Consider the following 72,089-nt stretch of genomic DNA (forward strand, 5'->3'; position numbering starts at 1 on the left):
AGGAGTGTATGCGCGAAAGCGTGGAGAGCCAACATTACAGAACACCAAAATATAAGTAGTGCAAGGCCCATATTGCGATACGGAAACAAAAACGACAGAGCGGTCCTAGCGGCCTGGCAGTGAACGTTGAATATGGAAAAATACGGCGCGAAAATCTGTATTCTTGCTTTGTGAAATACGAGTGTTATAAGAAAATATTTTTCATTTATGCTTTATCGGCGTATCTTGTAGTCCTTTAGTAAAGTCTGTGCTCCGAAACCTATTTGTGGGTTTGCAAAATAATATATTTGAGAAATTTCAACTAAAAACTAAGGTTAACTTCTCGTAACTGTGGTTCTCAGTCATCTAAAATTTTGTAAATGATATCGTCGTCGCCTTTTGACCGTAAAATTATTTAATTGTTATACCCTTTATTGCAATATTTCAATCGCGTGGATATTCTGTGCCTTAGCACAACCTAGAAAGCATCTGACATGACATCTGGTTTCATCACATTGTGTACCTGATAACGACGTTTTGTTTGTTTGCACTTCTTAAATTGCACTCTAAATATGTTGCTTGCATTCTGTTCAATTTTGATTGCAGCCACTCTAGCGGGTTTTGTTTCATATAAAGCAGAAGCTGGTTTCGTCACATGTACTCATGTATATTTGACGAATCCACGTGTGAACTGCCCGATTTAAATGCATTGTAAGCATATTGCTCATATTCCGCCTTTTTTTTGCTGGCATCCATTTTTTGTTCGTTGTCGCATTTAGTGGAGAATTCAGACATTTTCGCTGGGATGGGAGGATAATTCTAGTACATTGACATCTGCTGATATGTATTGTCTGTAGTAGCTGTTAATAGCGTTTGAACGCATTTGCTTAACTACATTTGCATTTTTTGAATTTACGAGGAAGGATGCCCTTGTTACTGAGACTACAAAGCATATTTATTTACATTTGCATCCATATTCAGCAAACCACTTCGAAGTGCCTGTCACTCACTGGCAAGAAGCGACACCATTCAAAGAAGAATTACATGCTCCTTCCATTACGAGATGTAATAAAGCTGAATACCATTTCTGTCTAAAGCTGCTAACATGGAGTTCTCAATTAAATGTCATAAAGACCGAAAAACAGATGCAAACATATATAAAGTAGAATATGAGCAATATACACCAAGGTGACAAAAGTTATGGAATAGCTGTTAATATCGTGTCCGACCCACTGTTTACCGGCGGAGAGCACACCTCGATGTGGCATGGACTCAACAAGTCGTTGGAAGTTCCCTGCAGAAATATTGAGTCATACTGCCTCTGTAACCGTTCATAATTGCTAAAAGTGTTGCCGGCGCAAAATTTTGCTCACGAACTGACCTCTCGATTATGTGATATAAGGGTTCGATGGGATTTATGTCGGGCGATCCGGGTGGCCAAATCATTCGCTCGAATTGTCCAGAATGTGCTTCAAACCAATCGCAAACAACTGTGCCCGGTGACATGCCGCATTGTCATCCATAAAAATTCCATCGTTGTTTAGGGACATGAAGCAAATGAATAACTGCAAATAGTCCAAGTTGGTTCAGATGGACCAGATGATCCAAGTCATTCCATGTAAACTGAGCCCACACCATTATGGCACAGTGCCTTGTTCATAAATTGGGTCCATGACTTCGTGGGGTCTACGCCACACTCGAACTTTACCATCAGCTCACCAACTGAAATCGGGACCAGGCCACGATTTTGCAGTCGTCTACGGTCCACTGATATGGTCACAAGCTCAGGAGAGATGCTGCAAGCGATGTCGTGCTGTTAGCAAAGGCATTTGCGTCGATCTTCTGCTGCCGTAGCCCACCAACGACAAATTTCGTAGCACTGCCCTAACGGATCGTTCGTTGTACGTCCCACATGGATTTCTGTGATCATTTCACGCAAAGTTGCTTGTCTGGTAGCACTGACAACTCTTTGCAAACGCAGCTGCTCTCGGTCGTTAAGTGTAGGCTGTCGGCCACTGCGTTGTCGGTGGTGAGAGGTAACGCCTGAAATGTGGTATTCTCAGCAGACTCTTGACACTGTGGATCTTGGAGTGCTGAGTTCCCTAACGATTTCGGAAACGGAATGCTCCCTGCGTCTAGCTTCAACTAACGTTACCGCGTTCATAGTTTATTAATTGCCGTCGTGCGGCCGTAATCACGTCGCGAATCTCTTCACATGAATCACCCTACTACAAATGACTGCTCTGCCAGTGCACTATCCCATTATACCTCGTGTTTGCGCTACTGCTGCCACTTGTACATGTGCATATCGCTATCCGACGACTTTTGTGACCTCAGTGTACTTAAAATGCATTTAAATCGAGCATTTCACACATGGATTCGTAGACACGAATAAATGTCCTCAGAATACTAGGCGACAGAACCAGCTTCTGTTTTATACACTACTGGCCATTAAATTTGCTACACCACGAAGTTGACGTGCTACAGACGCGAAATTTAACCGCCAGGAAGAAGATGCTGTGATATGCAAATGATTAGCTTTTCAGAGCATTCACACAGGGTTGGCGCCGGTGGCGACACCTACAACGTGCTGACATGTGGAACGTTTCCAACCGATTTCTCATACACAAACAGCAGTTGACCGGCGTTGCCTGGTGAACCGTTGCTGTGATGCCTCGTGTAAGGAGGAGAAATGCGTACCATCACGTTTCCGACTTTGATAAAGGTCGGATTGTAGCCTATCGCGATTGCGGTTTATCGTATCGCGACATTGCTGCTCGCGTTGGTCGAGATCCAATGACTGTTAGCAGAATATGGAATCGGTGTCTTCAGGAGGGTAATACGGAACGCCGTGCTGGATACCAACGGCCTCGTATCACTAGCAGTCGAGATGACAGGCATCTTATCCGCATGGCTGTAACTGATCGTGCAGCCACGTCTCGATCCCTGAGTTAACAGATGGGGACGTTTGCAAGACAACAACCATCTGCGCGAACAGTTCGACGACGTTTTCAGCAGCATGGACTATCAGCTCGGAGACCATGGCTGCGGTTACCCTTGACGCTGCATCACAGACAGGAGCACCTGCGATGGTGTACTCAATGACGAACCTGGGTGCACGAATTTGCAAAACGTCATTTTTTCAGATGAAACCAGGTTCTGTTTACTGCATCATGATGGTCGCATCCGTGTTTGGCGACATCGGGGTGAATGCACGTTGGAAGCGTATATTCGTCATCGCCATATTGGCGTATCACTCGGCGTGATGGTATGGTGTGCCATTGGTTACACGTCTCGGTCACCTCTTGTTCGCATTGACGGCACTTTGAACAGTGGACGTTACATTTCAGATGTGTTACGACCCGTGGCTCTACCCTTCATTCGATACCTGCGAAACCCTACATTTCAGCAGGATAATGCACGACCGCATGTTGCAGGTCCCTTACGGGCCTTTCTGGATACAGAAAATGTTCGACTGCTGCCCTGGCCAGCACATGCTCCAGATCTCCCACCAACTGAAAACGTCTGTTTAATGGTGGTCGAGCAACTGGCTCGTCACAATACGCCAGTCACTACTCTTGATGAACTGTGGTATCGTGTTGAAACTGCATGGGCAGCTGTACCTGCACACGCCATCCAAGCTCTATTTGACTCAATGCCCAGGCGTATCAAGGCCGTTATTACGACCAGAGGTGGTTGTTTTGGGTACTGATTTCTCAGGATCTATGCACCCAAATTGCTTGAAAATGTAATCACATGTCAGTTCTAGTATAATATATTTGTCCAATGAATACCCGTTTATCATCTGCATTTCTTCTTGGTGTAGTAATTTTAATGGCCAGTAGTGTATGAAACAATAGAGGTATGGAATCATTTACTACACCTTATATATTGGATGGGAGCAAAAATCGACCCGAACATGAGCAAATATTCAAATGAAATTCAGAGTGCAATATACGAAGTCTTAATGAGGAACACAGTGCTATGATAGCAGCTTCTGTTTTGATCGAAACCAAAACAAATATGGTAGACTTGATGTCACCAAATAAGAAACTGATATGGTAAACTGATGGACGTTCAGCGCTCCAAGTGGACTGGCAGCGAACCAAGGTCCTGCTACCGGAAGTCCCTATATGACTTTCATCCCACGATCAATATAGCCCACCTTACGGCGTATTTTCTCCGGAAAGTGGTTTATGGTTTTCGGCAAGCTTACAGACATTTTAACGGAGTAATTCTGCCCCTGGTTCCCCACGTTAACACGCAGTTTCCTTGCGAGGACACCCCTTACCTGCAATGATGGGAGCGTCCGTTTTACCCGAGAGGCTGAAAGACGCGAAGAAGTTGGCTGGTCGATTTTATGGAGTGGATCAAACAGCGAGTTCGTCGGTCCCATCGGATTAGGGGAGGATAGGTAAGGAAGTCAACCGTGCCACTTCAAAGGAACCATTCCAGCATCTGCATGAAGCGATTGAGGGAACTCACGGAAAACCTAAATCAGGATAGCCGGACCCGGATTTGAACCGTTGTCCTCGCGAAAGCGAGTCCAATGTGTTAAACGCTGCGCCACCTCGCTCGGTCACGAAGTAGTGTAAAGCTTTTTTAGATCTTACAAGCGCTCTTTTTAGAGTTGGAGAGAAGGGTGCGAGGCAAGGTGAGGGAATTAATTTTATTAAGCTTCCTAGGTATTTATTGAAAACGGTCTCTTCAAAACAGTAGTTGGTTCTCACTGAAGAGAAGTTATGAGTAGAGGCGCCTTCTGGTTTTTCGGGGAGAGGTCATTATGACCGGGCACGTGGCGGAAGCCTGTGTGAGTGCTCGATAAAAACAACGACGTTCAAAAAATGGTTCAAATGGCTCTGAGCACTATGGGACTCAACTTCTGAGGTCATTAGTCCCCTAGAACTTAGAACTAGTTAAACCTAACTAACCTAAGGACATCACAAACATCCATGCCCGAGGCAGGATTCGAACCTGCGACCGTAGCGGTCTTGCAGTTCCAGACTGCAGCGCCTTTAACCGCACGGCCACTTCGGCCGGCATCAACGACGTATCTGAGGTCACAAGGGCTACAGAGAAGCTACCAGACCCTACTGTGCTCCATCAGGTCGTGTTCATCCAACAGCTGTAATGCCATCCCCTTGGCGTTAGCGATAGTGACCCAGCCTCGCAACTTACTTAACGTCGCGACTAAGGTACCGACGCGCTAGCGCTTTATGTTTGCGACTTCCCGACAATAGTACTAAAATCTCTGAAGTTTGCTCGGTCGCGATAAATAATATTCTGTTCTAAAGTGCTTTAAAATCTGGTGAAATATTGCGAGTAGTGAAATAGCGCGTAAGACACGTGTGACAGCACGACGATTAGATTCTCTCTGGTTTGGTGTAATTCTGGCAGTGCTTTTTGTTTGTTTTGTCTTACGAAGGCACCGCGCTGCAAAGAATTTGGTTCACAGTCAAGAGATAAATTTGTTGTGACTGGCTCATCGATACCTTTCCCTAACGAAAGCTGTGCTATGGCGAGAGCACATCGCTTGATCGTGATTTTGCAAACGACATGTAGGGCTGCAGCCGTGTCACCAGGATGACGACGCAGTGCGATTAAGTGGAGGTCTATTACCACCCTTTCTGGGCACCAGCAAAATAAGTGGCGTTAGATGCTTTTCTCACTCGGCCTACCTCACAGGACGAAGCACACTGGTGTATATTATCCAGCTGATTAAATAGTCGCTGTTTTTATTGAATACATTCAATTTTTAAACTTCTTCAAAAAAGAAGTCATTATACAAGATGTTCCATTTATCACGAGCGAGATTGTGTAGTGGTTAGCACATTGGACTCGCATTCGGGAGGACGTTGGTTCAAACGCGCGTCCAGGCATCCAGATTTATGTTCTCCGTGATTTCCCTGGTTCGCTCCAGGAAATGCCGGAATGGTTCCTTTGAAAGGGCACGACCGATTTCCTTCCCCATCCATACGGAATCCGAGCTTGTGCTCTGCCTCTAATCATCTCGATGTGGTCTGGACATTAAACCATCGTCTTCCTTCTTCTTTTTGGTGTTCTGTTTATCGTGAACACCCCAAATAACTTTCTGTTCAGAATCCAAATAAAAATTGTACCAAGCAAATTTAGTTTAAGGTGCTCTGGAAAGGTTCAAATTCACGAAATGTTCACTTTTTACTTTTTTGGATTTTAAAAATCTACAGATTTTCCCGTTTCAATTGATATACAATTTATTCAGTTCAGAAGACTACAACTATTTTTAAAATGTGAGACCTGAGTTTCTCCTGGCGTATACAACTTTCAAATAACTTCCGGGAATTCAGCCAGGTAACACTTTCAGCGACCGCCGATATTTCGGCGGGAGAACACCCCGCCATTTTCAAGGCAAACTGACAAGGCAAACTGCCTTGAAAATGGCGGGGTGTTCTCCCGCCGAAATATCGGCGGTCGCTGAAAGTGTTACCTGGCTGAATTCCCGGAAGTTATTTGAAATATTTTTAAAATATTTTTGAAAAATGTTCTGCATAGGCGTGACCCACTGCGGCGCTGTTGAACTGCTGTCAAATGTATATTTTAAGATTGAGAGAAAATGAGAGTTACAAAGTAAGTGTTCTGACAAACCTTTGATAGTTCTATATATATCGCTCGCTCGGTTGTCGTGTGTTTCATGTTTATTTAAAAATATTCGTACTGAATTCTGTTGATCAAAGTCTCTATTTTATTGAAGGTTAATCATGGGTAGGCGTAAAGTGACTAGAAATCCTCTGAAGGCATTTAAGAAAAGGAGAAATGTTTGAAAGCCAAAGGTAGGTGTTATTCCCGTAAACAATAAAGACGACAACCAAGTATGTGAACCTAACCTTGCCGATACACCTGCCCATTGCAATGAAAGTGAGGAAGAAAGTACTTCGCAGAGGAGGCTTGGTTCAGTTTATTGAAATGTATGAATGTTTTATGGCCGAATCGGATATGAATGAAATATTTGATATTTTAGTTCTCAATGGAATTTTTGCAAACTGTGAAAGATATATTCGGTGTAGTGAAGTCGGTCTGGAACTTTCTATAAAAAGTCACGCAGGACTTGCCGGTGAAATGGAACTGAAGTGTGATAAGTGTTCATACATGACCATCTTTTGGAACAGTGTTGCAGTAACTCCAAATGAGGAAAATAATAGCAAAATCTATGAACACAACATTAGATTCGTTTATGCCTTGCATAGATTTGACAAAGGTTCTACTGCAGGTGCAGTATTTGTGACATGATGAATCTTATAAATCCCCCAACCAAGTTTGAGAACCGTAATAGATTTATAGGGTCTAAAGTAGAAGACGTCTGTATAGAATCTATGAAGAAAGGTGTGGAAGAGGCAGTAATAGAAAACAGTGGTTACAGAGACTTGGCTGCAGCATTCGATGGTGCCTGGCATAAACGGGGACACACATCTCTTCATGGTGAGTATGTGCCACAAGTATATATACAGGGAAACTATTAGATGTAGCAGTATATCTAAATATTGTAGGTATCCACAAAAAAATAAATGTACACATGAAAATAACTGCACAGCTAACTATAGTGGCAGCAGTAGAGGAACGGAAGTGGCTGTTGTTGCTAGTATATTTCAGCGTTCTGTTGCGTGTGATAGTGTGTGATATGTGAATTACCTTGGTGACGGCGATTCTAAAAGTTTCAGACATATTCAAGAACTGAAGCCCTATAGTGATGACGTTGTAGAGCAGAAATTTGAGTGTATCGGACACGTACAGAAACGAATGGGATCAAGACTTTGGCGACTGACAGCATCGTACAAAAAACAAAAACTCATTGATGGTAAAGGGTTGGATGGGAAGGGAAAGTTAACTGACAGTCTAATTGACAAAATACTGAACTATTATCGAATGGCTATTAGGCAAAACACACAGTGTCGATGAAATGAAGGCTGTTTGGGCTCTTTTTCTCATACTTTTTCAACCCATGAAAGTCCCCATCATTACTTGTGTCCCAAAGGAGAAAACAGTTGGTGTAAGTACAACAAGCGATTGCTAACTGGTGAACACTCATAGACATAGCCTGCCTGATGAGGTAATGGAGGTGATAAAACCTATTTTCAGAGACATAGCAACACCTGAACTGTTGAAAAAATGTGTTCATGGAAAAACTCAAAACCCCAATAAAACTGTAAATAGTGTTATATGGTCAAGAATCAACAAGACTGTGTTTGTTGGAATAGAAACACTTCACTTTGGTGTGTATGATGCTGTTGCTACTTTCAATGATGCCAACGTTGTAAGGTACAAAGTATTTCGAATTATGAGAATGAAGATAGGTTTCAACACTGTATGAACGATGCTTGTGATGTTTGACAAGGAACGTCTTCGGGCTACTGACAGGGCTGTAAAGAGTGTAGAAACCAAGCCAGGGTAAACAGGAGGAGGACAAAGAGAAAGCTGGAGGAGGAGTTTGCAGAAGATGAAGATAATCCATCCTGTGGACCTGGAATGCACTAAAAAGGTAATCCAAGCTTTGTCGCTCGATTCACAAAAGTTTTATTTTTTCATACAAATTACATGTTTCCTCAGGATCTACCAAACCAATTTGCTCCAAATTTTCAGGAAATGTTACAAGTCCTTTCTGCGTAACTTAACACAGCCCGTTTCCAAAAACCTATATATCGTTGAATTTATAAACAAAAATGGCACAAAAATGTAGTGAATTTTTATTACATCTACATCTACTACATCTACATACATACTCCGCAATCCACCATACGGTGCGTGGTGGAGGGTACCTCGTACCACAACTAGCATCTTCTCTCCCTGTTCCACTCCCAAACAGAACGAGGGAAAAATGACTGCCTATATGCCTCTGTACGAGCCCTAATCTCTCTTATCTTATCTTTGTGGTCTTTCCGCGAAATGTAAGTTGGCGGCAGTAAAATTGTACTGCAGTCAGCCTCAAATGCTGGTTCTCTAAATTTCCTCAGTAGCGATTCACGAAAAGAACGCCTCCTTTCCTCTTGAGACTCCCACCCGAGTTCCTGAAGCATTTCCGTAACACTCGCGTGATGATCAAACCTACCAGTAACAAATCTAGCAGCCCGCCTCTGAGTTGCTTCTATGTCCCCCCTCAATCGGACCTGATAGGGATCCGAAACGCTCGAGCAGTACTCAAGAATAGGTCGTATTAGTGTTTTATAAGCGGTCTCCTTTACAGATGAACCACACCTTCCCAAAATTCTACCAATGAACCGAAGACGACTATCCGCCATCCCCATAACTGCCATTACATGCTTGTCCCACTTCATATCGCTCTGCAATGTTACGCCCAAATATTTAATCGACGTGACTGTGTCAAGCGCTACACTACTAATGGAGTATTCAAACATTAGGGATTATTTTTCTTATTCATCTGGATTAATTTACATTTATGTATATTTAGAGTTAGCTGCCATTCTTTACACCAATCACAAAGCCTTTCCAAGTCATCTTGTATCCTCCTACAGTCACTCAACGACGACACCTTCCCGTACACCACAGCATCATCAGCAAACAGCCGCACATTGCTATCCACCCTATCCAAAAGATCATTTATGTAGATAGAAAACAACAGCGGACCTACCACACTTCCTGGGGCACTCCAGATGATACCCTCACCTCCGATGAACACTCACCATGGAGGACAACGTACTGGGTTCTGTTACTTAAGAAGTCTTCGAGCCACTCACATATTTGGGAACCAATCCCATACGCTAGTACCTTAGTTAGGAGTCTGCAGTGGGGCACCGAGTCAAACGCTTTCCGGAAGTCAGGGAATATGGCATCCGTCTGATACCTTTCATCCATGGTTCGCAAGATATCATGTGAAAAAAGCACGAGTTGCGTTTTGCAGGAGCGATGCTTTCTAAAGCCATGCTGATGCATGGACAGCAACTTCTCTGTCTCAAGGAAATTCATTATATTCGAACTGAGAATATGTTCGAGAATCCTGCAACAAACCGATGTTAAGAATATTGGTCTGTAATTTTGAGGATCCGTCCTTCTACCCTTCTTATATACAGGCGACACCTGCGCCTTTTTCCAGTCGCTCGGGACTTTACGCTGGGCAAGAGATTCGCGATAAATGCAAGCTAAGTAAGGAGCCAGTGCAGTAGAGTACTCTCTGTACAACCGGATTGGAATCCCATCAGGACCTGGCGATTTATTTATTTTCAACCCATTCAGCTGCTCCTCAATCCCAGGGATGTCTATCACTATGTCCTCCATACGGGAATCTGTACGAGACTCAAACGGCGGTATGGTTGTACGATCCTCCTGCGTCAAAGATTTGTCAAATTCTAAATTTAAAATTTCAGCTTTCGTTTTGCTGCCTTCCGTTACCAGGCCAGACTGATCAGTGAGTGACTGCATTGAAGCCTTCGACCCGCTTACCGATTTTACGTAAGACCAGAATTTCCTTGGGTTTTCAGCAAGATCGTTTGCTAAGGTGTGACGGTGGTAGTGGTTGAATGCTTCGCGCAGCGCTCTTTTTGCAGCAGCACGAATCTCTACTAACTTTTGCCTGTCCTCATTCTCCCGATCTTTCTTGTACCGCGAGTGCAACTGTCTTTGCTTCCTGAGCATTCTTCGAATTGCGCTGTTAAACCACGGTGGGTCTTTTTCGTCCGTAATCCACTTTTTCGGCACATACTTGTTGAATGCGTGATTTACAATGTGTTTAAAATTTGCCCATAATTCTTCCACGTCCATCGTACCGGAAAGAAATGAAGTCGATTCATTTACTAAGTGGGATGATAACAACTGCTTATCTGCTCTTTCTAGTAAGAATACTCTCCTAGCCTTCTTGACCGACTTTTTAACTTTCGTAACCATAGTCGTAATGACAACATCATGATCACTAATCCCTGTCTCATCACTGACACCGTCGATGAGGTCTGGTCTGTTCGTGGCTACCAGATCTAAAATATTTCCATTATGCGTTGGCTGTCGATTTAGCTGCTCAAGACAGTTTTCGGATAATGTGTTCAAAAGAAATTCACACGACGGCTTGTCTGTACCACCTGTAATGAATCCATAGACATCCCAGTCTATACTAGGTAGGCTGAAGTCACCTACGACTAATATAGCGTGATCTGGGTACTTCTGCTATACGGAGTGTAGACTCCCTTTGAATGATTCTAGAACTGTCACGGTGGAACCTGGTGACCGGTAATGACACCCAACAATTAACTTTATTTCTCCTAGCCATGTTAAACGTGTCCAGATAACTTCACAATCACACTCTACTTCGACCTCAGTAGACACAATATTTTTGTCAGCTGCAATGAAGACACCACCACCTACGGTGTCTAATCTGTCTTTCCGATACACGTTCCAACCCTCACTAAATATTTCAGAACTTCCTATCTCAGGGTTCAGCCAGGTCTCAGTCCCGAGAATAACTTGCTCGCCACACGCTTCCTGGAGGGCAGTAAATTCAGGAACTTTATTCCGAACACTCTGAAAATTTACTGCTAATATCTTGATAGCTGAAGTGTCTTTACACTGAGCGCGTCCTGATTTCCCTGCCGGCACGTCGAGTGGTGAGTGTTCATCAGGACACCTCGCACTATTGCCTAGCCTAAAAAAAACCTATGTGCACGCCACAAGTACTCTGCTACCCGAGTAGCCGTTTCCTTTGTGTAGTGAACCCCTGACCTATCTAGGGGCGTCCTACAATTCCCCACCCAATAGCGCAAGTCTAGAAATCTGCAGCCAAGACCGTCACAGAGTCGACGAAGCCTCTGGTTGAGACCCTCCACTCGGTTCCAAACCAAAGGACCCCGATCCACTCTGGGAAAATTACAATTACAATTACAATAGAAAAAACTAATCTCTAACTACTGAATTCAAATTTTTAAAAATACCTGTGCTAAGTTGTAGCCAATTCTCCAATAAATAACCTGTGGAAATTTCAACTTCCTAGCTCAAATACTTTCTGAGAAAACATGTAATTTATAAGCGCTATATTAACACTGGAAAGATAGGGCTTTCCGAAGCTCCTTAACAATTTAAAGCCAGACTGACTATTAACCGACCGTCGTGACTGCTTCAAAAGTATGGGAAGGCTTTTCGAGGATCGTTAACAATCACAAATTTTTGTTGATTTACTTAAATCATTTAATAAAGCAACATGTTTCTAGCAAACAAATCTGAGCTTCAGGCTACAGCGGCAATACAAAAGCATTAAACAAAAGTACACGTAGATATTAGTGTTGTTATTTACAGTCTTGCGATGTGCTGAGACCATGTTGCCGCGAAAGAGAAGGATAACATAATATGGGGAATATTTCATTGCCACAGCACATACGAAGACTGTAGAGAACAACTTGAGTATCCGTGTGTACTTCTGTTAAATGTTTTTGTGTGACACTGTACCCTGAAGAAGATGTTTCTTCCTCGGAACATGTGGACAAAATTTGTTGTTGGTAGCGGTCTCCGAGAAACTTTGTCGAATGCGGGAAAACATTAACTAGAATTATTGCCTTTTTTAAAATTTTGTTCGTTATGAAGATATGAATAGCAGTGTATTATTAATTAAAAAGGTAACAGAAAACTGACTTTGACTCTCCCGTAGTAGCAAACAGTGCGGGTAGCTGGCGTAAGGTAAGTCGTCCACTTGCAGGAGTTGACAGTAAACAAAAGGAAACACAAGGAAAATGAACACCGGTCACTCAGTCAAGCGTCTTCAGCTGAAGATTTGTGTGAGTGCAACGGAAACCAAGAAAGAGAAGGTGCAAATATTTCTCATCCATGAAGAATGTAAGTCAGCAGAACAGTAACTGAAAAATCACAATAGATAAGCATGCAATATCTTGATTTATGAATATTAACCCCCCCATGAACCATGGACCTTGCCGTTGGTGGGGAGGCTTGCGTGCCTCAGCGATACAGATAGCCGTACCGTAGGTGCAACCACAACGGAGGGGTATCTGTTGAGGGGGCAGACAAACGTGTGGTTCCTGAAGAGGGGCAGCAGCCTTTTCAGTAGTTGCAAGGGCAACAGTCTGGATGATTGACTGATCTGGCATTGTGACAATAACCAAAACGGCCTTGCTGTGCTGGTACTGCGAACGGCTGAAAGCAAGGGGAAACTACAGCCGTAATTTTTCCCGAGGGCATGCAGCTTTACTGTATGATTACATGATGATGGCGTCCTCTTGGGTAAAATATTCCGGAGGTAAAATAGTCCCCCATTCGGATCTCCGGGCGGGGACTACTCAAGAGGATGTCGTTATCAGGAGAAAGAAAACTACCGTTCTACGGATCGGAGCGTGGAATGTCAGATCCCTTAATCGGGCAGGTAGGTTAGAAAATTTAAAAAGGGAAATGGATAGGTTGAAGTTAGATATAGTGGGAATTAGTGAAGTTCGGTGGCAGGAGGAACAAGACTTCTGGTCAGGTGACTACAGGGTTATAAACACAAAATCAAATAGGGGTAATGCAGGAGTAGGTTTAATAATGAATAGGAAAATAGGAATGCGGGTAAGCTACTACAAACAGCATAGTGAACGCATTATTGTGGCCAAGATAGATACGAAGCCCACACCTACTACAGTAGTACAAGTTTATATGCCAACTAGCTCTGCAGATGACGAAGAAATTGAAGAAATGTATGATGAAATAAAAGAAATTATTCAGATTGTGAAGGGAGACGAAAATTTAATAGTCATGGGTGACTGGAATTCGAGTGTAGGAAAAGGGAGAGAAGGAAACATAGTAGGTGAATATGGATTGGGGGACAGAAATGAAAGAGGAAGCCGCCTGGTAGAATTTTGCACAGATCACAACATAATCATAACTAACACTTGGTTTAAGAATCATGAAAGAAGGTTGTATACATGGAAGAACCCTGGAGATACTAAAAGGTATCAGATAGATTATATAATGGTAAGACAGAGATTTAGGAACCAGGTTTTAAATTGTAACACATTTCCAGGGGCAGATGTGGATTCTGACCACAATCTATTGGTTATGACCTGTAGATTAAAACTGAAGAAACTGCAAAAAGGTGGGAATTTAAGGAGATGGGACCTGGATAAACTAAAAGAACCAGAGGTTGTACAGAGATTCAGGGAGAGCATAAGGGAGCAATTGACAGGAATGGGGGAAATAAATACAGTAGAAGAAGAATGGTTAGCTTTGAGGAATGAAATAGTGAAGGCAGCAGAGGACCAAGTAGGTAAAAAGACAAGGGCTAGTAGAAATCCTTGGGTAACAGAAGAAATATTGAATTTAATTGGTGAAAGGAGAAAATATAAAAATGCAGTAAGTGAAACAGGGAAAAAGGAATACAAACGTCTCAAAAATGAGATCGACAGGAAATGCAAAATGGCTAAGCAGGGATGGCTAGAGGACAAATGTAAGGATGTAGAGGCCTATCTCACTAAGGGTAAGATAGATACCGCCTACAGGAAAATTAAAAAGACCTTTGGAGATAAGAGAACGACTTGTATGAATATCAAGAGCTCAGATGGAAACCCAGTTCTAAGCAAAGAAGGGAAAGCAGAAAGGTGGAAGGAGTATATAGAGGGTCTATACAAGGGCGATGTACTTGAGGACAATATTATGGAAATGGAAGAGGATGTAGATGAAGATGAAATGGGAGATATGATACTGCGTGAAGAGTTTGACAGAGCACTGAAAGACCTGTGTCGAAACAAGGCCCCCGGAGTAGACAATATTCCATTGGAACTACTGACGGCCGTGGGAGAGCCAGTCCTGACAAAACCCTACCATCTGGTGAGCAAGATGTATGAAACAGGCGAAATACCCTCAGACTTCAAGAAGAATATAATAATTCCAATCCCAAAGAAAGCAGGTGTTGACAGATGTGAAAATTACCGAACTATCAGTTTAATAAGCCACGGCTGCAAAATACTAACACGAATTCTTTACAGACGAATGGAAAAACTAGTAGAAGCCAACCTCGGGGAAGATCAGTTTGGATTCCGTAGAAACACTGGAACACGTGAGGCAATACTGACCTTACGACTTATCTTAGAAGAAAGATTAAGGAAAGGCAAACCTACGTTTCTAGCATTTGTAGACTTAGAGAAAGCTTTTGACAATGTTGACTGGAATACTCTCTTTCAAATTCTAAAGGTGGCAGGGGTAAAATACAGGGAGCGAAAGGCTATTTACAATTTGTACAGATACCAGATGGCAGTTATAAGAGTCGAGGGACATGAAAGGGAAGCAGTGGTTGGGAAGGGAGTAAGACAGGGTTGTAGCCTCTCCCCGACGTTGTTCAATCTGTATATTGAGCAAGCAGTAAAGGAAACAAAAGAAAAATTCGGAGTAGGTATTAAAATTCGTGGAGAAGAAATAAAAACTTTGAGGTTCGCCGATGACATTGTAATTCTGTCAGAGACAGCAAAGGACTTGGAAGAGCAGTTGACTGGAATGGACAGTGTCTTGAAAGGAGGATATAAGATGAACATCAACAAAAGCAAAACAAGGATAATGGAATGTAGTCTAATTAAGTCGGGTGATGCTGAGGGAATTAGGTTAGGAAACGAGGCACTTAAAGTAGTAAAGGAGTCTTGCTATTTGGGGAGCAAAATAACTGATGATGGTCGAAGTAGAGAGGATATAAAATGTAGGGTGGCAATGGCAAGGAAAGCGTTTCTGAAGAAGAGAAATTTGTTAACATCCAGTATTGATTTAAGTGTCAGGAAGTCATTTCTGAAAGTATTCGTATGGAGTGTAGCCATGTATGGAAGTGAAACATGGACGATAAATAGTTTGGACAAGAAGAGAATAGAAGCTTTCGAAATGTGGTGCTACAGAAGAATGCTGAAGATTAGATGGGTAGATCACATAACTAATGAGGAAGTATTGAATAGGATTGGGGAGAAGAGAAGTTTGTGGCACAACTTGACCAGATGAAGGGATCGGTTGGTAGGACATGTTCTGAGGCATCAAGGGATCACCAATTTAGTACTGGAGGGCAGCGTGGAGGGTAAAAATCGTAGAGGGAGACCAAGAGATGAATACACTAAGCAGATTCAGAAGGATGTAGGTTGCAGTAGGTACTGGGAGATGAAAAAGCTTGCACAGGATAGAGTAGCATGGAGAGCTGCATCAAACCAGTCTCAGGACTGAAGACCACAACAACAACAACATGAATATTAAATAACAGTGTGCGGTTTTCTACCAACAACAATGTAACCATATTCAAACTGCAATAACAATTTTTAATACATGCATTAATGCGTAACCTAGGAGGCATGCAACAGAAGAAACGAAAAAAAGACTAAGACATTAATTACTAATGGGTCAGCATAACATATATATATATATATATATATATATATATATATATATATATATATATATATATATAATTAGCAAGCAGTGTTATAATAATTGAGGAATTAGCTGTAACATGTCATTTTACTGAAAGAAGATATTAAATACACACATCCAAAAAAGTTTTGCATCAGCCCAGTTCCCAGAACTCCTTAAGATAGACGTTGACTGTGGATATTGACAGATACAGTACCTTTGACTGTTCAGAGGTGTCACTAAATCCGCCCAAAGAAGTAAAAAATCATGCATGAACAGCGCATATTATATATAGACAGAAGGGGTTCGACAGCCGATCAGTTCCAGTAGTTCCACCAGGAAGGAGGTACAGGGATCGTGTGGTCTGTAGTTCAACAATGCCTAGATGGTCAATACGGCGGTTCGATCGCGTCCACATTGTTACTTTGTGCCACGAAGGGCTCTCAACTAGGGAAGTGTCCAGGCGTCTCGGGTTGAACCAAAGCGATGTTGTTCGTACATGGAGAAGACACAGAGAGGCAGGAGCTGTCGATGACATGCCTTGTTCAGGCCGCCCAAGGGCTACTACTGCAGCGGATGACCGCTACCTACGGATTATGACTCGGAGAAACCCTGACAGCAACGCCACCATGTTGGATAATGCTTTTCGTGCAGCCACAGGACGTCGTGTTACCACTCAAACTGTGCACAATAGGCTGCAAGATGCGCAACTTCACTCCCGACGTCCATGGTGAGGTCCATCTTTGCAACCACGACACCATGCAGTGCGGTACAGATGGGCCCAGCAACGTGCCGAATGGACCACTCAGGATTGGCATCACGTTCTCTTCACCGAAGAGTGTCGCTTATGCCTTCAACCAGACAATCGTCGTAGACGCGTTTGGAGGCACCCCAATCAGGCTCAACGCCTTAGACACAGTGTCCAGCGAGTGAAGCAAGGTGGAGATTCCCTGCTGTTTTGGGGTGGCGTTATGTGGGGCCGACGTACGCCGTTGGTGGTCATGGAAGACGCCATATTGGCTGTACGATACGTGAACGCCATCCTCCGACCGACAGTGTAACCATATTTGCAGCATATTGGCGAGGCATTCGTCTTCATGGATGGCAATTCGCACCCCCAACGTGCACATCTTGTGAATGACTTCCTTCAGGACAACGACATCGCTCGACTAGAGTGGCCAGCTTGTTCTCCAGACATGAACCCTATCGAACATGCCTGGGATAGACTGAAAAGGACTGTTTATGGACGACGTGACCCATCAATCACTCTGAGGGATCTATGCTGAATGGCCGTAGAGGAGTAGGACAATCTGGACTAACAGGGCCTTGATGGACTTGTGGATAGTATGCCACTCCGAATACTGGCATGTGTCAATGCAAGAGGACGTGCTACTGGGTACTAGAGGTACCGGTGCGTACAGCAATCTCGAGCACCACCTCTGAAGGTCTCGCTGTATGGTGGTACAACACGCAATGTGTGGTTTTCATGTGCAATTAAAAGGGCGGAAATGATGTTTATATTGATCTCTATTCCACTTTTTGGTACAGGTTCCGGAACTCTCGGAAATGAGGTGATGCAAAACTTTTTTGATGTGTGTATAATCGTAGAATAAGATGTTTTTTTAACATGTAACGGTCATAGTAACAGACCTACTAAGGAGACTGCCTACACTACGCTTGTCTGTCCTCTTTTAGAATACTGCTGCGCAGTGTGGGATCCATACCAGATAGGACTGACGGAGTACATCGAAAAAGTTCAAAGAAAGGCAGCACGTTTTGTATTATCACGAAAAATGGGAGAGAGTGTCACAGAATGTTATAGGATTTCGGCCGAACATTATTAAAAGAAAGGCGTTTTTCGCTGCGGCGGAATCTTCTCACTAAATTCCAATCACCAACTTTGTCCTCCGAATGCGAAAATAATTTGTTGACACCGACCTATATAGGTAGGAACGATCATCACGATAAAATAAGGGAAATCAGAGCTCGTAAGGAAAGATATAGGTGTCCATTCTTTCCGTGCGCTATACGAGATTGGAATAATAGAGAATTGTGAAGGTTGTTCGATGAACCCTCTGTGAGGCACTTAGATGTGATTTGCTGAATATCCATGTAGATGTAGATGTTGAAGATCAAAGCAACGAGATCCCAGCTGATAATGAGGCTTTCCAACAATCGCACCATTCGCGAGTGGGACTAGCAAGGCGGCAAGTTGCGGCATATAGTTGTCGATTTACATGCACAGTGATCTGAGATCTTTTTCAGTCCCATGCTCATTTACTTCTGTGGCTGTCGTTTTCGTATCAATCCGATGATTAAACAGTTTCAGAAGAAAGAATTTGGTATTTTGCCCATCGTTTTAGATTTCATTTGCATCATGGTCAATGATGAACCAAAGACAAAGGGAAACGTTATAGAGTGATATACCCTGTGATCCCGTCAACGCACTGGTATATGAAGCACACGGTGTCAGAAGATTTTTGTACAACCATTGCTCGAATTAAATACCATCACCGTCGTTTTGAGAAAAACATTTAGACCGCCTGAGAGACAACCCCCTTTGCACTTGTGAAATAGAAGAAGAGGTGTACCTAATAATATTAGGATGTCCCGAAAAGATACAGCATAGACAGGACAATAAATCATCGGGGTGTTTTGGGGCACAAAAGCCCCCGCCGCGTTACGACTCTTTTAGGAACAACAGACATAAAGGTGTGTAAACTCATATACACAGTTCTCAAAGAATTAGGAGTGTCCATGTAATGTTGTTGTTGTTGTGGTCTTCAGTCCTGAGACTGGTTTGATGCAGCTCTCCATGCTACTCTATCCTGTGCAAGCCTCTTCATCTCCCAGTACCTACTGCAACCTACATCCTTCTGAATCTGTTTAGTGTATTCATCTCTTGGTCTCCCTCTACGATATTTACCCTCCACACTGCTCTCCAATACGAAATTGGTGATCCCTTGATACCTCAGAACATGTCCTACCAACCGATCCCTTCTTCTACTCAAGTTGTGCCACAAACTCCTTTTCTCCCCAATTCTATTCAATACCTCCTAATTAGTTATGTGATCTACCCATCTAATCTTCTGCATTCTTCTGCAGCACCACATTTCGAAAGCTTCTATTCTCTTCTTGTCCAAACTATTTATCGTCCATTTTACACTTCCATACATGGCTACACTCCATAGAAATACTTTCAGAAACAACTTCCTTACACTTAAATCTATACTCGATGTTAACAAGTTTCTCTTCTTCAGAAACGGTTTCCTTGCCATAGTCAGTCTACATTTTATATCCTACCTACAGATGGTAGAGTTTTGTCATGACTGGCTCTCCCAAGGCTGTCAGTAGTTCTAATGGAATGTTGTCTACTCCTGGGGCCTTGTTTCGACTTACATCTTTCAGTACTCTGTCAAACTTTTCACGCAGTATCATATCTCCCATTTCATCTTCATCTACATCCTCTTCCATTTCCATAATATTGTCCTCAAGTACATCGCCCTTGTATAGACCCTCTATATACTCCTTCCACCTTTCTGCTTTCCCTTCTTTGCTTAGAACTGGGTTTCCATCTGAGCTCCTGATATTCATACAAGTGGTTCTCTTTTCTCCAAAGGCCTCTTTAATTTTCCTGTAGGCAGTATCTATCTTACCCCTTACGTTTGTCCTCTAGCCATCCCTGCTTAGCCATTTTGAACTTCCTGTCAATCTCATTTTTGAGACGTTTATATTCCTTTTTGCCTGCTTCATTTACTAAGCCACTTCAAAATCCAGATCGTTCGTTGAGTAGGGCAGGGAGAAGGAGGAGGAGGAGACAGGCAACACGATACTATATGCGAGAGCGGCCGCTCAACGGGGCAGAAGAATTACATGGCCTGGAGGACGAACACTAATTACCCAGTACATCACAAGACAAATCGGACACAGAAAGTGAAATGCATTTGTACATACATACTTATTTAGTTAAAAATAATACACCTTTGGTTGTAACTGACTTTAAATTTTGTGCATTAATAAGGGCAGTGTCCACATACCAGTTTTTTTTTAAGAAATATTTCTTTTGCTATAAATGGATTTAAATTTGTACACAGATAATAGTCAAAACTGATATTTGCTACTGATATGTATAAACTATCCTTGGTTTCACGATCACTACACAAAAACCCATAAATAAAAAATATAAAAAACATATCTACCTAGAATTTTGTTCCATTGGGTGATTCTACATAGGTGCATTTTTTCCTAGAAACCTGTCGGGTAAGATCTTGCTTTAGAATTCACTGAACGCTGTCCGCATGTCTTCCCATATGTTTGTTTTGACTTGGTTCACCTTTTGTTTGGCAGAAAAGTTTGGCTCTACCATGTGGCTCCTCCCGCTTTCGTAGCAGTTTTTTTAACATCGTAGGTGCCTCCCAACCGTCACCACCGCCGATGGCGACAACTTTTTTGCCTGGTGCAGTGTACTTCACTTGGTGCTCGTGGGTTCCGGTGGTGAAGGTGCGTGAGACTTCGAACGGCGATTGACTCACTTATCAGAACTATTAATGAGCATAGAAGTATTCTGTGCCCAAAATTCTGCCGTCGGGGAGTTCGGACAGCCAGGGTCAGCATCGTGAAGCTCTGTGTCACATTGAAAGCTTTGGGAGACGAGCCACTTTCTCATGACCATGAAGAATTGGAAATCACTTGTAGTCAGCTCTGCGCTGTACATTAGACATTCAAAAACGTCCCGTTTGAACTGACGCAAAAATGATCGTGTTTATGGTGCAGAGTGTCTCCGAGCACCGGCAGTGAAGCTATGGCAGCGTTCTTTTGGACGGCTCTTCTCAGTTTTCTCAATATTTCGCAGCAGGCTGACCATTGTTCTACATTCAGTTTAAGTCACTAACAAGATTTCTATAGCGCCTCAAAAAAGCGTAACCATAACCTTTGTAGCCGACTGCGTTAGTTCTGCTTTCGTTTATTGGCAGAGACCATTAATTGTCTCCGCCTTAGCACAAAATGTCCGTGTCTCGTCGCCGTTCACAATCCTGTTCAATGGCCCTTTTCGTCCCACGTGCTAACGGAAGGGAAAATCCAGAGAAGCAGTCATCCGTTAAGTTTTGTGCCTCTCAGAACGGAGTTTTCTTAACTCAACGAACAGAAAACTTTTTGATCCTAATTCTTTATCTCACACAAAATATACATTTGCTAAAAGTTGTCCGACAGTTGAGACATTGTGAAGCGCCGGTTTTCAAAAATCTTGTCGTCAATTTTCTGTGCCAGTTTGTTGCTACTACACACAGACGATCATTTATATCGACATCACGAACACTCGTCCTCTGAATCTTAAACAAACGACACGACTGACGCACAACACCTTCACTCATTACGTTCGGTCCACAATTTGCAGAATTTTCTGCAATTAAACACAGTAATACGAAACGGATTACAGAATTGGCGGTATTTGCATTTGTAACTTTCATTTTGAACGGGTCCCGTGGATTAACGAGAAGTAATTTAGCTTTCTGGCTGTCGCTGCTCTATATGCACTGACTAAGAGGGTAGCTACTGTTCGACCACGGCACTCTTTCCCACGCTACATGAATATGGAGGTTACTTTCTGTTGTGTTTCTCTTCATCAGTCTCCTGATCGGTTTGGTGCGGCCCTACACAGTTTCCTGTACTGTGTCAGCCTGTACATCTCTGAGTAGCAGTTGACACCGAACGTCCACAATAAGGTCAAAAAGCTTTGAAAGTAGAAGTTTTGTTGCCCATATCGCATTCGATATGCATTCTGATTTCTAGTTTCAGCAAAGTTATATTTCTATCTTCAGCTCATCGGATACGCGGGTTATAGAGCCACTACGTAGGGCACATTGACATCTGACAATTGAAAACATGGAGGTAAACTCGCCAGAAAAACACTACCATGCATCACTAAGTACTCTAAAAAAATGGTTCAAATGGCTCTGAGCACTGTGGGACTTAACATCTGAGGTCATCAGTCCCCTAGAACTTAGAACTACTTAAACCTAACTAACCTAAGGGCATCACACACATCCGTGCCTGAGGCAAGATTGGAACCTGCGACCGTAGTAGTCGCGCGGTTCCGGACTGAAGCGCCTAGAACCGCTCGGCCACCGCAGTACTCTAAAGCCATAACTGTATCAGCACGGTACAGATATGTCAAAAACATCCGACAGCAATTTAACTGTGCCGAAACTAATAATCAGGGTATGTTTCAACTGCGAGCTGGGTGATAACACTTATATTGGAAGCTTTTTTATAATGATATACATTGGATCTCTTGACAATGTCAGGTAATTACAGCTCACAGTAACATTTTGGATGATTATATTCCGATATTCGTCTTTCCGTACAATTTTTGCCCCTCACTCCTCCCTCTGGTACGGTGGAATTTATTCCCAGATGTCTTAAGCACAACCCATCTTGTCTCTTCTTTACACTTTTTCATTCCTCGCCGACTCTGCAGAGAACCTCCTCATTTCTTATCTTATCAGTCCATTTAGGGCAACGTACAGTTTAACGTTCTCCGAGTCACGGTGCAGGTCGGTATTACTCATATTAACAAACTGTCAGAGACAAAAGAAACTATAAGTTTAAGATAAAATCCTTAGCACTGCCCAGGAATTGGACCCCGGATCTTCGGATTCGTAACTTAACACTTATTCACTGAGGCACACGCAGAGATCTAGCCCTTGTGATATTCGAGACGGAAGAGCGTAGCCGAACAGTTGCCGGACACTTTGGCGCCATCCCGTCTGCGAGAGGGGAGCCGTACTGAGCTGCGAGCGGTGTGCGGGCGACTCGAACTGGCAGCCGGTAGGCGGCGCTGCGCTCGCTGTTTACTCGCAGGTCGCCTGACGTCAGTTTAAGGAACAATAACAAACAGCTGCTGCGCGCCGAGCGGGCCCCGCCTGAGCCTCACCGGCCTCCGCCACTCGCTTGTTTTTATTTACGGCGTCGCGCCGCGCGGCGGCTCGCCGACTGTGCAGTGTGTGCGCCCGGCGGCCTGCGGTCCGCTGGTAAGTACCGCTCTGCGCTCTTAGCCCGCTTCTCCAGCTGCCTGCGTCTCCGCCCGTTACCAACTGTGCCACAGTCTGCACTGTTGCGTAATAACACTTGTCTGAGGCGGCTACGCTCCCGCCGACTGTGCCAGATCTCGCAGCGTGCGCACTCGACTCTTATAACTTCATTTGGGGACATTTATTTTTGGGGTCGATTTCTCTCCGAAAAAAAGGCGATAGTGAAACACGAAAAATTTGCAATACGGACAGTTTCGGTAGTTACAATTCGTAGAATTTTGTGTTAACCGTTGCGGTTTTTATTGCACAATCTAGGACATTCAGATTAATCCAAATTAAATAACAAATTAAATTAATAATGGTTCCATTTGCTACACTCAGAGACAATGGGAGAAGATTATGTATCTGTCGAAGAAAAGCGTGTCAGCTCTCTGCATTTCGGCTTTTTATTTACCCATACTTATTTCGGAGCAAAAACTCCATCTTCACAATTTACAAGTTTCATTTGAGACTTTTCGTCGCGCTCAGTGAAGAAGTAACACCTGACGGAGATTGTGATATTAAATTACACGATTTGTGATTTAAGTGTATTTTACGAATGAAATCCCATCAGTTGGTTGGTTTCGGTTTTTTATTTCCTCATACGGATTTCGGAGCTGAGACTCCATCTCAGCGTTTAAAAGTTTCTAAAGAGGCATTTCATCGTAGCCAGGTGAATCAGTCACACCTGAGAGAGGTTACATTGTTAAATAAATGGAAAAGACGTATCTTAGTGAAATATAAATCACAGAGATATAAAATACCCGAATTTTGCGGAAATTTACTTGGGTGAAACTCCTTACTGTTGTTTGAATGTTATTCAGCATACACTATTCGTGAAGCATATTTTCCCAAAATTTGGGTGTCTTAGCATTGTAGTTGGTAATTTGTTTTTCAGTAATGTTAATTGTTTTTTCCCTGAGGTATAACTGTTTAACCAAGTGAAGGTGAATAGCTTTGTTTTAAGCCTGTAATCCCTGAGGATGGAGCTTTCGCTCAAAAGAATCGGAATACAGTTGACACAGTTTTATACATTTGAATGAAAAATTATGTCGGCTGCTCGGCAGTGAACGTTTTGGAAGCTCCACTATATATTCCGGGCACCAGCGTGCCGCTGGGGGAACTTCACTGCTGTCAGCCTCTTAGGAATAAGTGGTTCCGGAACACCCATGTCTGATTAAATAGGCGAAATACTTCAACTTGTGTTACCCTTGTGAGTATTTTGCTGTTATTCTTTTTTGTATACCTACACTCATAATAATGTATCTACAAAACATGTATTACTATTCCACATGCAGACGAGTAGCACAACCATCATAAGTACACTAAAGGTTCAAATATTCCCCATACGTTCTAACATCATTTTCGCTCTCTTATCCGTTTAAATTCGCCTTAACCACCAAAGATTTGCACATCTGTTGCAGTAAAGTTTTCTCACTTGTACTCTGAGGCACTGACGATGAAGGTGTGCGTTGAAACGTACAGTGGCGATTAGTAAAAGCAGACGGCGTTTTAAAACAATGTAACATACCCCAGCATTTTCAGGTACAAATGAGATACTCACTCCTCTATTCTGACTCACTGCAATCACTTTTTCAGCATAATTTCTCCTTCATCAATTTTGACGTTTTTAAAAACATCAGTAGTTACACGTACATTAATTTGTATACAGAATTTTTGTATTTTTCACTCCAAAGAAGGTATGATGCAGCTGTCCATGGTAGCCTGTACTCTGCAATGTCTTCTTCTTTGTGTAATTATTGCAAGCCGTATCCATTTGAACCTGATTTTTGTATTCAAGCCCCCAGCTTTACCCCTCATACTGTACTTTCGTCTATCTACAAATCAACTATTCCCTCCTGATACTTCAGGATATGTTCTATAGAACTCTCTGCCCTTTCAATCGAGTTTTTCTGTAAAGTTTTCTTCTGCACGTTGGATTCAGTACGTCTTTAGTAGTTGTGCTATCTACTCACTTAATCATCAGCGTTGTTCTGTAGCAGCATATTTCAAAAGATTCTCTGCTAGTCTTGTCTGTACCGTTTATCGTCCGCGTTTTACTTACGTATGAGACTACACCCTAGACAAATGCATTCAGCAAAGAATTCTTAACACTTAAATTTATACTAGATGTTGCTGTCTTTCTCTTTTTCGGCGAAGACTTTCTTGTAATTACCAGTCTAAATTTTGTATCCTGTTTATTTCAGTTATTTTGCTGCTCATATAGTAGAACTGTTCCTGACTTTCTACACTCCTAACAGATTATTTTTATCCGAATATTTGGCACTACTGGCCGTATTTCACCTCCGAAAAATATGTAACCGAATTCTTTTCTTCTTCTGAATAAAATGCCAGTTCCATGTGCACTTTTCTTTCTATTTTAAAAACCACGGTTCGTTCTGTGTTCTCTCATGACGCTTGACGTAAACTATTGGATAACGGCCTTGGGGTCCGAAACCGGTCATGGTTTTCAAAGCAAAAACAAAAGAACTGGTTCTGGCATTTTACTCAATTGTATGTTCAGTTACCATTGTAAGGCTTTGTAACCATTGCTTCACAATATACACGTAGGCTAAAGTACTTCGTAATTAATCCATCACAGATTGAGAAGAATATTGATGTCCAGAGCTATAACACTAGAAGAAAAAGAAAGTTTACCACTGGTTGCTAAACATATCAATGGTTCAGTAAGGAGTTCAATGTGCGCGTACTAAAACATGTGGTCATTTGATCAGTAATATAATATGTTTGGCAGGTAGCAAAATAAATTTAAAATTTAACGTTAAGTCATTTCTCCTCGACATCTTCTTTTCAGTAGACGAGATTTTAGTTAGAAACTGGTACCATCAGTAGCTAAAAAACAAGAACACTAAATTTAAGTGTACCTGTATTTACATCAATAGTTTTAAAGACTAATATGTTAGTGTACCTGTATTTACATCAATAGTTTTAAAGACTAATATGCTAGTGTTTATTAAATTTAAGATAGTGTGCTTTTTAGTAAACCGTAACTGCTCAGCATCTAGACGCACTGGCAAACAAATCATGTATAGGTAGTCATCAAATTGACTCGTTCTATGTCATTCCGATAGAAATTGTGAAAATGATCTATATAACATGTAACTAACGAAGTATTCGCTATCATGAGAATGCAGTGAGCGGCATGGATATAGATCGTTACTGATTATATTGTTTTATCTTTTGTTACTCTTCTTTATGAAGATAAAAATTTGTGCAGAATTCCACAGTAAGTGAATCTCTTGGTATCTTTATAGATAAAATGCCAATATACATGGAAAGAAGTCACATACGTGCCTTGAAAATGCATTGGTTCCACTAATCCTCCAGCGAATTACTTACGTTGTAAACTTCCTTCATTCACTCGCCATAAAAGACGTAAGTGATACTTTCGAAAATTCCTGTAAACTTTTCTAAGTCCATTTTGCGATTTCTGTTTCGAATTCGTTACTTTGCTGTTTGTGCAATGCAGCTTTGGCCGTCTACGAACACTCATAGAGATCACGCGGAAGAAATATGTATCTGCGGGAGGTTTTTAAGTCATAATCACAAAATTATTGTCGAACATGTACAATATTACAGTAGCACATATGAAGATTTTGTTAAAGACATAAAAATTACGTGTGAAGGTCTTTGCTTTTTGTTGCACGTGTTTTCGTAATTCAATAACTTTCTCATGTTATTTACACTCTCTCGTATATGTATATGCACAGTTTTCAAAGACGACGCTACACGTTTCAAAGAACATGGAAAGTTAAATGGATATTTTATTTTTTCAGTGACGATGAGTAACATATAATTATGTTAAAATACAGATATATCATATTGAAACAAATTTTATGTAAATATTCTGTGGGGAAAATAGAAGTATCGTCTGTTCTTGTTACATGAAACGTAAAATTACTGATTGCAAAACAAATGAGAATTATTTGATCAAGAAATGTGGTTTCGACAGAATTATATACTAAGATGTTGTCTCGGAATGCAATACATAATTATTCTTTTTGATATGACAGTTACCCAAGCTTTTGTATTAATACTAATCTCATAGGTGTAATCGCGTCGGAAACTGAGAAAGGGTGACTTGTACGAAAGATCAAAAGTGAAAAGAATATTCTATAAAATCATCTTATCCGCAGGGCAATGTGAGGAAAGGAAGAAATATCAGTTACAAAAGCAGTCATCTGCCTAATAATGTGAAATGCCTTATAGTCATCAAAGTTAAGTTTGCAATCCAACTGAAAATATTTCTTGTTGTTAACTCCAATTTGTAAATGAATTTTTACTTGTACATGACTGATACACTAAACTTAAACAATTTCAGGGTGTGTACAGAAATCTGTAAATAGGCACTACATAACTGAGGACGAGAACAAATTATGTTAGTAGCCCGTTAATATTTAATTACGAAATTTCGTGCAAGCATCATGTAACTAACTACACACTGAGATGCAGCGACACAGTGATTCAGTGGCTGAATTATTGGGAAGCGAAGTGGCAGCCTTCGTCAATTTACAACTGCTTAATGGTTGAAAGACCTTCTTATTTTCGTTTTGTTGTAAAACTTGCTGTATAGTTACTGAACACTGTATGAACTGCACTGAACTGAACTGAACTGTATGATTACCGAACGCATAGACTAAACTGTGAAATGGAATGTAGGCCTGGTAGTATAAATCACGCGGAAACAAGACGCAACGAGCCTGTGTTTGAACTTGAAAATTATTTCGGTCTGAGGTAGCAGTAGCCGGTGTTTGTGTTCAGTTGCGATGTAACAGCACGCTGTGCCTGACTATACTTATAGTAATAAAATGAAGTGCGACGTGCAGACGAGGCAGTGGAGGTTGGCGGCGAGCGAGTCGGCGGCGGCTTGCACAATGTCTTTTGTGTGTACCGGGTACTGGTCGGTCCAGTTGGGCAGTAAGTATGCGCCCGCAGATCTGGTTCTGCAAGTCGCCCGCTCGCAGCAGCCGGCTCTGGCGCTGACGTTTATTTACCGAATTCTCCGCCGCTAATTGAGCCCGATAATTACTTATTATTTTAAATGCCTGCCGTACAAGCTTATGGAAGCCAGCCAAATAGGGATCGACTTTTTACGATACCGTTCCGCGGCTCGCTGCCTTCCGTATAATTAGCCGGAAAAAATATCTTCGCGCCAGTTACAAACGAAATGTACTGGCGTATAAAAATGCCACTTCAGAGAGCAGCGCACGCAAAACTGAAATCTTCACTACATACCATTTAGATTTTTCTGTGACGCGCAGTTGACTTGCAGTTTGTAATGCGTACATGTTGCCGTGTTGCCTTGCGGTTAACTTTCTTCCAGAACATATTTCTTCCAGAGTAGCTTTTCTCTTATGCATCTTCTTACATTATATAAGTCTAAGTTCGAATCCGTTTATTGAAAGTACGTGAAGACATATTCTTTGAGACAAAATATACTCTCGGTTAGGCGACAGCTGTTTTCCTTTGCGTAGTCATTTTGTACGTTCTTCAGCTACATACACATATTGAAAGTTCTAAAATTTGTCTATTACTATTTGCGGGATTGTAATTTTTTTCATGTTTGACTATTCCGTTGTGTTGAAGCCATCATTCTGAGGACTGCTTTGATCCAGCTTCGTACGTTAGTCTATCTTGTGCAAGACTTTTCATCCCTGCATAACTTCTGCAACCTTCATCCATTTGCACCTGCTTGCTATAAAGGTCTTCGCACCTTCATTTCCCTCTATTACTTTAACCCTACACACTTCCAAACTAACTATTTCGAGATTCTTTACAATGTGTCCTTCGTTTAGCCAAATTGTGCCATAAAACTCGTTTCTTCTCAGCTCGATGCAGTATAACTTTATTAGTTACCCGATCTATCCATCTAGTCTTCATTTATTCTATTTAGCGGATGGCACTATACACATGGTTTACACTGGTTATATGATCAATGATAAAATTCACTGTAAAATACATCAGTGAATTAAAAGAATAAAATAAGATAAATGAGATAAAATACAGAATAAGACAATAAACAAAACATTACAGCGCAACAGATAAATTGCGTAATTCGTACCTCCATATTCTGGCGTTCAGATTGGCGACCCATTTGAGGCAGAATGGTGTGGTGTTGAAGATGTCAGCCAGGCTACCTTGATACGCTCTGAGAGTAGTAGGGCAATGCCGGCATCAGTGCATTTTGTTAGTGCAGGTTGATTGCATCAGTCACTAGTATACATTCAGGGTCAAACCGTTGGTCTCATTTAATTGAAAGGTCCTAAGTGGATTATGAGCTCTTGGGAATGATCTTCTGAGAAACCTCCCCCAACTATCCACCTCCCCCTCCTCCTCCAACCCCTCAGGAAACCTGCAACCCTCCTCCTCCCCCTTGCTGATACAGGCATACTTTCAGACCTGAGTTATTCGAATAGCCCCGTCCCACTCTATAAGTATGATTGACTAATTAATTAAATTGATAAAATAATTAACCCTTCTCCCTATGGTAAATCCACCAACTCCCTCTCCCATCTTTTGCTGCCCCCCTCCCCTCTCCCCTGGATATTGTCAGCTCCATGCTGCACAGGGAGGCTCTCACAACAGGAAATTCAATTATATAGCAGAGGGTATATTGTGTACATGTAAAAAATCCAATTTGCAGAGGTCGGATCTTACTTGCTCATCATTCTCTGCTGTTTGGTAAGATACAGGTATTGTAAAATACATCGGAAAGGAGTAATTAAAGCGATCACTTATTTTTCTAATCATGCAGGTAATACCACCATGAAACAATCATATCACATAATTACACTGTTAAAAATCTTTTGCTTGCAAAGCACATACCATGCACCGTCAGCCGTCTGCTGGCCTGCACACAGCTCTGGCTTGCACCACTACATGTGCAGGCCACTCGGGGTTCCACAAAGCTTTGCATCTGTCAGCAACTACACCACATGCCTGTGTCCAAGAGTTGTCCGCTCGGGCCCTGCGACTGACAGACAAGATGTGCTAATGCCTGAACAAAAACATCAGGTGGCAGCAACCCATTGATATTTGATACCCGAGAAATTCCTGTGGAAACAAATGCTCTCTCTCTCTCGTACTGTAATGTGCCACTGTCAGTTGGATCGAACCACAAACAAAGCAGCGTTTACTGGTAAACCCCCAGCTGTGGATGCTATGGAAATATTCCCTCACTCTGTCAGATTGATTGACTAAGTAAATAATTGATACCCTTTTTCTAGGACAATTTTTCCTTGCTTCATATTGGTGGATATTAGGATTGGAATATTTGGCGGGATTCGATCCTGCAGTGACCCGGTGTCCACACCCTACTGGATTTCCCCCCCCCCCCTCCCCCCCTTCTCTCCTATTGGTGGATACTGGCATGGTTAGCTCATTTGGTAGGAAGTCCAGCACAGTGAAGGTAGCTATACATATCAAATTTCAACTCACTTGTATGCTATGTCCTCAAACAATTTGCAGGAGGGGCCGTACAGATGCGTGCTCGCAATACAACTATTGGAAACAATAAATTGATCAATTGGGAATTTAACATTGTGATTGGGTTTTTAAAGCACTATGGAATCCCTAAATTGGTCCTCTTTAGTCCTTTCCACTACATTCGGAAGGAGGAGGGAGTATCTACCACATGATGGAATAGTAACAACAACAGATACCTTTGCGAGACAGAGTCCACTGTGATGTATTGAGAAGCGCTAAACACAACACACTTAAACCACAATCCAGTCTGTAGCAGTAGATGTCATGGCTAGATTTCGGAGATCACTTAAAACACCCACACATCTTGTGGTGTCACCACCAGACACCACACTTGCTAGGTGGTAGCCTTTAAGTCGGCCGCGGTCCGTTAGTATACGTCGGACCCGCGTGTCGCCACTATCAGTGATTGCAGACCGAGCGCCGCCACACGGCAGGTCTAGAGAGACTTCCTAGCACTCGCCCCAGTTGTACAGCCGACTTTGCTAGCGATGGTTCACTGACTACATACGCTCTCATTTGCAGAGACGACATAGCCTTCAGCTACGTCATTTGCTACGGCCTAGCAAGGCGCCATATTCTTCAAGAGTGTATTCTGAACAGACAATATTGTGAATCATGTACCGTCAAGAGCGACGTTCATCATTAATGGATTAAAGTTAAGTATCAAACTAATTACGTCCGCTTTCTGAATTCTCATTCCTTGTCATGTTCCAGACCTCACGTCAGTATAGTTCTTCCCTCCTCACGCCAGCCTGCGTGAGCTAAAACGCGTGCATTTCGGCCTCCACTAGTAACACGGTGTTGGCTCTTCTGCCAACCCAACACATCTCACACACGTAACTCCCAGATGCCCACATGCTGCACTCCTATCCCCTCACACACCACAGGCGCAAACGCTCAGATGTCGGTGAAAACTACCGATGCAGTCACAGCCACATTTGTGGACATGAGTGTGTGCCAGAATGCACTATGCCCGACCTTGGAGGGCATCTGGGAATGATTGGAGTGGAAGGAATACGGATGTTATCAATATGTGCAGCATAAACACCCGTCATTTTGAATCTTCTCTCATCCAACACACACATCCACTTCTGTCACGCTCTCAGCACACTGGTCAGTTCGCCAGCCCTCGCTTCCGTGGGCAAGATGAGACAGGTCGGCGCATTCTTCGTACCTGCCACAGGCTGAGCTAATCCATTACTTCCAGTTTCTGACTGCTCGTGACTGCCACTGCAGCCAGCTGCAGTGCCCTGTGAAACAATCAGCTGCAGCTTGTATGTATACAGTAGTTCTAAACAAATTCACCCTGACATACACCTATCAGTTTAAAAAAAGTAGATTTGTCCAATCTGAGGCAGCAATGTTGTTGATCATACACCTCGCATTTCTCACCTGAATTGTAGATCTTTCCCTTTTATACAAGTCATTTTTGAAGACAGACGAAATCGAGGCATATTCGCTTTTTCACATCGCTGAAGTATCGTTACTTGTGAAAATCCTGTAACAGTATGGCATAGGCTAAATATTTTCTCATCAGGTAGGGAAAAATCTTTTCTTATCTGTTATTTCATGCATCACAGGACTAGAATATTAATCTTATTTGTGGCTCATGATAGGGTGCTAAGGTCTACCAGTCACACAACGCCTCCTGACTTTCGAACTCTCTCTTAACGTAACCAAATGTCTCGTAACATTTGAAGTCTCTTAAGGTAACAGCACAAAGAAGTTGCAAACATCAGGTTTATACTACATGTTGTTGTGGTCTTCAGTCCTGAGACTGGTTTGATGCAGCTCTACATGCTACTCTGTTACAGTAAAACTGCATGCCCTCGGGTAAAATTACGGCTGTAGTTTCCCCTTGCTTTCGGCCGTTCGCAGTACCAGCACAGCAAAAAACTTTATAAATTCGGTAATACATCTGATTTTGTTACGACTTTCGCCTCTCCCTGTATAGGTGGAAGTCTGAAATATCGTTAAACGATATCGCCTTAACGTAAAAAAGTCTGTTTACCGCCCCAAATCAAGAATCATATCCGTGATGCTCTAGCCATCACTTCCACCCACCTGGCAGCATGTCACTGATATCAAATTGATAGGCTAATTAATTAAATTGACCATGAGAGTAACTTTTGCATGGCGAGTAATTTTTCATCTTCAGCAGTCGGGTTACGCTCACCAGGTAGTTGAAACGGGAACACTGGAGGGAAGACGATGTTCTTTTTGAGGTACACTATTGAGAACTGACATTTGAAGCTCACCACAGTAGGATTCTACTGCCAGCAACATGCATTTCCCATAAGGACTGCACTATTAAAAACATGATCACAATGACTATGTTACCGTCACCCTGCATAAAATGTGGTCTTGGTTTCACAGGCACACACAAACGTCGCTAATAGCGTTACGCTTTCTGGTAGAAATGCTATCTGCAATTTGGAATCAAATCTATCCATTCAACCACATACTTGCATTGGATCCTGTGGAGACGTCTTGTATTGATTACAGCCACTGGTGAATAATATTTGTGCCACTCTCATATCTAGAAATGAGTTACCTTTCTCGAATCTATCTGCTACAGGAAACACTCCAGTGTGGTTTTTTAGACAGTCCCTCTGCGTCTTGCAACATCTCCTCAGTCTCTACCCCTCTGTCCCTGCAGCTTCGTCCATGTGATCATCCCAATTTATGTCGGAACTGAACAGAAGTCTGAGAGCGCTGTATCTAAGATCTTCTGCATCCCATTGAGAAACAGGTTGAGCTGAGTTAATGCAACAGGACCGTATTTTGTTTGTGAGCAATCAGTGGAAATGGGAACATGTTGTCGTAGCTCCACCAATTGTGTTAAATGCGCAAGGCCAGCGCCAAAATGCAGCTTTCTCCTGCAACATGAGATAGTAAAAACGACAGTATGGGAACTGTGAGGAGAACTAGAAGAAGGACGAGGATTTTGCTACTGTATTGTGACGTATCTCCAAACTACATACAGGTACTGTAGTCCAAAGGAGATATCCGAAACATCCAAGCAGTGTATGACTACAGCTACATACACTGCTGTACACTTTGTTTTTTTCCACCAAGACTTCAAGGTCTGTGTCAGGTTCTAAACTGGTATTAATATGTCTCAATCCATTGGCTCTCACAGAAAACTATACATTTAAAGTCATCTTTCACAGTGATATGGTAGCAAATGTCAATGTGTTCCCTATCGATTGATCCCTCATATTGCAGTCATGTACGTGATCACTATTTTGGTGCAGGCTATCTTCGGAGGGTGTTGCTCCCTATTGGTTGATTGCTGGTTGGTTTGTGGGAGGCAATCAAACAGTGAGATCACCAGTCCCATCGGATTAGGGAAGGATGGGGAAGAAAGTTGGCCATGCCCTTTCAAAGGAACCATCCCACCATTTGCCTGAAGCAATTTAGGGAAATCATGGAAAACCTAAACCAGGATGGTCGGATGTGGGTTCTCTCGAATGTGAGTCCAGTGTGCTATCCACTGCACCACCTCACTCAGTTGGGTGTTGCTCCCACTAGGACTCTCTCTCCATCTCAAGCAAGTGATGTCAGTCAGTCATTATGTGGTAATCAACAGCATACCAGTGGATGGATGGGATGGAAAAGACATCGTCGATGTACTGTAATAAGCACCACAGTTAATGGTGTGGTGAGTTTTAGCAATTACACCAATTTTTTCCGTAATTTCAACACCAGTCAATAACATTCTAGCATGCTTCCCAGTTTCGGTATTATGGCTGAACCACCCCTCCTCTACTTTGCGAGTACCATACACTAGCTCGTGAATGTAGATAGATGACTGTACAGTACGTTCATTCATTGTTAATTCTTGAAAATATATACCAAAGTATACCAGACGGCATGCTATGTCGATCTACATATTTCTAGCACTTCGATCATAGAGCATAATTTACGATTGCCTACCATTTCCTATGCAGATGAGAGTCACAGAGTATTATCGCATTACACTTTTGGTAAAAATTTTTGGAAACAGTGATCAATAGAGTATTATATTTTAACTAAACTTCAGTTATGATCACAACACTTATGTCTCAATAACATAGTGTTGTGATCAAGACTGAACTTTAGTTAAAATATTATCGCATTTTTAGGATAAAGTTAGAGATTGAAAGATCTCCTCACACTGTCTTTGACCAACCCTTCCTGCGGCACTGTCACCGATTTAATTTACAGCTGACCAGAAGTAGACTTCTACATTCCACATCTCGTGAAAGGGCAGAGCGAGCCGAGTCCGTAACTGTTGTTCTGCAGCAATCTTACTTACAGCGTCCATCCAAGTTCACAAGATCTCTCCAGATGCGCACATGTCGAGGAGGTTAGCACCCCTTATCGTTGTGTAGTAGATATGAAAGTGTTGTGATGATATAACAGACGATTATGAAGAAGAAACATGGTGCTCCAGACATACGTAGTTTGAAGCATTTTTCGTAAATCAACTGCACTATTAATTCAGGAGTATCGTTCTAGTATCTGGGGTCAGTAGCAAGAAGATCTGGTAAGAGAGAAATTCCTAAGGCTACATGTCTCTGCACTTAGAACATGCTATAATGCTAGAGCTGTATAGCTTCTGACCTATTAGTCATGCTGAAGGCAAAGCTGCTAATATTCCAATGTAAGAAATATATTCCCAGCGCATCACATACATTCTACATGCAAGTTGCTCTACGATAAAGTATGGTGACAGACTGTAAAGTGATAAAACAACTACCTTGCACACCAAAGAAAACATCGATCCTTTGTAACACAAACACTGCATACATTTCCAGAGGCGTATGGCGCCTAAGGTTTACGAAGTTCATGCCCAATTACTGTTCAGAAATTATGATATGTTCACAACAGCCCTATAAAATGATCGTTGACAGCCGAAAATGTGTACGAAGAAATAGTGATATCTTACGAGGAAATGAACACCACCATCTGTAGCCAGAGGAGATGTAACAGGCATACTGCATTTTACCACCGCCCCTGGTAACCTTCCTCTTGCACACTGAAGTCATGGTCCAATGTTAGGTTCTACTGCTCATGACCATTTCGCCTTGACGCCACGTCTCTAGAATGACTCCTCTCACCACTATCGAGATGTGTATCAGTCTACTTTCCTCCTCCAGAACATGCAGTTTTATTGGTTTTGCTTAGAAGTCTTTTCATGGTATTTGTCTCTAATTTCATGTATTCTCAGCCAATTTCCATAATTTTACTAGCTTTTCGTAAATTTCCAAATTTCATGGTATTTCCCTCAATTTTTACGGATGTCACATCACCTTTTCGTAGTTATCCCACGTTTTCCTCGAATTTTACCGAATGTTTGTAGTCGTATTGCTGACATGATGATGATGATGATGATGATGATGATGATGTTGTTGGTTTGTGGGGCGCTCAACAATGTGGTCATCAGCACCCGTACAAGTTCCCAATCTTTCCAGTTCCACTCTCGCCACTGCCTGAATGATGATGAGATGATGAGGAAAACACAAACACCCAGTCCTCAGGCGGAGAAAATCCCCAACCTGGCCGGGAACCGAACTCGAGACACTGTGATCCAGAGGAAGGAACACTAGCCACTAGTCCACGAGCTGTGAACCTATTGCTGACATACCCACCTGCAGTTTGAGTTTCTACGAGTACGTTTGCACATCTTATACACCAAGATAGAAGTGAGGACATTGAAATCTGACCTTGGAAATTGACCTTTGATCTTGAAGATAAGGGGACCAAAGCAATAGTTCCAGATCACGTATTGAACTACTACCCATAAATAAAATTTTTCTGAAGTAAAGTGAAGTAGCACCTTTGGTTAAGAATGCTTCACATTAGTCACTTTCAGTGACTGTATAAAAATTGTTAGCATGGTATGCTTCATATAAAAGCTGAGCGATTTCTCTATCTATTAATCTGTCAATGGTAATTGAACTTTCTTATTTGATTACACTTATCCATTACACCATTAGAGCAGATATACATGCCCTTTGATCTACAAAATATCGATGGAACTACAGATTAATATAGTTAAATGGCACCACTACCTGTAGCTTATAACTGTGTAAATGTAGTCACAGAGACCCAACTTATCAAATACACTCCTGGAAATGGAAAAAAGAACACATTGACACCGGTGTGTCAGACCCACCATACTTGCTCCGGACACTGCGAGAGGGCTGTACAAGCAATGATCACACGCACGGCACAGCGGACACACCAGGAACCGCGGTGTTGGCCGTCGAATGGCGCTAGCTGCGCAGCATTTGTGCACCGCCGCCGTCAGTGTCAGCCAGTTTGTCGTGGCATACGGAGCTCCATCGCAGTCTTTAACACTGGTAGCATGCCGCGACAGCGTGGACGTGAACCGTATGTGCAGTTGACGGACTTTGAGCGAGGGCGTATAGTGGGCATGCGGGAGGCCGGGTGGATGTACCGCCGAATTGCTCAACACGTGGGGCGTGAGGTCTCCACAGTACATCGATGTTGTCGCCAGTGGTCGGCGGAAGGTGCACGTGCCCGTCGACCTGGGACCGGACCGCAGCGACGCACGGATGCACGCCAAGACCGTAGGATCCTACGCAGTGCCGTAGGGGACCGCACCGCCACTTCCCAGCAAATTAGGGACACTGTTGCTCCTGGGGTATCGGCGAGGACCATTCGCAACCGTCTCCATGAAGCTGGGCTACGGTCCCGCATACCGTTAGGCCGTCTTCCGCTCACGCCCCAACATCGTGCAGCCCGCCTCCAGTGGTGTCGCGACAGGCGTGAATGGAGGGACGAATGGAGACGTGTCGTCTTCAGCGATGAGAGTCGCTTCTGCCTTGGTGCCAATGATGGTCGTATGCGTGTTTGGCGCCGTGCAGGTGAGCGCCACAATCAGGACTGCATACGACCGAGGCACACAGGGCCAACACCCGGCATCATGGTGTGGGGAGCGATCTCCTACACTGGCCGTACACCACTGGTGATCGTCGAGGGGACACTGAATAGTGCACGGTACATCCAAACCGTCATCGAACCCATCGTTCTACCATTCCTAGACCGGCAAGGGAACTTGCTGTTCCAACAGGACAATGCACGTCCGCATGCATCCCGTGCCACCCAACGTGCTCTAGAAGGTGTAAGTCAACTACCCTGGCCAGCAAGATCTCCGGATCTGTCCCCCATTGCGCATGTTTGGGACTGGATGAAGCGTCGTCTCATGCGGTCTGCACGTCCAACACGAACGCTGGTCCAACTGAGGCGCCAGGTGGAAATGGCATGGCAAGCCGTTCCACAGGACTACATCCAGCATCTCTACGATCATCTCCATGGGAGAATAGCAGCCTGCATTGCTGCGAAAGGTGGATATACACTGTACTAGTGCCGACATTATGCATGCTCTGTTGCCTGTGTCTATGTGCCTGTGGTTCTGTCAGTGTGATCATGTGATGTATCTGACCCCAGGAATGTGTCAATAAAGTTTCCCCTTCCTGGGACAATGAATTCACGGTGTTCTTATTTCAATTTCCAGGAGTGTATAATACACCTCTGAATACAACATTTTGAATAACTATAATAACCTTTCACAAATCAAGGAATCTTAATAACATTTCAGAATTGTTTTGGAAGGAAATAGAGACACAACAACAATCTTTATTTAGTGAAGCCATGCTCGTTTGCTCATAGATCAATTGCTACTGGCTGCTCCAGACGCCCTGCTATTATTCTGTGGAAGAGGAGTAACCGTTGTGGTCGTTCTGTAGTGTGTATCGGAAAAAAATTATACGTGAAATACAGCACAATTTTCGAATGAACGTAATTTTAACGGACGTGTAACGTATGATACAAGGGGTTGCTGGGGGATATGCTCAAGTTTCGTTTAACTGTACATTCATCTTATAAAGTCACTTGGATTGAATGCAACAAAGATAGTTTACGCAGTCTTCCGTCTTGGGGTCATCAGTATGTATGGTCATATTGAAACCATTTAGCTTCAGTAAGTTCCAATAACTTTTAGTGGGGAGATCCCACGTCTGTTGTCTTCTATGGCATAAATGTGATAGATGCATTGTAAATGAATTAATCGTACACAAATATTTAAATGCAGCCATCACATCCTGTAGAATCAGTGGCGATTTTGTACATTATCTCACTCACTGCATGTCTGATATGCTGTTCACAGCAATACTCAGACTGTTTTACTTTCTTTGCACTATTGCGTACCAACAAACGTCGTAGAAAGATCTCACGTGATATCATATTGTCATAGTATCTTTAATGGCATTTCTGCAGCTCAATGATGATGGTAGTTGTCGATGTTTGCCTCCATTACTCCAGGTGCTATTTGCTTTTATCAGTGTTCGATGATATCTAATTTCTGCAATACGCCGTTTGGGACATTTACTTACAGGGCACAAGAATAATCGAGGGATGAACGGATCATTGCTTTGTTTAAGGGTGGTAAGGTAGTTGGATCGGCAGTCCGCCGTTCTTTGTATCCGATGAAGCAAACTGCTCCAAATAAAATTCTGCAGCGCCTTTATGTCTTAAACTGTTGTGGGCTTGGATTCGAGAGGAGCACTGAGACGAATAAGCATTATGATAAAAATAACTTTAATATAAGATATAAAACAGTAATCAAAATAAAGACTGTCTGTTGGAAATTGTACGTATTTGCACATGTTTGAAATCAAAATCTAATGCTGTCTAACATTCAGCACCGTTTTATTCCACCACGTTCGTTGTAATATGCCTGGATCCTCTTTTGCATGGTGTCCACAAGCTGGTATAGGCATAAGCTGCTCGAGCCCGTGTGTGAGGACGGTTCCTGCGATGCTGTGCTGTATGTTTCAACTGGTCCCTATTGCGTTAAGTTGATTCCGTTTGGCTGACTGCCAAGAATGACACGGTGTGCTTGTGTTCTGTCGCTTTGAGAGACGAGCCCATCTGTATCTACATGATTGCTCTGCAATTGACAATTGAGCGCCTGGTAGGGAGTTCATCGAACCACCTTAAAGCTATTTCTCTACCGTTCCACTGTCGAAAAGTGCGTGGGAAAAACGAACACTTACAGCTTTCTGTGTGAGTTCTAATCTAAAAAACAGCCAAATCCCACCGACTCAGCCCCCTCTACCCGTGTAGCCACTTCCTGTGTGGTAGTGGACCCCTGACCTATTAAGTGGAACCCGGAAACTCACCAACCTATGGCGCAAGTCGAGGAATCTGCGCTCTACACGGTAGCAGAACCGCCTGAGCCTCTGATTCATACCCTTCACTCGACTTTGCACCAAAGGACCACAGTGTGTTCTGTGGACGACGCTACAGATGGTGAGCTCCATCTTCATCTCGCAAACAAGACTGGAAATCTCTACCACTTCAGCTAGCCACTCGAAACCAGAGAGAATCTCTTCCGATCCAAAGCGACACGCATCGTTAGTTCCGACATGAGCCACCACCTGCAGTTGGCTTCACCCTGTGCTCTTCATGCTATCCGGAAGCTGTCTTTCCACATCTGGAACGACTCATCCTGGTATGCACACAGAGTGCATACTGGACTCCTTGCCTTCCTCCCAGACCTTGTGGACAGAGAACCTTTCTCTGGAACGGGGCGAGCGACTGCAACTGGCTGAGGGACTTCGTCAGCCACAGACAGCGCCCGAAACCTGTTCATCAGATGAACTGGGGAGGCCCTCTGATCGGCCCCCCGGGAATTATTTTGCTGCCTGTCACTCCTTGAAGTGACCTCCCACTCGACCACGGGTTAGGGTCAGCTTCAGTCAGGGCAGTACCTGGGGCAGCCACAATAGTGGAGTGGCCGAGGGATACATGGGACATGCTGGAAATCCCCCGGATCCCCGCGTTTGACCTCCCACAGTGACGACCATTGGCAAAAGCCTGAGCTGTGTGGCTGAACCGAACACCGCCTAGAGCTGTGCGCGAAGGGTCACCAACTCAGCTTGCATCTGAGCGCAGCAATTACAGTCCATATACATACCAGAGCGGGAAAAACTGTACACTACACAATTATTAGAACGCTAGACTGTGATTAGTAAGCATACAAACAGGCAAGAAATTAAAAAAAAAAAAACTAAACTGGTATCCATACAGATCACTGAAAATAAGTTGCTCCTGTTTGAAAATCGTAAATATAATTAGAAAACAAACGGAGTACTCGCCTTATCTGCAGCAACAACAGAAGGTCCTGTCTGAATGACGGTCTAGCTTTCATGTAGCTGTGTTGCTGTACTGCGAAACGTACTTAACGAGAAGCTCTTACAATGATAAATAAATGTCCTGGTCGCGCAAAAGTATGTTCTAATTTGTGCGAAAGGTTATGGTTCACTGCAATAAAAGTAAACTTCTTCCCTTGCACTTGAAAGTAACTGAAACAACGAGAAAAAACACCAGCAGCAATATTCTTGTACCATTACCATAACATATTTTGTCTGTATATGTATTTTATTTGAAGACGTTCTTGTCTGGAAAAAGAAGTCTCTTAGAATAACTGTGTTGTAAATTTTCTTTTATACTTTTTACGGAAAGCTGAGAATAAGTCACCTTTTAATTCTTTAGCACATGTGTCAGTCTTTTCTATTTTTAAAAAAATTCTGATTGTTAGTATGTTTCACCGGATAATCAACTTGTTTTTAATATTTACTCGCATTTCCGTGTTTCATGCTTGACTTGTAAATTATTGACAATGACAATTCACTCCTGAGCGAGCGCTCTTATATGTGCATAACATCAAATATTACAGAACATACGTACGTTAAATTAATGAGAAGAGTCCCAGCATCTTTCACAAACACAAAGGAGAAATAAATTTCAGAAGCTGCAGGATATGATCACCAGATTTCAATCTCGAATGTCCACGTCTATACCCACTGCACTACGGTGATGTACAAATCGTGACTGTACTGTGTCATATATCATCTGAACTTTAAACACTTTTAATCCACTGCCTGACATTTAACTGCAACAAATTGTACCAATACGGACACCTTTTTGACAGATCCTCGATGTGCTGGTACTTTGAACCAGCATTTATTCAAAGGGCATAAGTTAAAACTGTGAAGCACACCAAACAAGAGCTTCAAGAAATCCAATATGGCTTCTCCCAGGTTCTTCAACCAAAATATATCTCTGAAAGGAACGGAGCCGCAATAGGTCTCGTATCGTATCTATATATAAAGACACGTTAAATTTAACCTCGAAAGCCGTGAGATACGTCCGACATTTGTACATGATAACGGCCCAAAATGTGACTGCCACATATCCCTGCTGAACTCGTGATACCGCGTTCGTACCTGGTCGCATCCACCGTCTTGTCCGTCGATCGTGAGGCGTTAGACGTTAGACAAATCGTGAACTCGACGCCGCTGATCCTTCTTGGCTGAAATGTGTTCACAAGTCGCATAGTCTCGTTCGCGATTAGACACACCGCGATCACAGATGGGTTACAGCTTTACTTTTACCTCCGTTGCAGAGGTGGCTGTACGCAGCGAATTTCAGAGTATCGAGAAAACGTAATAAAGTGTACGAGAGTGACACACAACTTTTTTTGAGTGGTATATGGTCGTGCCTTTCTCGGTCTTGTCGACCATGTATTCAACGTGACGCCTTCATATTAATTTACTATCAAAATAAATTTCTAAAATGTTGCCAAGGAGTGAAGTGTCGTGAGTTGGCTAAAATCAGCATATACGTCATACACCAAGGAAAACTGTCCAAAGAAAACTCGGGGTAGCGAAAGCAAAGCTGTAGCAACTGCATCGCACGTCGAGAAATGCAGCACTGCCGGGGGACTGTAAAATACGCATAAAGCCGACTTCATGTTTACGTAAGGAAATGCTTCGATCCATCGCTAATGCGGGGTTGTTACTCTCGCATGCGTCACTTGAATACAAGTTCGGCGTTTTCTGCCATGGCAACATCGTACGGATCGATAAAATTTGCACACGTATGCTACTTTTTTCTTCTGTCACCGGAGTAGGTGCACAATAAAGAACAATGTGTCTGGAAGTATACACGCAGTATCGACATTTGCATGAAGTATAATAGTGAATTACACTGTTGACTCTTACTTGCTACGCACTACAACGTTGTCATCATTTCGCATTGAAACTGGCGATGCTGCTTTGTTCTTATTTTAAAATCCGTATGTAAGCATTTTACTGACTTTTTACCATTTATATTAAACAGTGAAACAGAGATACGTGGATTCTGCTGCATTAAGAAGGAGACGCAGAAGATGTTTATAGTGTACTGAAGAAAGCCGTCCCGATGTCATGTTGCCACAGTGAAACCAAATGAAATATTAACCGAACTATGTGAAAGATATGTTGTCGGTATAAATTTAAGAACGAGACAAAGGAATGAGTGACTGAATATGGAAGGAACTGTGCAGGGCAAACACAAAACTGATACCTAATGGTAACAAGACAACAAGAAGATGAAAATGGATATAATTTTATTGCAACGACTGCAACAAGTTCAGAGAAGTGTCTGTCTCGCATACTGAATATATTTTCAGGAATAATCAATGCTGACGACATCAATGTTGACAAAGAGTTTATAGTATTGATACGATCTTGTTACGAGATTACTTTAAGAATGGCTGTTTAATCGAACTGTGATAATTATAATGACAGTGACATTAATAATATTAATTTATTATACAATTTACGTATTGATTATGCTGTTATGTCGCATTATACGAAAAGATCTAAGATAGGGTTCAAACTTCTGTGCCAAACATGGAATTCCTCTACACACAAATTTCACACATCTTGCCCTGCAGCCAAAAATCTATGCCCACATCGCAAGATACTTGAGACGGACATTCATCTCTGAATTCTAAGATGTGAAGTCACCGAACCACAATAACCATAATACTTTATTGGTTCCACAGGTCCACGTCAGCTACATAGCAACAGCTACTAGAAGAAGAAAGCATATGCTGTCATTTAACATTTTGTGACTCATTATTTGTGTGCTGTGTTAATCTCTTTCCCGACTAGTTATCTGATTCCAGTGATGAACGCTACAAAATTTACTCAGGGGAAAAATGATTGCCAATTATTGACATCCTCAGCACAAGAATAAGGAATTTATATGTTTGTTATTTGTAGTGATAATAAGTGATTAAGAAATAGTGTGTCGTATCGAAAATCCTTTATTAAGATAGAAAATTTATGCAATTGAGATATATTAAATAACATCGTAATTGGCTGCATTGCTGGGCATCTAAAGGGTTAATAAATACAATTTTTAAAAGAAAGGTCTGTTTAATACGCAAAAAAATAAAAACAAAAAACTATATGCAACTTATATAAAGTACTTGCACGGGATAGACTAGTATGGAGAGCTGACGAAACGAGTCATTAGACTAAAGACTACATCAAAAACTCATATTATTAAGGTCAGGGTCTGTCACTATCATAGTTTTTATATAAAGTACTTGCTCGGGATAGACTAGTATGGAGAGCTGACGAAACGAGCCATTAGACTAAAGACTACATCAAAAACTCATATTATTAAGGTCAGGGTCTGTCACTATCATAGTTCACTTTAAAATCATAGAATATTCTTAAGAAAAGATTTTAGTAATATTACAAATTCTTTGCCACCATTGATGTTCTAGTCTTCAACTAAAACAGGTAATATATTTCAAGAATAAGTTTTTGGCCTGTGTCAACGTGCGAAATGAGATGGTGACGTTTGAAGCGTATTTGTATGTCTATGGTGATCTAAACGCTATTTTATGCGATGCGTTGTACTTAAATCACAAACAATATTATTGACGTGTAACACCTGCTTGAAGTTTTTACAACTTTCTGATTTTCTAAACCTTGCCTTATAGATTGTTCCTTGTAGCAGATTTACACAACTTCGTGTATTCTCTTTTGCCTGTAAAGTAAATTGGAACAGACCGATTTATGAAGAATTATTTACAAAGAAAATGAAAGTCGACGAAAGTCAATAACAGAGATATAAAGCTGAAAACAGTGCTCACGACAGGTAGGAAATAAATAATACCAGTGGATGACAGCAACAAGCGAATAGCGGTACGAACAGATTCCGAAATGCTATTGAGCTGATGAAGAAAAATGGTTCAAATGGCTCTGAGCACTATGGTACTTAAGATCTGAGGTCATCAGTCCCCTAGAACTTAGAACTACTTAAACCTAACTAACCTAAGGAAATCACACACATCCATGCCCGAGGCAGGATTCGAACCTGCGTCCGTAGCGGTCGCGCGGTTCCAGACTGAAGCGCCTAGAGCCGCTCGGCCACACCGTGATGAAGAAAGACGAGGCAGAAAGTACTGAAACTGACTGCAGACGAACAGCGAGCAAACTGGTGCACTGATAAGACACTGGCCTCGTATTCGGGAGAAAGGAGGTTCAAATCCCCGTCTGGCCATCCAGATTGAAGATTTTCATGATTTCCCTAAATCGCTCAAGGTACATGGCGGAGTTCGTTTGAATGGACGCGGCCCATTTTTTCCCGCAGACCGAGCGTCCGCTCCGTCTCTAATGACCTCATTGTTGACGGGGCGGTAAGTCGTGATCTTCCTTCCTCCCTTTGGAGAAGAAACGAAAGCTCACCTAGTAAGCGTGGTAACATACCGCCGAGTTGAAACACGGCCAAACCAGTTTTCAAAATGGCTCTGAGCACTATGGGACTCAACTTGTGAGGTCATCAGTCCCCTAGAACTTAGAACTACTTAAACCTAACTAACCTAAGGATATCACACACATCCATGCCCGAGGCAGGATTCGAACCTGCGACCGTAGCGGTCGCGCGGTTCCAGACTGTAGCGCCTAGAACCGCTCGGCCACTCCGGCCGGCAAAACAGTTTTATTCCGCAAGAGGCGTGGCCTCTACTGCAGCATTACTTTGATATTTGTCATCTACAGGCTCTTCACGAAGATCTTGATGAAGCGCATCCCGAATGTCCTGTACAAAGCTTATCCAGTATAAAAACTAGGATTCTGCCAAGGATTGATTACAACAGGCACGATTCGCTGTCTGTGCGAAGTTGTTAGCTAGGCGCCAAAATTTAGATATTCCAATGTCCAAGATGAAAAGGAAAGAAACAGGAGCCAGAATTAATGAAAATCATTTAAACAAACATGGGCATTGCAGACGACATTGTGCTGGTGTCGTTCCCCCTTACTGTTACATTCACGGAAGAAAGACTGGTGGTACTACTCCGTAAGGACCCAAATTTTTGTACTTTTAGCGCCCCGGTCCTTATGCGCGGTGTAGGTTGGAAGAAGTAATACGTTTCGTGAGTAATTTTAGAACGTGGGCTCATTGAAATTTGTGAGTATAGCTCTCTGGCATGCAAAGCGTTTGTCATGTAGCATCTCCCACTGGACTTCCTTAAACATTTCTATGACGGCCGCACTTTGACTAAACAAACCTGTGACGTACCGTACTGCTGTTTTTCATTTTTTTCCATTTCGTCCATTGATCCAATACTAAATAATCAAGAACTGATGGAACGAGGGTGTTGCAAGCGACTGCTTTCTTCAGGTTTCTTCCAAAAAATCTTATTCTGGCATCTGCCATCAGCAGGGCTAACCTTAGGTGGCCGTTTCACGGTAAATAGCTCCGAAAAGAAGACCTAACCTACTTGGAGGCTTGCGCGATTCCAGTGGCTGATTACCAATCGCTTACTCGTCTGTTTACGAGCACTACATCTATAGTATTATAAATTGAAGACATCCTCCACGTTTTCCTGTTTGCATTCGAACACCATACTCAGAAACTACTGTAGGTATTTTGATACGATTTGCACTAATAGACAGTTTCTCGAGGATGGTTTGTGTATGTAATTTGTAATTATATTAATTATAACTGTGAAGTATATATATATATATATATATATATATATATATATATATATATATATATTGTTGCGTGTACCATATTTAATGGGCTTTTGGAGAGACATTGGGTGCCAGTAAAGGGAGCTACTAGCTGTTCACATACAGAGGAGTCCGTATTTGGCGGGAAAAACAGCAAACAGTCGCCGAAACTCATGCGGCAGAGAAGCTTGACCAGAATCTGTACATATCTAAATGTACATGCACTGCTCTGGGACGAGATAGATAAAATAACATAACGTACAAACTACTCAAAAATGGTTCAAATGGCTCTGTGCACTATGGTCATCAGTACCCTAGAACTTAGAACTACTTAAACCTAACTAACCTAAGGACAGCACACAACACCCAGTCATCACGAGGGACTAACGAATTCAGTCTGAATAGTGATTCTAGAGGTACTGTCATATGGCGAGAGATGGGAACACGTAGTGGACCCAGGAACATTGTCGAACATGATCGTTGTGGTGGCCCAGGTGTTATGTGTGGTGAGGCGTATAGTTGCATGGTGTACTGACCTCCAGATATTTGAACACGGAACATTCACCAGACGACGTTATCATGACACTGTACTTCTTCCCCACGCATCTAATAGCGCGGGTGATGGAGATCTTGGGACGAGAGGATATTCTGCGAATGGACAGGCCTGTCCGTGTTCCCGACTTCGAGCACGTGTGGGGTGACGTATTGCGGCCCAACGACAGTCCATTTGTTATCAACCGCGCTGATGGAGGAATGCAACGTCCTTCCAACCTTGTGGCTAGCATGGGAGCACGTTCAGACCATGCACTGCCGTCCTCGGCCCGCCTTTTGTAACCTGCAGGAGACCATCATAAACTGTGGGGACATCAGTGTGGTTTTTACCTTTGAATAAAAGTGTCAGTTCTGTTCGCATCATTTCGTATTTCTTGCAGTTACCTTCTGTACTACACTGCAACAGTTCTTTCTATGTGTGGTTCAAGTTTCATCGGGTTACGTTACTTGACAATGACACATCATGCGAAAGTTACTTTCGTTCTTAAATTTTGCCTACCAGTGTGTTATAAATTAAAGTTCCTCATCGCCTTTTTCTATCTGCATGTGATGGCTCGTCTCAGGAAATACTGCATGGATTTTTATACGGTTTTCACAAATCTACAGAGTGATTCACGTGGAAGGTAATTAATCACCAGTCCGCCTGACAAGTCGTTCGGCCGTAGCTACAGTATGTCAGTGCTACACGCGCGACGCGTGGCCGAGTGGCTAGTTGCATACCCTGTATCTATGGTTAGAGCCTGCTACCAATCTTTGCACCAGGCACTGTTCATATGTAAGACTCATTGCACCTCGTAACAAGTTCCAGCCATGTCACGTCCCTGTACTCAGCTTCGTCGTCTGCGAAGAGGGAGGAAGGAAGATTTCAAATCAAATGGCTCTGAGCAATATGGGACTTAACTTCTGAGGTCATCAGTCCCCTAGAACCTAGAACTACTTAAACCAAACTAACCTAAGATCATCACACACATCCATGCCCGAGGAAGGATTCGAACCTGCGACCGTAGCGGTCGCGCGGTTCCAGACTGCAGCGCCTAGAACCGCTCGGCCACTTCGGCCGGCAAAGGAAGATTTGTTTGACGTCCCGTCGAGGAGGAGATCATCAGAGCTCGGATTACTGAAGGATGGGGAGGAAAATCGGCGTTGCACTTTCAAAGGAACCATTCAGCATTTAGCGATCTAGACAACCACGGAGAACCTAAACCTGGACGACCTAACGCTGATTCGAACCGTCGTCCTCCCGAATGCGAGAACCTCGTAGAGGTGCACGTGTTATCTGGCAGGTCATTTAAATTCCTTGTGAACGACAGCGTCCCTATAACACTACCTTGACGCACGCATAACTTGTAGGATAACGAGAAGACGTTAACGGTTCTCAGTAACTACCACGCAGAACGGAAGCATGATGATCGGCGTGAGGACTTTAGAGACAGTTGAAGTGTGTACCTTGGTGAACTACTGATATAAGGAACAGAAGGAAACGGAAGTGCCAAAGAAACTGGTACACCTGCCTAGTGTCGTGTAGGGCCACCGCGAGCACGCAGAAGTGCCGCAATACGACGTGGCATGGACTCGACTAATGTCTGAAATAGTGCTGGAGGGGATTGACACCATGAATCCTACAGGGCTGCCCATAAATCCGTAAGACTACGAGGGGGCGGAGATCTCTTATGAACATCACGTTGCAATGCATCCCAGGTATGCTCAATAATGTTCATGTTTGAGGGCTTTGGTGGGCAGCGGAAGTGTTTAAACTCGTAACAGTGTTCCTGGAGCCACTCTGTAGCACTTCTGTATGTGTGGGACGTCGCGTTGTCCTGTTGGAATTGCCCAAGTCCGTAGGAATGTATAGTGGACATGAATGGATGGAGGTGATCAGACAAGGTGTTTGCGTACGTGTCACCTGTCAGAATCGTATCGAGACGTATCAGGGGTCCCATATGACGCGAACTGCACGCGCCTCATACCATTACAGAGCCTCCACAAGCTTTAACAATCCACTGCTGACATGCAGGGTCCACGGATTCATGAGCTTGTCTACACACCCGTCCTCGTCCGACCAGGCAACATGTTTCCAGTCACCAACAGTCCAGTGTCGGTGTTGACGGTCCCAGACGAGGCGTAAAGCTTTGTGTCGTGCAGTCATCAAGAGTACACGAGTGGGCCTTCGGCTCCGAAAGCCCATGTCGATGATGTTTCGTTGAATGGTTCGCACGCAGACACTTGTTGATGGCCCAGCATTGAAATCTGCAGCAATTTGCGGAAGATTTACACTTCTGTCACGCTGAACGATTCTCTTCAGTCGACCGAGCGAGGTGGCGCAGTGGTTAGCACACTGGACTCGCATTCGGGAGGACGACGGTTCAATCCCGTCTCCAGCCATCCTGATTTAGGTTTTCCGTGATTTCCCTAAATCGTTTCAGGCAAATGCCGGGATGGTTCCTTTGAAAGGGCACGGCCGATTTCCTTCCCGATCCTTGCCTAACCCGAGCTTGCGCTCCGTCTCTAATGACGTCGTTGTCGACGGGACGTTAAACACTAACCACCCCCCTCTCCCTTCTCTTCAGTCGTCGTTGGTCCCGTTCTTGCAGGATCTTTTTCAGGCTGCAGCATTGTCGGAGATTTGACGTATTGCCGGATTCCTGATATTCACGGTACACTCGTGAAACGGTCATACGGGAAAATCCCCACTTCATCGCTACCTCGGAGATGCTGTGTCCCATCGCGCGTGCGCCGACTTTTACACCACGTTTAAACTGATTTAAATCTTGATAACCGGCCATTGTAGCAGCAGTAACCGATCTAGCAACTGCGCCAGATATTTGTTGTTGCCGAACGCAGCGCCATATTCTGCCTGTTTTCATACTGTATTTGAATACCCATGCCTATACCAGTTTCTTTGGCAGTTCAGTGTGTGACATTTGTTCAGCAGAACTGTCACGGATAGCTATCTTTGGTCTGATATGATATTTACGTTAGAGAGGCATCATATTGGATTTTGGAACAGATGTTTTGTTGCAGTTTGTTTTATTACTACATGAACAGTTGGAACTGATAATAGTCATTTTAATTTAATATTTTTACTCATTCATGTGTGAAAATGGTGTACACACTTGTATATATTCTTTTGGAAACTAGAATAATGGTTAAAATGGCTCTGAGTAGTATGGGACTTAACATCTGAGGTCATCAGTCCCCTAGAACCTAGAACTACTTAAACCTATCTAACCTAAGGACATCACACACATCCATGCCGGAGGCAGGATTCGAACCTGCGACCGTAGCGGTCGCGCAGTTCCAGCGACTTGGTGTGTCACCTCTCACGGCGCGGCTCGCTGGCTGCAAGCAGGGTATCTTTGCGGAATTAGACAGTATTTTGTTTTCCAACGTTGTATGGCTTTATCTCTATGACAAGTGACTGTTCATATCGGTAAACATAAACGCTACACCGTGTGTGTTGACTTGTGGAGTTTGCTTTGTGTAGTTTAGCTGTTCAATTTTGCGCATGTGACGAATTTTGCTCGTACCTGTTTTACGTATTTGGTTTGCGGATATCAATATGCCTCATTTCAGCAATCGAGTGTTTAAGAAAAGGCACAAAGCGTGGAAGAAGAAATCTTCTGTTGTTTCGAAGGGAGATGCTGCTCAGACTGCTTCACCGACTACTCCAAATGAATGAGATAGAACTTCTTCCAGCAAGAAACTTCGTGACAGAAAAGAAAAATTTGAAAACTATGAAAGTGACAGCAATGATGTGAATGAAATAATTAACATTTCCTTGCTCCCTAATATTTTGAAACATAACGTATTATGCCAAATTTGAAAAGAAAGAGGACTGGAATTGAAAATGTTATTGAAGTGTAACAAATGTGCTGCAGAAGTTTCGTTTTCTAATTCTAACAGTATTCCTCGTAGTGGCAGTAGTGGAAAGACGGTGTATGATATAAATGTTAGGCTAGTGTATGGCTTGCGTTGCATTGGCAAGGACAGTACTGCAGGGACAATGTTATGTGGAATTATGAACTTGCCAAAACCACCAACCAAGTTTGGATTTTATAATGAATTGGTGGGATCTTCTGCTGAAGACATTGTTCAAGCAACAATGGAGAAAGCAGTTGAAGAAGGTGTGACAGATAATGGGAATTGTAGAGGTTTAACAGTTGCTTTAGATGTATCATGGCAATGTAGAGATCGTAAATCTCTAAATGGAGTTGTGACAGCTACCAGTGGAGAGAGTTGCAAAGTAAATGATGTTGCTATTCTCCCAAAACATTGTAGATGTACAGGCAATACCAAGGACGTACATAGTGAAACTTGTGAAGCAAATTTTCACGGCACGAGTGGAGTGATGGAAGTAGAGGATGTGAAAGCAATTTTTTCCAGATGACAGAAGTGGTATAATGTACAATACACGAACTATCTAGGAGATGGTGATTCTAAGGGATACAAAGCTGTAGAGGAACTCAAACCTTATGGCAATGAAATTCACATTAAAAAACAGGAGTGCATTGGACATGTGCAGTAGCGCATGGGGGCTCGCTTGCGCAAACTAAAGCAGACATTAGGATCCCAGAAGCTTAGTGATGGTAAGACCCTTGGAGGAAGAGGAAGATTGACAGATGAAGCAAGTGATAGATTGCAGAGGTATTATGGGTGTGCAATTAGGCAAAATACAAGAAGCATTGAGCATATGAGGAGAGCAGTATGGGCATTATTTTTTCCTACTGCATCAACAAATGAGCACTCACAACATGCACTGTGCCCCACAGGTGATGATTCATGGTGTAAGTACCAATCAGAAAAGGAATTTGCCCATAAAAACAGTTTGCCAAATGCTGTAGTTGATGTAGTTAAGCCCATATCCAGAGATTTATCACAGCCAAGTTTATTGGAAAAGTGTTTACATGGGAAAACACAAAATCCAGATGAAAGTGTAAATAATTTAATTTGGATTAGGATTCCCAGAAGAGTGTTTGTACAGATAAAAACATTGCATTTTGGAGTGTATGATGCAGTGACAACATAAAATGAAGGAAACATTATCAAATGTGATGTGCTGAAACGTTTAGGTTTCCAATCAGGACACAACACCAATTCCACAATGCGCCTAATTGATGAAGAAAGACTAAGAGGTGCAGGAAGAAGAGACAAAAGCCTACAACATGCAGCAAACGGGAAGAAAAGATCAGTGAAAAGGAAACTAACACTGAAAAAAGAAGAGGATGCTGATCATCCGTCATATGGGGCAGAAATGTATTACAAACCTTTGGCAGTCATTTCCCGTACCTTTAAAATTTTCATCTTTGAGGAACATTTTCTCAAAAACTGCTGATAGTATATCAATGAAATTTATACACAATATTGTTTCTTCTTTTCCTTCATTTTTATAACAAATTGTAAAAGAATATTGTATATTTCAAGAGTTATAGAAGAAAAAGTGCAAAATTTTAGAGAAAAAATAAGCATCTGCTTAAAAAATTGTAAAACAAAAACCAAAAATATTTCTTAACATGGCATTATAACTTTGTAGAGAAATATTCACTGAACATGTAGTCCAAATTTCAGAGCAATATGTTTAATGATTTTAGAAAAAGTGTTCCTTCTATTTGCTAAAATTAACATGGAGGAGATGGATCGTTCCAGCTCCCCTTAAAATAATTTCTTGCTGTAACATGTATAACGATATTATGTACCAAACCTGTATCATTTAGTAGAAAGGAATTCAAATTTGCATCAATTACACTATAATACCGTAACGAAAGTGTCCATCTCGAGACGAGAGAGCGAAGACCTCGAAGAAGTTCTCTGAACAAACAGTGAATAGTAATGGCTATATGTTTTTTGTCTGTCGTTTGAGCTGCACGTATTGGTAATTTCATGTTTTAGAATTATTCGACTTAATCACTCGTTCACGAAAATATATTATCGAGCATCAGTATCAGTATTGTGCAAATCATTATGAAGTGTGTAGAAGAGGGTATTTTATATACCACCATAACACTATATGATCCGTACACACCTACGTATTACGGAACTGACCGCTAGATGTCACGATAGGTGGAACTGCCAATATAAAAGGGGGCGTGGAGAACTGCGTTGCCAATAGAGAAGCAGGAAGAGTAGAATGAATCGGCCAGGAGAGCTCGCGAATTCAACGTGGCCTAGTCATTCCATGTTACCAGAGTAACAAATCCACAGGGACACTTAAACCCTTACAAATCTGCCCAAATCGACTGTTGTGGTATGACTACAGAGTGCAAGTGCAAAGGAACAACCACAGACCAGGCAGCCCTCATGTAGGGCAGACGGGGACGGAATGGACTACGGGGACAGAACGGTCTCGGTGGTCCAATTTCGCTAGAGGCGCTAGCGTGTTCCCAGACCCTCCTGAACTCGTACAAAGTAATTGCAGTGTCACTGAGCTGGACACTTGTCACTGCTTGACCTCAGTGTTCTTTGATACCTGATGCTCTAAATGCAGCCATCAATAACTCCACTGAATCAAGCTTCCCTACTTTTAGCCCGGAAAATGTTACACCAATACCCAGAATTACATCAGGGCAGAAACAAGTGACAAGAAACAGAGGTAAAAGTGCCATTGTCACATCATCTCCCTACAAGAATGAGCTACAAGAAGCGATCAAAAAATCCCTGGAAGCTAAAGAAGCTAAAGAGAATAGAGCAAAGATCAGGCTGCCGGCTCGGGAAGAGAAGACGAAAGTGAAAGGAAAAACTCTTCAATCAAAGAAGAGGAAGACAAAATAAAACGAAGTTGACTCTACAGAAAGTGAAACATCCGAAGACGACGAAGATGCAGCATGTATATATAGTATATTGCAAGGCATTATAGTCCACTTGAGTGAGGGTAGGATTGCCTGTCAGACGTGCAAGCAGTTGGCCCATAAGTCGTGTTCTGGCATAGATAGTGAGGACGATGAAGCCCAGCTTATTTGTAAGATAGGTCATCGAAGAAATATAAAAAAAAACCAAAAACGGAGTCTATTCGGTCTCGTGTACGGGGCGGAATGGACTTAAAGACATTTACTTGGTTTATTGATATAGCAAACGAAATATATTATTTTATGTTATCTTCATTTGCAAATTGAGTTACAAAAATGTTTGAATAAACGGTTCCTGATTTTTCTAAAAATTTTCTTCGTCACTGACACTTCAAAAATTTGCTCCAAGCGTTAGGCAGGCCGTTCCAGCCCGGTCTGCCCCACTGACGAAGGGGGAACGTCGCGCATTGCAAAGTGCGGTTGTAAAATATTAATAAAGTCGAAGGAAGAAATCACTCGTGAGTTCCAAGGTGCTACTAACAGTCCAGTCAGCACAGTGATTGTGCGTCGGGAGTTAAGAATAATGATCGAGCAGCTCCTCACAAGCCATAAGTTTCTATAATCAGTGTTGAGCGATGCTTGTGGTGGCGTAAAGAGCGCTGCCACGGGACAGTGGATGAAACGAGTGATCTGGAGTGATGAATCAGACTATAAGCTGTGGTAATCCGATGAAAAGTTGTGGATTTGGAGATTGCTTGAATGGCTAGTTCCATCAGTGAGGTGGTGTTAAGTTGTCGGGATGTTTTCGTGGTTAGGATACAGTATACTTATTCCGCGTAAGAAATAATCAAATGCGGAAGGATATAAACACATTTTGCACATGTAAACAGAAACAGTTCAAAGATGAAGATTGTTTTGTATCAGCATGACAATGCACTCTGTTATAAAGCAGCATCTATTAGGCGACTGTTTGCGGACAATAATATGCCTGGGTTGGACTGACCTGCCTAGAGTCCCTACTTGGACCCAATGGACCTTTGGGATGGGTTTGAGTGTCGACTTCGGTCCAGAGTCCAGTGTCCGACATTACCACTTCTCTGGTTTCGGCTTTTGAGTAAGAAACGGCGGTCATTTCTCCGCAGACATTCAGATACCTCATTGAGTGTGTCCTCCAGTACAGTTCAAGCCGTCATACAGGCGAAGGGTGGACACAGCCCATATTATTGTCCACTAATAGGTGTCCGGATACTTTGATTAGCTACTGTACTGCGGTTTCTTCCCGTTCCATTCACAGATGGTGTTTAGGAGAAATGACTACTTGTACGCCTCTGTGCGAGCTGTTGTTCGTCTGATTTTATCTGCATAATCTCTACTAGAGAATAAAGAATATTCGTAGATCCTGCACTATAAACCGAGCGAGGTGGCGCAGTGGTAGCACACTGGACTCGCATTCGGGAGGACGACGGTTCAATCCCGCGTCCGGCCATCCTGATTAAGGTTTTCCGTGATTTCCCTAAATCGCTCCAGGCAAATGCTGAGATGGTTCCTTTGAAAGGGCACGGCCGACTTCCTTACGTAATCCGATGAGACCGATGACCTCGCTGTTTGGTCTCTTCCTCCAAACAACCCCAACCCTGCACTATAAGCTTTCTGAGCAGATTGTCGCTACATGAACAGCAGCTTTCTTGGAGTTTCTGCAAATTAAGTTTCATCATCATACACTCATCAAAAAACGTTTTCATCTCCTCAGTTCCCAGAACTCCTGAAGATAGACGTTGACTCTGGATATTGTATCACAGACACAGTACTTTTGACTGTTCAGAGATGTCACTAAACCCGCCCAACGATGTAAACAACCATGCCTGAGCAGCGCCTATTAGACGGCGGGGGTCCGACAGCCGATCATTTCCAGTCATTCCACCAGGAAGGAGGTACACGGATCGTGTTGTCTATGCCTAGGCGGTCAGTACCGCGGTTCGATCGCGTCCGCGTTGTTACTTTTGCCAGGAAGGGCTCTCAACGAGGGAAGTGTCCAGGCGTCTCTGAGTGAACCAAAGCGATGTTGTTCGTACATGGAGGAGATACAGAGAGACAGGAGCTGTCGATGACATGCCTCGCTCAGGCCGCCAAAGGGCTACTTCTGCAGCGGATGACGGCTACCTACTGATTATGACTCGGAGGAACCCTGACAGCAACGCCACCATGTTGAATACTGCAACCACAGGTTGTCGTGTTACGACTCAAACTGTGCGCAATAGGCTGCATGATGGGCAACTTCACTTCCGACGTCCATTGCGAGGTCCATCTTTGCAACCACGACATCATGCAGCGCGGTACAGAGGGGCCCAGCAACATGCCGAATGGACCGCTCAGGATTGGCATCACGTTCTCTTCACCGATGAGTGTCGCATATGCCTTCAACCAGACAATCGGCGGAGACGTGTTTGGAGGCAACCCGGTCAGGCTGAACGCATTAGACACACTGTCCAGCGAATGCACTAAGGTGGAGGTTCCCTGCTGTTTTGGGATGGCATTATGTGGGGCCGACGTACCTGCTGGTGGTCATGGAAGGCGCCGTAACGGCTATACGATGCGTCAATGCCTTCCCCCGACCGACAGTGCAACCGCCCCCATCGTGCACATCTTGTGAATGACTTCCTTTAGGATAACGATATTGCTCGACTAGAGTGATCAGCATGTTTTCCAGACATGAACCCTATCGAACATGCCTGGGATAGATTGGAAAGGGCTATTTATGGACGATGTGACTCACCAACCACTGCGAGGGATCTACGCTGAATCGCCGTTGAGGAGTGGGACAATCTGGACCAACAGTGCGTCGATGAAGTTGTGGATAGTGTGCCACGACGAATACTGGCATGCACCAATGGAAGAGGACGTGCTACTGGGTATTAGAGGTAACAGTGTGTACAGCAATCTGGACCACTACTCTGAAGGTCTCGCTGTATGGTAGTACAACATGCAATGTGTGGTTTTTATGAGTAATAGAAAGGGCGGAAATGATTATTTTTATCTCTGTTCCAATTTTCCGTACAGGTTTCGGAACTCCCGGTACCGAGGTGATGCAAAACTTTTCTTGTTGTGTGTATACGTTACTCTTCCTTGACAGTCACACGGGTGTGCAACGATTCGAAGCGCCCTTCTTAGAATACGCCTCATTCCTTCTCAGTTTGTAAAAGCATGGCATTAGTCTTATTGCCATATAGGATGTAGCTCCTGGCGGCGACTCCCAACTCTTGTGAGCGGGTACAGTGCATCCAGTTTTCTGTTCCGGAATGTCAGTATGAGTGAACCAAGCTGCACTGTATTAAATATTTTGAGCAATAATTGTTTTCTCACTTGCGCAAGCAGCCTAATCATAGTATGTGACAGCTGCTGGAAATCCTTTTCACAGGTAAGTGGGGGGGGGGGGGGGGTCGTGGGATGATGCGTGGGAAAATTCCCGTAGTAGCTGGTGTTAGAGCTGCACCTCTTTTTAGACTGAAGTCAGCTCATACGTATTCCTGGTCCAAGGAAGTCTTTCGAACAAAGGAACCAAATTCGACAAAGCTTACGTCTCCAAGTAATGAAGGAATTAGCATATTTATGAAAATATACAAGGTATTAGAGACAAAGTTTGTGCACCGCTTATAGATTTTAACTACGACATTACTGGTATTTCAGAGCACTTCTTGAATAATGTGATAATTCAGAGGCTTCCTTTACCAGAGTACAGATTTGCTGGTTATTTTTGTAGGAGTTCTTTGCGGTGTGTGGAAGTGGCCACGTACGTGAAAACCCTTATTCCGTGTGTGTCCATTGATGTTTCAAAGCACTGCATGGTACAGGTATTTGAATGTTGTGCAGGTGTGCTTGAATTTAGTGGAACTAAACTTCCAATTATTGTTATGTATATGTCCCCTGACTCTGATTTCAGAACATGTCTGCTCAAGCAACAGAGAGTTCTTGGTTCATTTCATAGGAAGAACGAAAAAATAGTTGTGTGTGGCGCCTTCAGTATTAATTCAGTAAGTGCGCAAGAAAGACGATTCTGGTAGATCTCGTTAAATCGTGTCATATGATGCAAACTGCATTCTTTCCGACGAGAGTGCAGGGGAGCAGTAGAACAACCACAGACAACATTTTTGTTCATTCTTCACTACTAGCCTTTCAGACTATGATGCACAAATTTTAACGCTAAAACGTTTTTGTGCTCAACCACATGCTGAATAAAATTATAAATTATTTAGAAAAGCTAATCAAGTTGCAATAGAGACCTTTTTTAACCTCATTAAGGGACAAGAGTGGCAGGATGTTTATAGTACCGATAACCTAGACCAGGGCCTGTCACACATGAAAAATCTCTAGCGTGCAAAGCGACGTGTAGAGAGTGTTTTCACGGTGCGTCGGCCCAACTCGGCTTAATTCGTCTCAACTCGGCTTGCATGGTGAAGCCGCCGTGGTGCGCTGCTGAGTTATTCAACACTGAAATAATGGCACTGGAATAATGAGACAACTTTCTCCGAAAATGACAAAGATTTCCGGAAGTCCGTTTAAATCGGAGGGGGAACTTTCTTTTTTTTGTTAATTTTGACTATAAAGCCAAAAGTCTAATTTGTGGTATAGTAATTACGTGTGCACTAAAATCATCTGTTGCATTCAGAAAAGTATAGTGAAATCGTGGGAGACGTCAAGATGAATAATTAAGGAACTTGCAGAAGAGAATTCTACATCCACAAATGACGATTGTACCAGTTATTTTGGTTAAAGGTCCAGCGAAACGAAATGAAGTTTTTTTTATTCCTCTCAAATGTGTATTCGTTTTCGTTTTCGCTTATATTATTTCAAACGCAAACTTTCTTCTCAAATTTAGGGCGAAAAAGATGAAGGGTGCTGCGAAAAGACTCATAGCGCTAGTTATAAAGTTACTCTACGTTCAGCAAGAGCAGGCAAGCAGTTATGGAAGGGCCACTAATAAGGGATATTTTGTGGACGTAGTAGAGACAATGAACTCCACAATGGCTCCCGCATGCAGTAGAACACCTCTTTCCAGTATGACAATATCTCGGCGAATCCGCGACATTGCAGGAAATCTGCATGAACAATTGGAAGCCACAGCTGAAAACCTCCTAGCGCAGTTCATCGCACTTGATGAGTCCACTGATATTAGCGACGTCGCTCAATTATCCATTTTTTTGCGTGGCGTGGATGGCGACTCACAAGCTCCTGGATATGATTTCGATGAAGGACACTGCTACAGGGGCGGAAAATTTAGAAGCAGTCTAAATGGCAGCTGAAGGAATAGAACTCAGTTGGGAAAAGCTGTTTTCCGTAACGATAGACGGGGCGCCAGCAATGCGCGGTAAAGTAAAAAGATCTATAGATCTACTGCGGGAAAAGCTTGACATGCCGAATTTATAACATCCGTTCATTGTTTTCCACATCAAGAGGCAAAAGTTATCGGTCTTCAAGGCGTGATGACCATAGTGATGCATATCGTGAACTATGTTCTTTCTCATGGGCTCATTTATTTTCAGTTCAAAAAATTTTTGATTCTATTTTAAGAGGAATATGCAGATATCACCTAACATGATGAGGTAGCTGGTTGACCAAAGGAAAAGTTTTTTTCCGAGTTTTTCGACTACAACACGTCGTGGCTCAGATTTAGGAGGAAAAAGAAAGTTTGGAGGCTGAATGGGTAGCTCATTTAGGATTTTTAGAAGACTTTATGGTTCTGCTAAATGATTTATGCGAGAAACTCCAAAAAGGAATAATCTCAGGTTCTGCTAAATGATTTATGCCAGAAACTCCAAAAAGGAAATATTCTCATTAACGATATATTTTGTAAAATAAAACTTTCCAACGTAAACTTCAGCTCCTCAAAAACAACCTTTCAGAGAAAAATACGCATCGCTTACCGTAGTTACGTATGCGATATATAAATGGTACCTTTAATAAGACATCCAGTTTTTTAAAATCTGTTGTTGGAAAAGATACTATGCTTTTGCTTGGCAGCATTTGAGCGGGAAGAGGCGCGCTTTGAAAAATACGTCGAGGTGCTACAATCACTTGAAAATGAGTTTAGCGACCGATTCCAGATAATGTGCCAGTATATCACCAACAGCAAAATAAAGTCGAATTTGTTGAAGATACAAGTGTAACATTATTTTAAAAACGATACTCCACAGTGCATTTTTATTAAAAAAATGTCAACTCTTAGGACTACAAATCAGTTCTATACATTTCTTGCCGACCGGTGTGGCCGAGCGGTTCTAGGCGGTTCAGTCTGGAACCGCGCGACATCTACCGTTGCAGGTTCGAATCCTGCCTCGGGCATGGATGTGTGTGATGTCCTTATGTTAGTTAGGTTTAAATAATTCTGAGTTCTAGGGGACTGATGACCTCAGATGTTAAGTCCCATAGTGCTCAGAGCCATTTGAGCCATTTTTTTTAATACATTACTTACATTTATCAGCGTTTGGTTAAGTTTTTGTTACAGATTATTACTGACTCGTAGTCAATACTTGATATGTTTGTAAATCCCCTTTCAATAGCAGTTGAAAGTGCACATGCCAATTTACATTTCGAACTAATCGATTTGAAAACTGATGATTACCGAAAGGATATATTTTACGCTACTAAAGATTTGCGCGAATTATACCAGGATTTATCGAAAGAAGAATTTCCTAAGCCGTACAGAGAAGCAGCAAAGATTATTTATGTATTTGGTTCCACATATGCGTGTGAAAGGTTTTTCTCTGTTTTGTGTTGTGCGAACACTAGATTGCGTGCAAGTATTGCTGATTGTAGTTTAAATGTAGCCTAGAATAGCTGTCAGCCAGATCTTAATAGCGTAATTACAAACAAAAAAGGAGAAAATAGAAAAGATAATTTTCTGTTGAAACTAAATTTGAAGTTGCTATTATTTAAATATTTTTGGACCGGTAATAATGTGTCACCAAACTAAGCTCTCCGCCCACTCCACATAAACATTTGTCAGTGACAAACAATACCGAGGTGAAGTTCGAAAGATGGCGACGGCGAAGCGCGCGACGCAAGCCTAAGGAAAGCTCGAGACAGCACTACTGCGTCAAGTACCATTTAGCCAGAGAAGTGAGTAACTACAGATTTTGTATACAATATCACATATAAAGCAAATACACTTTAGAAATTATATTAATTCCAGGTAAACTTCATGGTACAGTCTGTACATTCACGCACTCAACACAGTCCATATACCACAACTTCTTACGCTGGAACCTTTGCGTTTGACTTATAACTGAATATCCGCTTGTTGCAGAAACTGGGCATCACTGACATAGTCCGTTGTGATCAGCTGTTGAAACAGTTCCGTCACAGAGGTACGTTAAGGAGTTCCTGCTCTGATCAAGGCCTTAAGGAACTTGCGGCGTTGTCTGTCATAGCGTAAACATCCTAGTATCACATGGTTCAAGTCTGCAATTTCAGTTGGGTGGTCTTCACAGTGTGGAGATGGCTGAACTTTCATTCTATGAAGATGTGAAGACTAACAGCCGTGACCTAGCCGGATCGCGTTGTGGTAATGATATGACGTCTAGATATTTCGATTTGGGAGAAGCAGGTTTTTCTCGGAATACTCGAGTTTATTGCGGCATAATTTCTTCCTTTGGACTATTGTGAGATCTGCCAAGTATGTGACCATTCTTGATGAAGCTTTTCCTCACGCCAGCATCAAAATCTGTATGTGGAAGGCAGATGTAGTAAGGATAGCCATCAGTCACACTTTGCTTTGCCAGGTGGTCCGCCATCTCGTTACATGAGATATCAGAGTGTCCCTCGATCCATAATAACTGGAGACATTTATGTTGACTTTCACACTGATGGAGTAACTTAATTACATCGAGTACATGACGATTGGTGTTGGCCCATTGCTGTTTTTCCAGATTTGCCAGTGCACTCCTCGAATCAGAGACAATAAGGATGTTGTTCAACTGATTTGCCGCATATTGAAGGGCTTCCTTAATTGCAAGGACTTCGGCAGTGAAGATGCTGGCTTAAACATAGCCCAAGACAGCGGATTTCCGCAGAAGTAATCGAAGCCGGAGCCCTTTCCTGTTTTGGATCAGTCTGCGAATATTTTGACCGATGAGAGGAACGTTTATGCAATCAGATGGGAAACGCCAGTAGAAGTAGTGAAAGCTCGATCCGACCCTCTGGGCTGATAGGAGATTGTGGGCTGGTAGTTTAGTGTGTCATCTTCCAAACTAAATGCAGGAGGCAGAGAGCCTTTTAGGACGAGGGGTGTCACATATCTTTGCCGCCTGAAACTTTGAACTAGGAAGGGTATCCTCCTCCGTATTCTTTTGACGTAATCGTTGTCCTTAGTGAAGCAGTTAAGATTGGAGAAGAGGATGAACTGTTTGCGCTGCTCTAGTAAGGATGAATTTCTGAGCCAAGCCCGTACGTCAGTATAGACCAAATCATGCCACGGTGAAGAGTGAGTAGGTCTGTAACATCAGCTCCTCAGCATGCGCGAGATACGGATCGTAGGATACTGAGTGATTGACAGACGTTGGAAATCAAATATTCCACACGGCTTGCCCACGTCAATCTGCTGTCGACAAAGAGTCCAAGCCATTTTACTGAGGTCCTTGCTGGAATAGTAATAGGCCCTAATCGTATCTCGGGCGTTGTTGTCGTCCGTTTCTGCGGTGTAAAGACAACCGCCGAAGATTTGGTATCTGCCAGATTCAGTCCAGTTCTACACGTCCACGAATACAGTACGTACGCCGCTCCATCCAACCACCTTAGCGTCGTCCTCAAGCTGAGAGAAAACGTGTACATGCGGATGCCACTGGCGTACATTAGGACTTTAATGAAGGACCAAAAATTGTGCTAAGGTCTGACGAGCACACTGCATAAAGAATAGGACTTAATATGGAGCCTAGAGGCAGTCCTCTGCAGACCAGACGTGGTCCAGGCAAAGTATTGTCCTGTTGTCTGACATAGATTACACGTTGCCGTAGGCGAGAATAAAGGTTGCGGGTAATGAAGTCTGGTAACCCATTAACTGGAGCTTCCGCATCAGGACGTTCACGTCCACACTGTAATACGCACCGGAAACATCGAAAAACAGTGCCGTCAAGTTACCATTAGAAGCACAAATACGTTCCATGTCGGTAGTTAAGAGACTTAGACTGTCTGTGGTATCTGTTCCATAAGGCCTGGAATAATAGAGAATTGAGAAGGTGGTTCGATGAACCCTCTGCAGGCACTTAAATGTGATTTGCGGAGTATCCATGTGGATGTAGATGTAGACCCCAGGGACGAAGGAGAAGCAGCAGCCGAAGTTGGTAGTGATTCAGGAGTGGCCGATGGGGGCGCGACGATTTGCGTTAAGTCATCTAGCGAGCCATGTAATACATTACTCAGCTGGGATCTATTTAGGAATTTCCGTATGGTGTACCAAACCGATGACAACGGAGTTTCCCTGGCGAATGTCTCACAAAGCTATTTCCAAATGGGTTTTTCGCTGCATCAAAAACAGTTTGGTTGCGGAAACATTTGAAAAAATTCGTCCAGGTGCGTTCTCGTTTGTAGATGTTGTAAGCTAGCTTTCGTTTAGCAACTTGTCTTGAGCAGTCCTGATTCCACTATGGAACCGAAAGACGTTTCGGCTTCCGGATTGATTTGACTTGAAATTTGGAAAATACGGCCGCCTCATTTATTAGGGAAATGAACAGATTGTAAAGCTCGTCTGCGGCCCATCGCAATAAATCTACGTGAAGGTGTTCCTTGATGTATTTTATTCGCCTCCCAGTTTGTTTTGCGTATGTTCCATTTAGATGAATGCATGTGTGGATCTGGATCACTGTCATTTATCGTAGTTATTCGAACAGCAAAATGATCAGACACCAGCGGGTAGGGGCAAACCTTCAACCTAATTTCTTGGGAGATATTCGAAGAACACAGGGTGATGTCTATTCCAGACGAGCGTCTTCCAGGCGCCGGGATGGTAGTTGGACAACCGTTGTTCAGAATAAATAAATTAAATTCATCTATGATGTCCAAAACAGCTGCTCCACACCCATCGTTCATCTGGCATTGTCAGGACGTATGGTGCGCATTGAAAACAATAAAGGGCGATCGAGCTGATTAACCAACGTATGCCACTCATCATTTTATATTTTGGTTCTTGGAGGACAGTATATCGCCACGATGGAGAGGTCAAAAGTCTTCAAGCTTCTTATGTGTGTGTGTGGTCGACATACCTAGCAGAAGCAGAAACTGAGAATCAAACAAACAGTGCTGCTCCCCCTTTTCCGTCGTATCTGCTTCCCGAAAATCGTGGAAACCTGGGAGCGAGATTAATGAATGTGGCTTAAACCAAGTTTCTGAGATAGCAGCAATGTGTATGTCTTGTGAAAGTAATTCTCTTTGCAGGGTTTCTCTGTTGTAAATGACCGACCTGGCGTCCTACTGTAGAATTTTAATCTCCATTTTGCTGAGTCAGAGTTTCCAGTAACATCTGCCGTATCGCTGTAGAATTGACTGGTACTTGTGGTGCCGTTTGGATTTGGTGTGTGTCCTGCACGATAAGATTAAAAAGTTTGTGTTGCATTGTGAGGGACACCGGAACGGACGGTCTTCCTGTTTCCATCTCAGAAGTGGAACTTCCGTTACTTCGGTTACAAGAGTTTTTTCAGCGACACGGGGGCGTAGTGTTTCGGTGCGTACGGATCGCTTCGGATTGGTCCCAGTGAGGGTGTTGGGTTACGGAGGTGGAGGTAGCGTCCGTCGGGGTGTGGGCGCCGGGCGGGTGGACAGCCGTCTCTGCTTTGTGAGTGTGCTGTGCGACTGAGCAGAGCTGGGAAGGCTCGTCCATCACGGCCTTCTTGACGCCTCGCCTGGTACCGACTTCCCTGGCTCGCGTACTCTGAGCACTCCCAGTACCGCCTGGTGCGCCTGGTTGTAGTGCGCTCTGAGTGGACGGCCAGTCGGCTAGCGCACGATTTCCACATCTTATGGCACAACTGCACTGCCTCTTACACGATTAAATCTGAGACAGTTGAAACGAGGAGAGACATACACACATCCACTCTCTGCCAGGCACTTAAATGTGATTTGCAGAGTATCCATGTAGATTCACCAGACAATGCATCCATTAAATTGAAACGAAGTCCGGCACTACCAACAAAGAAAACTGAACCACAAGTGTGTCAGATGGTGCGCTAGTGGTAATTCCGTCCTTCATCGCCATTTTTGACACGCAATACGATATAGGGTGAAGCTATCGTCTGCAGGTGCTCTTCCTCATTTAATTTGGTGTCAACTTTTCTGATTACAGCCTGGCGCGTGATGATCTGACTTAATATGTAGACCTCCACTTCGTGAGCTGAAAATACCTGTGTCTCTACCAGTAAGTTAGCTGCTGGGGGAGTTAAGTTCAATTTTGATTCTGTTCTGTCCTACTGATAAAATATTTGTATATAATATCACGCCTACACTGTGAATTAGTTGTGTACACAAGCTTTCCTATTGCCATCGGATACAGCTTACCAACGTTTCCTGCGCGTCCTTCCACGTATATACAGAAACGGTCAATATCACTGTCTCGATAACGGTTATTTTTATTCAATGTGACCAGAGGGAACATTGTTTGTATCACGAGTTGGTGCAATGGTAGAAGAGCTTGGCAAGTGGAGATTCGGAGATGAGTCTACGCCGGCCGTTGTGGCTCAGCGGTTCTACGCGCTTCAGTCCAGAACCGCGCGACCGCTACGATCGCTGGTTCGAATCCCGCCTCGGGCATGGATGTGTGTGATGCCCTTAGGTTAGTTAGGTTTAAGTAGTTCTAAGTTCTAGGAGACTAATGAATGGCTCAAATGGCTCTGAGCACTATAGGACTTAACTTCAAAAATGTTCAAATGTGTGTGATATCTTATGGGACTTAACTGCTAAGGTCATCAGTCCCTAAGCTTACACACTACTTAACCTAAATTATCCTAAGGACAAACACACACACCCATGCCCGAGGGAGGACTTGAACCTCCGCCGGGACCAGCCGCACAGTCCATGACTGCAGCGCCTTAGCCCGCTCGGCTAATGCCGCGCGGCGGACTTAACTTCTGAGGTCATCAGTCCCCTAGAACTTACAACTACTTAAACCTAACTTACCTCATGACATCACACACATCCATGCCCGGGGCAAGATTCGAACCTGCGACCGTAGCGGTCGCACGGTTACAGACTGAAGCGCGTAGAACCGCTCGGCGAGACTGATGACCTCCGATGTTAAGTCCAATAGTACTCAGAGCCAGCCGGCCGCGGTGGTCTAGCGGTTCTAGGCGCTCAGTCCGGAACCGCGCGACTGCTACGGTCACAGGTTCGAATCCTGCCTCGGGCATGGATGTTTGTGATGTCCTTAGGTTAGTTAGGTTTAAGTAGTTCTAAGTTCTAGGGGACTGATGACCACAGATGTTAAGTCCCATAGTGCTCAGCGCCATTTGAACCATTTGAACTCAGAGCCATTTGAACAATTTTTGGATGAGTCTACAGCTGCGGGGCTCTCTAATGGCAAAGCTGTATCTACGCCAGGGGCGGGCAAACGTTGCACGCGGCTCATGAGCGCACAGCGCTGCACGTGTGCTGCTCGCCTGCAGGCGTCGACCGGGGCCGTGACGACAGCCGGCAGGTTGCGGCAGTGTAGTGCCAGGCTAAGCTGCGGACGTTGATGCGAAGCGAGCACTATGCAGTGAACGTTGTATTTCAAGAAACGGAGAAGTGGAGATTTGCTATCTTTCAAAAAATAATGGGAGAATCATTTTTTCTTTGTGCAAAAACGTGAAAATTCGAAATGTTTAAATATGTGGTAGTATTCTCGCTGGTCAACGGAAGTTTAGTATTGAAGGCCATTATAATAAATTTCACAAGGACGTGTACAATTTATTGTCGGATTCTGAGCGGATGGGGAATTGACTGAGCTTAAGAAGAGCGATCTGACGATACCAGATGAATCTGTCGTAGTTGGCCGGCCGGAGTGGTGGAGCGGTTCTAGGCACTACAGTCTGGAACCGCGCGACCGCTATGGTCGCAGGTTCGAATGCTACCTCGGGCGTGGATGTGTGTGATGTCCTTAGGTTAGTTAGGTTTAAGTAGTTCTAAGTTCTAGGGGACTGATGACCACAGCAGTTAAGTCCCATAGTGCTCAGAGCCATTTGAATTTGTCGTAGTTGCTGTTGTCACGAGAGATCTGCGACTTTCTCTCGTCATGTCTCTCATCTAACTGATTTTACATTTTATGGAGCACTGTTTTCAAGTTTTCAGGACGACAACAATAATAGCCCAGTGGTATGTGCAAGTTATAAGACTGCGCTTAATATAGCGAGAGCTGGAAAACCATTTGCTGAATCAATAAGTCTCGGTTAAGAGCAAACATCAGTGATGAAAATTTACGTAACTGTTTGTGTTTGTCTGTATGTAGAAATTTTGTTCCAGATATTAAAGTATTGTAAACTCCACCTGTGATAATTAAATAAAACGTATCGTAGGTAATAGGTACTCTTTCAAACCATGATTTCTTTCAAGCACTCCTACTAACCTTATTCATTCAATCAATAAAGCAAGCTAGGAAACAAAACGCATTACAGAGGAAGGAGCGGACAGAAGGTATGGTGGGGATGGGAGATATGCGGGTGGCCAGCTTGCCCCTGTGTGCACGCGGAACACCTGTTAACTGCACGCGTGCAAATGCACCGCACATGTGCAGGATTCCTGCCCGCCCCTGATCTACGCACTACAGCGATAAGCTGGTTACTTCCCTCGTTTGGGGGTTGTACTGCTCCACGGCGAGTGCTGCTCGTTGTCGCTCTTCTGTTCTTCCTCGTGCTGCAGTTTCTGCTCCTGTACGGCACCCGGAGCGCCGGTCCCGGATGAAGTGTTGGTGTCATTGCTAGGATTATCACTGAGATCTTTCGTGGCCTCCGCGACCACCGAGTGCAGTCGGTACTGAGGCGCCTTCCCCGTAGAGCCCGCTCTCCACGTCTAGAATAAGTTTACGTGGCTCCTGTGCTAGCTATAACATCCTATTAGCGTATCACGACAAGAAGAGTTTAGGTCTTCCTCACACACGTAGCGCGAACACAAGTGACTGAGAGACACAATGTATGCAAAGCGAAGTAAACAACGCTCCGCGACTTCGAGGAAGTTAACGGCCCGGAGTCTCGGCGAAGGATGCGGTGGGGGTTTCTACCGTCGTCAACACAGCGAAGCCGTCTTTTGCACTCTGCACCGGCCGATGCGCTGTTGCAAACACCTTGAGAGGCCCTGACCTACACGATAAATATAATGGTTTCTTCAACACATTTCTCATGCTCTTTGAAAGTTGCTTTCCATTAGAACGTTCAAAACGGGGTACTGGCACAAACAAGCAGCTTGGGTGGCTGACTAAGGGGATAAGAATATCAAGAAGCAGTCACAACGGAGCTGGAACGGGCCATTACAAGCGGTATTGTAAGGTGCTTAAAAACGTTGTTAGGAAGGCAAAAAGTATGCGGTACGCAAATAGAACAGCTAATTCTCAGGGTAAAATGAAGATCACATGTTCAGTCGTGAAGGAAGTGCCTGATCAGCAGCACCAAGCTGAGGATGTAAATCCAGTGCGCAGTGGACGTCTTTCAGTTATATACATAAAATATTTGATGACCACTTTCTGAGTATAACAGGTGAACTAAGTAGAAGCTTAGTTCCGATGGGGAATCATATAACTCTCTGAGAGATTTCCGAGAATTATCTGAAATATTCCTCCATGATGCTGACCAGGGGGAGACTGAGTTAATAATTAAATCACTGAAGACTAAGAACACTCATGGATATGACGGGGTATCTAGCAGAATACTAAAGTACTGTTCAGCGTATGTTAGCCCAGTACTTAGCTATATCTTTAACTTTTCCTTTCCGAATGGTCAGCTTCCTGACCGATTAAAGTATTCAATAGGGAAGCCACTTCATAAAAAAAGGAGCGAGGGATAATGTAGACAGTTTTAGACCTATTTCTGTGCCATCGGTGTTTGATAAAGTTACTGAAAATGCTGCGTATACAGGGGTAATCGATAAGACTCTTGCAGAGTCTTCCACTGGAGTTTATCAATCATCTGCGTAACGCTTTCGCGATTACTAAATGATCCTGTAACGAAGCGCGCTGCTCTCCGTTGGATGTTCTCTATCTCTTCTATCAACCCTATCTGGTATGGATCCCACACCGGTGAGCAGTATTCAAGTAGTGGGCGAACAAGTGTACTGTAACCTACTTCCGTTGTTTTCGGACTCCATTTCCTTAGGATTCTTCCAATGAATCTCAGTCTGACATCTGCTTTACCCAAGATTAATTTTATATGGTCAATCACTCCAATGCCTATTCCCAGGTAATTTATGGAATTAACTGCTTCCAGTTGCTGACTTGCTATGTATTCGCAGTACATCAAACTTGTCTACATTGAGATTCAGTTGCCATTCCCTGCACCATGCGTCAATTCGTTGCAGATCCTCCTGCATTTCAGTACAATTTTCCATTGTTACAACCTCTCGATATACTACAGCATCACCCGCAAAAAGCCTCAGTGAACTTCCGATGTTATCCGCAAGGTCATTCATATATACTGTGAATAGCAATGGTCCTACGACACTCCCCTGCGGCACACCTGAAATCAGTCTTACTTCTGAAGACTTCGGAAGACTTCGCTCCATTGAGAATGACATGTTGCGGTTCTGTTATCTAGGAACTCTTTAATCCAATCACACAATTGGTCTGATAAAAAATGATTCAAATGGCTCTGAGCACTATGGGGCTTAACTGCTGAGGTCATCAGTCCCCTAAGAACTACTTAAACCTAACTAACCTATGGACATCATACACATCCATGCCCGAGGCAGGATTCGAACCTGCAACCGTAGCGGTCGCGCGGTTCCAGACTGTAGCGCCTAGAACCGCTTGGCCACTCCGGCTGGCTTTGGTCTGATAGTCCATATGCTCTTACTCTTTTCATTAAACGACTGTGGGGAACTGTATCAAACGCCTTGCGAAATTCAAGAAACACGGCACCTACCTGGGAAACCGTGTATATGACCCTCTGAGTCTCGTGGAGGAATAGCGCAAGCTGGGTTTCACACGATCGTCTTTTTCGAAACCCATACTGATTCCTAGAGAGTAGATTTCTAGTCTCCAGAAAAGTCATTATACTAGAACATAATACGTGCTCCAAAATTCTACAACTTATCGACGTTAGAGATGTAGGTCTATAGTTCTGCACACCTGTTCGACGTCCCTTCTTGAAAACGGGGATGAACTGTGCCCTTTTCCAATCCTTTGGAACGCTACGCTCTTCTAGAGACCTATGGTACACCGCTGCAAGAAGGGGGGCAAATTCCTTCACGTACTCTGTGTAAAATCGAACTGGTATCCCATCAGGTCTAGCGGCCTTTCCTCTTTTGAGCGATTTTAATTGTTTTGTCATCTAGTTCCATATCTACCATTTTATCATCTGTGCAACAATCTAGAGAAGGAACTACAGTGCAGTCTTCCTCTGTGAAACAACTTTGGAAAAAGAAATTTAGTATTTCGGCCTTTAGTTTTTCATCCTCTGTTTCAGTACCATTTTGGTCACAGAGTATCTTGATATTTTGTTTTGATCCACCTACCACTTTGACATAAGACCAAAATTTCTTAGGATTTTCTGCCAAGTCAGTACATAGAACTTTACTTTAGAATTCGTTGAACGCCTCTCGCATAGCCCTCCTAACACTACATTTCGCTTCGTGTAATTTTTGTTTGTCTGCAAGGCTTTGGCTATGTTTATGTTTGCTGCGAAGTTCCCTTTTCTTCCGTAGCAGTTTTCTAACTCGGTTGTTGTACCACGGTGGCTCTCTTCCATCTATTACGATCTTGCTTTGCACATGCTCATCTAATGCATATTGTACGATCGTTTTGAACTTTATCCACTGATCCTCAACACTATCTGTACTTGAGATAACATTTTTGTGTTGAGCCATCAAGTACTCTAAAACCTGCTTTTTGTCACTTTTGCTAAAAAGAAAAATCTTCCTACCTTTTTTAATATTTCTATTTACAGCTGATATCATCGATGCTGTAACCGCTTTATGATCGCAGAGCCACCTTTCACTAGAAAACACAACACACCTCCATTCTGGCCTACAATGAGCTCTCGCTTGACACCACTGAAGTCGCAAATGGCGGTGGTTTGGGGTCAGTGGAATGCACTCTATAGGGTATCTGGGTCGGAGCTGTCCTTGAAGTAACCGATTTGTAACAGTTCGTTGTGTCGCTGTGATGCCAACTGCTGCTCATGTTGCTGCTACAGATGCCGTACGGTGCCGGCCGGGGTGGCCGAGCGGTTCTAGGCGCTTCAGTCTGGAACCGCGCGACCGCTACTGTCGCAGGTTCGAATCCTGCCACGGGCATGGATGTGTGTGATGTCCTTAGGTTAGTTAGGTTTAAGTAGTTCTACGTTCTAGGGGAATGATGACCTCAGAAGTTAAGTCCCATAGTGCTCAGAGCCATTTGAACCATTTGTTGCCGTACGGTATTCCAGATCCATTCGCCGAACACGATGGTCTTCCTTCTCGGCGGTGCCACATGGACGTGCGGAGTCCGATCTTTTTGCGAGCGTACCTTCTCGTGACCACCGCTGCCAGGAATCATGTACAGTGGCTACATTCCTGCCAAGTCTTTCGGCGATATCGCAAAAGGAGCATCTAGCCTCTCATAGCCCTATTACACGACGTCGTTCAAACTCAGTGAGGCATTTTTGTTACCTTGTTTTGCATCCTCATAGTGGCGCTAATAGCGCCTATCTTACGCGACTGGCGCAAGATTTGAATAGACATCATCTTTCAGATGTAGAAACACGCCTACCAACTTTTGCTTATGTCGCACAACTCCTTCTTGGTGTTGTGATTTTTTTCCGTATGTGTATATACATGTGCTTGTGTTGAAAAAAAAATTACAC

This window comes from Schistocerca piceifrons, chromosome X, assembly GCF_021461385.2.
Source record: "Schistocerca piceifrons isolate TAMUIC-IGC-003096 chromosome X, iqSchPice1.1, whole genome shotgun sequence".
Lineage (NCBI taxonomy): Eukaryota > Metazoa > Arthropoda > Insecta > Orthoptera > Acrididae > Schistocerca > Schistocerca piceifrons.